We start from the raw sequence: 72089 nt of genomic DNA, 5'->3' as shown, positions 1-72089 counted from the left end.
TTTGGTTTGAAGTCGTTTCCCGTGCGTTACTTGGGGTGTCCGCTTTTTGTGGGGCGCCGGAAGTGTCTATACTTCATGGAGCTGGTACAGTCAGTTATTTCTAAAGTTTCTTCATGGCGGTCCAGATTTCTATCCAATGGGGGTCGGATTGTACTCATCAAACACGTGCTTTCAGCAATCCCAACTCATTTTTTGGCAGCTTCATGCCCTCCGAAGGGAGTTCTAGCTTTAGTTGAACGGACTATGGCAAATTTTCTCTGGGGGGAGCGGGAAGGTGGCCTCCGACATCATTGGATTAAGTGGGCAGACCTGTGTGCCGACTCGTCACAGGGCGGGGTTGGTGTTCGATCGCTTCTGGAGGTTCATACAGCATTCTCATTCAAATTGTGGTGGCGTTTCCGTACGAGAGAGTGTTTATGGGCGACATTTATGAGAGCCAAGTATTGTCGGCAGAGTCATCCATGCATGGTAGCGGCGGGTCAGGGCAGTTCATATATGTGGAGGCGTTTGCTTCAAATTCGTGAGGTGACGGAGCAAAATCTTTGGTGGGAGATGCGATCGGGACAGTGTAATTTCTGGTTCGACAATTGGATGGGTTCTGGTCCTCTGTGTCAACGGTTACAAAGTGTTTCTGATCACTTAGTTAGGGATTTCGTATTGAATGGAAGGTGGAATCAACAGTTGCTACGGCTTTGGGTTCCTGATGACATAGTATCAGAGATAGTTACTAAAGTTGCCCCAGTGGGATCCGCGGACGATCGTGCGGTGTGGGCCTTGACAGAGTCAGGAGATTTCTCCATTGCTTCCACATACGTGCTGCTTGGTAGTCAGACCCCCTCATCTTTCATGTTTGAAAGGGTTTGGCACCCTGTAATTCCAATCAAGATATCATTCTTCATGGTAAGATTGCTGCGGGATCGTTTACCGTTGGCATCGTCCCTAGGAAGGTTGCAAGTCTATGGCCCTTCCAAGTGTTTTTGCTGCTTGGCCTCGCAATCTGAGTCGTTGGATCATGTCTTTGCGGAAGGTGAGTTAGCTCTTTTCCTGTGGACCTTTTTTGGGAATAGCGCTGGAGTGAGTTATAGAGGTATGGGGGTGCGGTCGCGTTTGGCAACTTGGTGGTGCCAACCGGTTCGGCACTCTCGTTTGGAATCATTACATTCGGTTTTGCCTTGCATTATTTGTTGGCATATTTGGTTGGCACGGAATCTTGCAATTTTTGAAGGGCAGCTCCTGCGTCGACAGACCATTTGTGACCGTATCTTGGCAGATGTCGTAGGGCTATTTTCCAAGAAGTTTGCAGGTGAGTTTATTGGGGTTGGCTCCTGGTCGACGGTCCTCTCCATCTTCTCTGGGTGGAGGCCTCGGTATTCCCATAGAGTGGTTTGTTGGGAATTTCCAGTCCAGGGAGCCTTCAAGTTAAATACGGATGGGTGCTCGCTTGGCAATCCGGGCGTTAGTGGCGGGGGTGGTGTGCTTAGGGACTCGTCTGGTGCTTTGTTGTTTGGCTTTTCTGTTCCGTTTGGGGAACTTACATGTCTGCAAGCGGAGATAAAGGCTTTGGTGTTTGGGGTGCAACAATGCCGTCTTCGGGGTTTCTCGCGGATTCGGGTGGAGGTGGATTCTCTTGTGTTAGTCAACCTCCTGGTAAGACAAGTCAGGTGTCCGTGGTCAGTTCGGTCGGATCTAGAATCGTTACGGGCTGTCCAAGGGTTGGAGTGGACGGTGGGGCATTGTTATCGGGAAATGAATCAAGTGGCGGATGCCTTAGCCAAGGTTGGGGCACATTCTGAGGGTACTATTTTGTATACGACACAGTCTGAGTTGCCAAGGGTGGCAAGGGGGGCCTTAGGTTTAGATAGGTCGCAGATTCCTGCGATTCGTACTCGAGCTATTTCTCACTGAAGCCTGTATATTTTGATTTTCTTGATTTTAATAAAAAAAAAAAAAGTTTCACCAAAAAAATAAAAAATTAAAGTAGTAAATTAATTCGTCCCTATGGATTTGATCCTGGAATACTCCAGGTAAATTATTACTACGATCGACCTGTGCGCTTGCAGGAAATTTTCGATCACAAATCATAGAAATGTTAAGTGAATTTTATGATTCCATCACATGTATTTTTGAAGCGCATTTAGTTCAATCGCCATAACTGTTGGTACTTTCATTCATTTTTTACATTACATAAAATCATAGGGAGTTACATGGATATTTTAAAACCTTAAGAGTCATACTGTATTATGAGAAACCACGAGGGAGTTCTACATAATTTACCTATAAATTAATTCATTATACTTAGAAAACCCGTTTTCATTTCTGAACATAAATTTTCTCAAGCTCATTTATCCAAATATTAATTTTACCTTCTCATAGTTGCATGCCTCAGCTAAATCAACATGTTGTCAAGAAGACGGGGATGAGAAAGACCTTATCAACCTATATAGTAAAAGCACAAATAGATCTGTTAAGGATGGTGATTGTTGTGCTGATGTGGCTGGGTTTTATTGGCTGGGTGGTGGTCGTCAATCACGTGCGACTCGCGTGCTTTCGCTGGGAGAAGAAGTGCAATTCTTCTTGTTGTCCGAGAATGAGGACTTTGGTTTTATTCTTTGGTTCTCCATGTGTGTGTGTGTCTTCTAAATATTTTTTTGGCTTATAGTGAAAGGACTGATGGGATCAATACCACTCCAATTTATGGGGCTCAAGGTAACCACTACCATCAATCTATTCCCACCTTTTTCTCTCTCGTCTTTTGACAAATAATTATGCTGAGCAAACAAGTTTCCTCAAGGTAACCATCTCTCTCTCCGGAACCGATGAATCACAATGTTCCAATTTAACACCCACTTCTTCTCATTTTCGCAATCTTTTCCGGATAGCTTCCAGATCTGCTTGATTCTCTTGTAAGTTCTTCTTCATCAATAAATATTATTGGTGGATTCTGCTTTCAAATTTTTTTCTTTTGCAAATAACTCTCTCCCAATGCTTTCACTTTGACTACCAAGATTAACCCAAAAAAATTACGTCTAATCATTCTGGAGGGGAAACGAAAAGAAATGAAGCATTTGCATGGTAATCGAGTGACTTTTAAGGTTAGCTTCTTGTTATTTTGTAGATATTTCTTGGCTGTGAATTTTACTTTTTCATTTTTAAAATTTTATGACTATTAGGTATCATTTGGTGATTATTTTGTTTTTTGGCTTTTTTGTGTGTATTATGACTGGTAAAGAAATAGAGGAGTTCACAAAGAGAACTACACGCAGTTGGTTTCTTTAGGTTGTTTATTGCTTGGTGTGGTTATACGGTAGTCTTTAAAAGATTTTTTTTAAGGGTTTTCTTGTCTAACTTTATGTTTGTTGTGATATTGCAGGTTCAGATATGGAAAATCTTTTGCAATGTGTCTTGCCTACGGTTTTTCATATAAATAGTCCAAGCAGATTATTCTCATTGCTTAAAGGGTTTGTTCTTTCCTCCCCTGCCTAAACGTCTCTAGCCTTTTTTCCTTTTTGTTCTCCAGTTTAGTTGTCTAACATTGTGGCTTGTTGTGGTTTTTTTTCCCTTTGTAAGATAATAGGGTTGTTTCAGATCTTCTCTCTCTGCTTGATCTTCTTTAGCTCCAGAAGCAAGGAAATTTACAGAATCTATCTCCAAACTATCTGGTTCTTTGTTGCCTCTTAATCTTTATTTCCTTTCTATATTTATTGGTTTTATTCCCTAAAAATTTTCACCTGGTTAATATATAAATTTTGCCTATATTGTTCCTTATTTCTTTATCCATGCTTTCTCACAAGACAGATGCAGCCAAGAGAAGATCATCACCGAGAAACATTGCGGGCAATTTTGCATCCTTGGGTTTCGTCCTTCTTCATCTCAAGTTTTCTCTATTTTATTTTTTCATTTTTTTAACTTTTGTACTCTTTTTTAAGTAGTTTCTATGTTACTTGTTTTTTTCTTTTGGGTCTCTAGAGCCCCCTGTACAAACTTGTATGATATTTATTATATATGGAAAAATTACTTGGTAGAGAAATTGAAGGAAAAGGTTGTCGAGAAACTCTGGAAAATGGAGCTTTCATGGCTCATCTGATGTTTTTTTTTCTTTTTTTTTTGGTTTGTTATGTGTAGGGGTACGTTCAATTATTGACTCACAAAAAACGATCCATATGGTAACCAACCCAAAGTCTCCATTTGTGGAGATCAAATTTCATGTCAATGACTGTTAAAAACTTTAGTTATTTTTTTTCGTGTCTTTATTTTTGAGAAAACTATTTTTCTTATTTTTTCCTCTTGTGAAGTTTTGGTTCTCATTTTCCGGATAGTGTATATGGATTCTTTAAAACAAAAGAAAAAAAATACTTTTGTGTTTTCTTAGCTATTTTTTTCAACAAACGTTGTGTTTTCTTAGTTGCTGATAAAAGCACTAGAACTGATCAAGGAGATACTCGTTTTAAGAAAAAATAATAAAATTACATAGTCCTATGCGATTTTTTTTTTTGGAGAAAAATTTGTGTGAGTTGCATTTATGGTTGTAGAAGTAGTTATTATTATTATTTTGTCAAAATTGTAGAATTAATTATTAGAATGATTGAAAAATTGGATTTTGATCGACTCATTATAGATGGTAAGAGCTTGAAAGTAAAATTGGATTTCTATTATTGTTTTAGGTAGAATAATTTCAAATGTATTCCACTTTGAATATGTCTGAAGAGCCAAGTTTTATTTGATTTAACTGTTCCACTGATGATGCATTATCCTGTTGGGTTTAATTATTCTTGTTGGCTTTGGTTAAGATTGTCTTTGTTGCTTTTTCGGTTCTTGAGATATTCCTTTCCTTTTGTTTAGAACATTAAAAGTAGAAGTGTGAAGATGCTCATGGGTTAGTTGCATTAATATCATAAAGAAATTTTGTCAGATCTCATTGCTTTTGGTTTCTCCTGAGATACTGTCTTGTCCTTTTACTCATTTATTTGCTTATTTTGACTTTCGGACTATTATTATAGGTTGGTATAAATTGCTTTTTTTTTTCCAAAATTTGATATTTCTGATCAGAATTAAGTGTTCCATAGAAATTCAAATTCCTATGATATTTTCTTGAGGATTTTTTTGTTCAAATGTTTGGTAATCTGGTTTATGACATTGCTCTTTGTCTGTAGCTTTTAACTTGGAGTTTTGTCTATAGAGAAGTTTTTCAAAACCTGTCGTTCACTGCTGAATAGGTATTTGCTTTCAGCCTTTCACGAGAACGAGATGGGAGTCTGAATGAAGCTGGAGCTCTCTGATGCTATTAGTCATTGAAAGTCTAGAATCATTTTGGTTGTGGCCAATTAGAAATACTTTGTTCTTTTCTTTGTCAATTTGTTCAATTGGCACTGGTATATGGTTTGGTCTCACAAAGTAGATTTTCTTTTTATACTGCATGTATATGCATTTTATTATTCGTTTGAATATATTGTAAAGGAAACTTATTGCTGTTAAATATCCTTTTCTAGGAATTGACAACTTTGATTTGTGATTTTTATCAACAAAAAACAAACTTATAGCTATTAAATGCCTTTTTTAGGAACTAAAAACTCACTGTGTGTATTTCTTCATCCTATATTTTTTTCCTTTCTCCTCCATTGCATGTGTCTTTTTTTATTTCTATTTTCATTCTATGCAAAAGCAAGGAGCATCTTAATGCTCTTAGTAGTCTACTCATTGTATTGCCTTGCATTTTCTTAACAGATTATTCATATTCACTGCTTAATAAAACTACAAAAACAAAATAACAAAGTTTTGGTGCATTTTTTTGTAACTTTTCATACTTAATATTTGAATTTGAATCATTGGACATTCCTGAACAACCTTAAAAATTGCGCGATGTTCTCCTCCTAGTCCTAATATATACGCTGGTCATGACTCATGAACACTTAAACCTCAGTTATAATTGACGTCACGACTAGTTCAATGCTGTTGCCTTCACCAAACCGAATGTGTCAAATCAATCGACCTGGGGTGGCGGGTCATCTTTAATAGACCATAGCTCTTTTGGACACAATAATCTCTAGTAAAGTTTTCGTGGTGGACACGATTGGACTTAGCAAAAAAGCCGGTATCTTACGTGGATTGTGATACAATGCCACTGAAATTCGTTGAGTAGATTAGCACTTACAGGCGTGCTCCATGCCTCCATATTAGAAAAAGGGCTACAGATATCCCTAAATCAGGTTTTGCTGTTTGACTTTTTTTTTTCTTTGCAACTTTTTACCTTCACTAATGGATTCAACCCTTTATGCACAGCTCGTCTTTCCATGTTAAGGGAATGGGCGAAAACGTGAAAATGAAAAAAAAAAAGTAACAGGACTTGTCCCTGCACAAAAATGAAAAAGATCTTTGAAAGTAGTATTAATAGATAATTTTAATTTGAGATTTGAATTAGATTAGAGTCAAAAAATGGAAAGCATAGTAAGAATTAGGGTTATCACATTCAATCCCTACTGAATTGGCGACCGAATTTAAGAATTTGGATTAGGTAATTTGGCCGATCCACTGATCGCATGATGCACAGTACATTTGTAAAATTTGAAATAGGTAAGAAATCTGTAAGGAGTTTTTCCAATACAGCGCGCATTGATTTCGAATTCAAATACAAACTTCAGTGGATAAGTTGTATCATACATTACTAATTACAATTAGTTCATTTTTTTTCCCTACACAATTAATATCATAAGTTTAAACTAGTAAGTAGGAACCAATCAAGCATATATATTTAGTTATAACCATATAATAAGCATTGATTTGTTGGTGGCAGAAATTGGAAAAAAAAATTCAACTAAGTGATATTAAGAACTTAGGGTCCCAATTAAATTGAATTCAACAGGAGGATTTTTTCCATTTTTTATAGTAAAGTAGAATGATTTTATTAATCATGAAACCAAATTTGTAGCAAGTACTGATTTGTTGTTGAAAACAGTTAGTACTGTTTTTGCACTCAATTTCAGATCAAAAGGATAGATAATATATAATCCCTTGTGATTTTATATAATGTTAGATGACCCCTCTAAGGTTTTAAAATAGTCATATTACCCCTATATGGGTTTATGTAAAGTGGAAAATAGACAGAATGCATAATCAATCATGGCTATTAGACCGCACTTGCTCTAAAAGTGCGTATGATAAAATCATAATATCTACTTAACCCTCACATGGTTTGTATAAATATTCATTTTATCCCCTATGATTTTTATATTTATCCATGTAATCTCATTATTGACTTTACCAAATAACTCCTGAAATTTTATTAATCAAATCAATAGACTTGCTATGTATAAATGCTTTATGAAGATACAGGTCCATTCAACAGAAGAATTTTCTATTCTCAAATCTCCAAGAATGGCATACGTGATTCAATTAGCTCATTGAAGTACAGAATATACGTTCTTGTGGGGTGCTTCTAGAGGTGTCAAAATGGGTTATTTAGGCGGGTTTAGGTTGGGTAAAACGAGTAATGAGTATAAGTGAGTTAACCCATTTATACCCATTTAATTTGTTGGGTATAAGTCTTAAGGTTCCTGTGGTCCGAGATCCAGAACGGTGAAATGTCGAAGGATCAGATCCCATTTATACCCATTCAATTAGATGGGTATAAATGGATAAATCAAAAAATGAATTGGGTAACTCAATTACCCATTTATAACCTATTTATTTTAACTTTTTATAAATTCATTTTTGCAAACTAAATTATCAATTTATACCATCCTTTGCACCCATAATTAGTTTTAAATACTTACTTATAATGCTCAATAAGCCTAATTATCAATTTTTTTCCCATTCATACTCTATGTCACAAAATTACATACTATTTAATAATTAAACAATAAGAATATAAAATTTTGAACTAAGTACTATAAAAGTTAACATAAAAACTTAATCCAAAAATTTTGAACCTTTAGCATTTTTTCGTATGTAAATTTAAAATTTTATTTTGAAAAAGTAAGAAAAGAGACTAAAACTTGTCATAAATTGGTAATGCTGAAAAATGAACAAGTTAACAAACTAAAAGAAAATAAAATGATAAGATAAAACTAACAAATAATAATAATAATGAAATAAAAGTAGTTAACATTATGACAAAATGAAAAGTTTGAAAAAAAAAATGGGTAGGGGAAGACAATTCTACATGGGTTAATTGGGTTTGATGGGTTGCCTAATAATATCCATTTAATAAATAAGTATTATTAGATAATCTATTTATATCCATATGCAAAAATTTAAGATACTCATACCCATCTATTCATGGGCGGGTATGGATAAATTTAGTTAAATAGGTTTGTTTGACAGCTATAGGTGCTTCATTGAATTTTCTGGTGGCATATTCTCAAGTACCTTTATACCCTTTTTTCCCCTATCCAATAATCAGCAAAACCCAAAGAAAATATTCTCTAGTGTTTTCATTTTGGTACTTTTTGCTAGACTAGGCCAGGCAAAATTAGAAACACCCAAGATTTCTTGTGTTCCGTATTCATTGTATAGAACCATTTTACAAAGGACAGAGATCAAAGCTTTTTAGCGTTTCCTTCACTGAATCTAACGTTTTTATTATTTGATAAAGCTACCAATGGAGCACGACAAATGAATGATAAACTTTTGTTTGAGAGCCTCTTTTTCGCGTTTCTCTGGTTCCATTGGTAGAAGAAGAATCCACATTGACCCTTAGAATGAAAACAAAACGTGATTTTCTGCATGTTAAGCTATATCGAGTGGATGGACACGCCAAAATGAAGAAATCTGATGCTAAATTTTTCTTGGGCAAATTACATTTTATCCCCTCAATGGTTTGCTATTTTTGTACATAATCCCCCTATAGTTTTAAACCTATATATAACCCTTTCATGGTTTGAATTAAAGTGTCAAAGTAATGGAAATGAACATTCGTAACGGAACCTTTCAAAATATTGAAATTACCCTTGTTTAAAAATTAAAATGGCTAAAGTGACACAAATATATAAATATAATATACATGACAAATTAACCCCGTATGATTTTATGTTTTACCATAGAACCCCTTTATGATTTTTAAAATATACATATATGATATAACCCCCCCCTTTGGTTAATAAATAATTTTCAACTTTACACAGGGATATTTTTGACATTTTAGATGACTTCGTCATGGATTGCAAATTCTGTTATTTTGACACTTTAATTCAAACTATAAGAAAGTTATGTATAACTTTTGAAACCGTAGGAAGGTAATGTACAAAAAAAATACTAAACCACAGGGGATAAAGTGTAATTTGCCCATTTTTCTTTATTGGAAGTGATATTTCATGTTTCGATAAAGCAAATGCAAAAGTATGTTGGTTCTGCTGGTCTATTTTTAGGCATAGCTACAAGACTTCAATAGCTTCTTCACGAACTTGTAAAAGCAAAACATGTCTTTTTTTTCCCCGTTCAAAAGACAGAGGAAAGAATAGATTTGTCACCAAAATGAGTTAGTTGGAAAAAGTAACCAAATTCTACTTAGTAGTGGTTGCAATCAAATGACACTTTTTCGACATATAAGGCAAATGAGATTAATGCCCTTCAACCAATTAATTCAAAAGACACGTTTTAATTCTTTTACAGTTGCAGCAGAAAAGCGAGTCTTCTCATTTCTCTTGGCTGGACAGCCATCAGCATTAATCATTTCTCTTCCCCCCAATGCACAAAATCCAGAATTATATATGTCAAATGTACAAAATTAGGAACTTGGATACATCGGATTTGGATTTGCTTATTCTAGAATTACTGAATCTAAAACTCATAAGGAACTTGTGGGATTATCTTAACGTCATGGGATGAAAAGAAAACTACCACAGTTTGAAGTTTATTTTGTGATTTTGAAATCATTTTTGTACAAGTAGAGTTATTTTGTGAAATTGTCAAAAATCAGAAAAGATTAGAAGTTTGCTTATCACTACTCTTGAGATTTTTGACAATTTCACTAAGTTCCCTTGAGATTTCAAAAATTACACCTACCTCCCTTGCTTTATCATGATGAGTAGAACATGAAATTAACAACAATTGACTAAGGCAAAAATGATTATCCATTACCATGATATAAAATTAAGGTATTAACAATGAATTTGGAAAAGTAGCAAATGGAAGCTAAATGAGTTTCTACGTTAAAGTCAACTTTCAATGCCCAATTCCCAAGATTGGTACATCAAATGATTTTTAAGGATGTAAGAATTCTATATTAATCAGGAAGGCAACTGCCACACATGGAGTAGCTGCTCATGTAAGTTTTGAAACTACAAATTTACGTATTTTCAATCATCTATAGACGTAGAAATTTTGTCATATAATGATTCTTGAATATTGTTGGCTCATAAAAACCGTGACATAGGAAAAAAATAACAATAACTGAAAAAAAAATGACATGAGAAACCTTCCGTAGTTAAGCACAGGATAATTCATATTATTTGTGATTTGCCTATTGAAAATACCAAACCATTGGCACATTAAACTGTTCATTGTAGGACCCTAAATAATCTTTATTAAACAGCGAATAATAAAGATTATTTAGGGTCCTACAATGAGCAGTTTTCACAACATCCTCTATGCATCTTCAATTACCAAAGAAAAAAAAATCTTTATTAAACAGCTCTCACAACATCCTCTATATATCTATTTGATATATATTAACCACGTAATGCTATTTAATATAAAAGTTGTACATGTTTACACATGTAACCTCAGTTGCAGCATATTAATAAACAAAACTATGTGGTTCCATTGATAATTTATAAATGATTTTTTTTTTATTGGGGGAGGGGGGTGGGGGAAGGATTCTAGACAAAGTTTTAACTTAGCTTTTTAATATGAATTTTTCTAACAGGTGACTACTAGACATCCATTAGTATTTTTTTTTTTATAAAACATGAGTCAATATTATTAATCATCTAGTTAGAAATCGCTCAGCATGATTTACTTGACAAAGTAATCTGTACAAATGGCAAAAAATACATTGAACATATCACAGAGATATTTGATGTGAAAAATCATAAGATTTAACAGAGTTACAAAATATAAAAGATTATACTGTAAATCACAAATCATCAAATCTGACCAATTAAACGAACCACTCTATAGATATCTGTGCATGTCTATTTCCTCAGATCTGCTATCCAACTGGTTCAAGTTCAAAACTGATGTTGAGATTTAACGAGAAGACCCAAGAAATTTTAAATCTAACATATAGATCTGAAGAAATTTTTAGATCTGAGAAAAAAATAACAAAAAAAAACTAAACAAAACTCTCACCAGAATAGTTTGGAACAAAAGAAAACTCTCATTAGGATACCCTAGGAGAGACTTTATTAAATAAAAGTAAGAACAAAGAAATAGGAAGGGAGAACAAAAGAAGATAGGAAGGGAGACCTTGACTTAAGACCAAGATCTCCCTCCTATAGAGGAAGAAGAGTAGAGAGAAGAAAGAGAGGGAAGAGAGAAAGTTTGGGTGTTTTTAATAGCCATACTAAACATCCAATAGTATATTTAAATTATATCTAATATATTATGTGATTGCACATACTTATATTATTTGTACTTTCTGCATTTCAGCACTTTTCAAAATTAACTATGCTCTTGTTAAAAATAAGCACTTTTAATGAGTGCCAATGGAATATCCGATAGCCAAACCCTTTTAATATACATGTCATGAATATTAAGTGAAATTTAATGGGAAAACATCTTTTATGCTCTTCTATTATCTGTTAGCAGAAAGTCTGAAAATTGTATTACTATATCAATCTCTTACGGTCAAATGTCACTTTAGAAATGAAAAGCAACGACTTTCTTATTACTACCAACTCAATGCCCTTTACGTCTTGAAAGATATCTTATCAAAAGTTAAGAGGTGTTAAACTATGATTAAATACTTCGATAGTTCGATTCACCACACAGACCCTAGTCAAGTTGCTAGTCTCCTCCTAAAATTTATCATTACTTAACTGAGAGATTAGAAGACAAGATATTGGAGCTTTTTATTGGTGGAAAAGAAAGATCGATCATGCAGGAGAAGGCAATCACCCGGGAAAGAAAGCAGTATCACTATAATTTGTCCCACCATTTCTTTTTCTTTTGAAGGGTGTGGTGAATGAGTGACATCATGATTTTTCATGAGTTTCAACTTTGTGGCATGAATTAATGGATATTTTAAATAGATATCCAAAATGTACTCGTTAACGCACTTAATTTATATCAAATTTGTCATATACACACACAATCAAATTAATTTCACTCGTTATGTTTATACACTTTTCTAAATAAATACTAACAATCTTATCAAAAAATTAATAACGGATAAAACTCTTAGCACCCTAGACACCGTCAAACTCAAAATTAATTTCAAGAAATTATTTAAAGAAAATATTCCTATTCACATTTCTTATCTCAAATACCTGCCAGCTGCATTCCCATGCATGGTTTGACTTTTAGACATTGAAACTATTGCCCCAAGTGCTATTTTAACGTGTCAACTATCTATGCCTTACAAGTAAATTCACAGTTTCAGTATATAGAATTTGCCTCAAGTAAATACATGCAAAAGACTTCAATTCATCTATTTTATGAGTTGTATGAGATTATGTCATGAAATCAATTACAACATGCGACTTTTATTTTTATTTTTTTTTTGTGCTTAACTATTAAATTCTAGACAATAAAAATTTTAAATCACATAAAGGCAATGAAAAGTTTTTATGACCTTAGTCAATCCTGACATAGACTATCTAACAGCAGTTGCACCTGCAGTCAGCCTTAAGAGAATTGCAACAGTATGAGTAAGAAGAAAAGTAAGCACTTATAGAGAGAGGGCACCAAAAGAAAACATTATTGGACGATTGATTGACAAAAAAAAAAAGGACTGAAGATCCCTTATATGAGCCATGTGTCTCGTAGTTATCAACTGCGATAAGGTTTGAAACAGCCTGAAAGCACATTTTTCTTGACAGAGTTCAATTCTCTCTTAAAGATGTTCCCATAAAAGTGTATTCCTCAATAGAAAATAATAGTTTGATTAGGTCAAATCCAATATGGTTCTCAAGTGCAATCTTTTACGTCTAACTTTTCAGTGTTTGTCACCACAATCAACATAGATTAGCTGAAACAGTCACAGAATTCTAGGATTTGATTGATCTGAATTACTCCTTCCTTACCAAATTTGTTTGTCGCAATTCGAGATTCCAACTTTTTAAATATCTAGCTTTTAACAGTTTGTCAACACAATCAACATTGATTAACTAAAACAGTCACAGAATTCTAGGATTTGATTGATCCAAATTACTCCTTCACTATACCAAATTTATTTGTTGTAATTCTATTCCAACATTTTAAAGTAGTTGATAAGAGTTTATTTTACGTATTTTTAGTGTGTTTTATTAGTTAATTTTGGTTTGATTATTTAGTTTTATAACTAAAATAACTAAGGTTTTGGTAAAAAAACTACATTTTATGTTAAAATGGCTAAACATTGCATTTTATGGATTTTTATGGTAAAAAACTTCATATTTTGTAGGTTTAATGATTCAATCATCAAATGAAGTGCATTGGGAAGATATTTGGATGATTGAAAATGGATTAAAGTGGTGAAAATAAAATATGAAGTGTAAAAGGAAAAATGCAAGAAAAGTCAGGTTTAACAACTCTGACACGTTTTGGTATTTTGACTATATCTGGAGCTACACAGATCGGATCAAGGTGATCTTGGTACCATTTTGAAGCTAAGAAAGAGATCTACATTTGGTACGAAGACATCAAAGTCCAATTCAGCCGTTTTCATAGTCCAAAAGTTGAAATACCGAAATTCAACTCAGCTGTCCAAAGTGGAAAACAGAGTTCCGACCAGTGTTTAGTATTTTGATCATATCTCAGTCTACAAAGCTCCGATTTGGATGATTCGTGAAGCATTGGAAAGCTAACTCAAAGGGCTACAACTTTGGTGTTTTGCACAAAAGCCAGTTCAGCCTTTATAATAGAGAAAATCGCAGTTGAAGTAAGGAAAAAGTGAATACGCGAGTACACAAAACGTGACTTGTAACCGCGTTTTATGTAGGCGCGTTTTCTGGCCGCAATTCTGCAATTTGCTCAGTCAATTCTCTTATGTTCAAACTACTTTCCAGCTACAATCTGCAAGAGAATTCGGTGCACATGCTTCAGAAGACAAAATGGCAGACAATATGGCTTATTTTCAAGTCAAAAACAATGGTTTTTGACTATCTTAACAAAAGGAGATTTGAAGAATCATAGCAGCAAATTTGGACTGGGAGAGAGGAGATTTTCATCAGCTTATATGCAGAGACATTTGGGAAGAAACCAGAGAGGATACGGGAGAGAGCTAGAAGAGTGCAGAAATGTAGTTCTTCCATTTCCTTTGTGTAGTATAGTTTAGCTAGTGTAGTTCATCCATTCTTGTATATTGCTAGACTAGGATTAAGATGGAGATGAAGAAGGCAAGGTGATGAGCTCAAGTGACATGGGTTACATTCCTTTCCAACTCTTTATCTTTTGTACTTGATTCCAAATTTAGTTAATATGCAAGTACTGGATTTTATGTTTATTATGTTTAGTTAAAGTTTATGCCTAGAGTTATGGTTGAACTTGCTATATTTTGTTTGTGAGGTTTACTTGGCTATTTGATGATATTATTTTGAGCAAGTTATTTATTACTTTTGGTTATCTAATCATGATTAATTGGCCATTAATTGTGATAATCTTAAGGTGTTAAGTTTGCAATGAAAATTGGAATTTAACACTAGTTCAAAGAAGTGATAAGCCTAGGGAGTACACTCACGAAAGTAGAGGTGCACCTATGTGGCTTAAGTGACTTGTTTCATGTAATTTCATAGAAGAAATGAACTTGTAGTTAATTTCATAACCACGAGAGTAGGTATGACTTAATTACAAGTATAGTTGATTCACTACGAAAGTAGGTTTCACATATATTAGGAAATTACGCCATAACTAATCAAGATAATAGCATTCACTTAACCGATAATCTCATTTGCAAGAGTAGTAAGGAATTCCATATCTCTAGGAGCTTTCTAGTGTTATTTTCATAAATTTCATATTTGTGGTAGTCTAAATAATAAAGGAGTTTGAAAACATCGGTAATTGCATTCTTCCCTGTGGGATCGACCCTTAATACCCTATACTCGCTCACGATTCGTATACTTGCGATAAATCGCGTGTGGGGTATTTAGGAATTTATAAATGTAAAACTTGATTGGGATGGGCTTAATATTATATGTATACCCTGCGCACGCCAGTAGTGTCTTGATTGTAACGTTAGTACTTGCATTTTTAGTTTTGTCCTCTAAAGTTCAAAATTCAAAATTCAAAATTGAATCTAGCATAAAACATAGGAAAAGGTAGAGATAACAATTGAAAAAAAAAAGATAAAAAATAACTTAGACTTTGATAAGAGATCGATAAGCGTGAGATATGTATATAACAATTAAACTCAATTCACAGTTCAGTTTTACATTTATAAATTTCTAAATACTCCACACGCGATTTTTTGCTAGTATACGGGTCGTGAGCGAGTATAGGGTATTAAGGATCGATTCCTCAAGGAAGACAGGCGACTACCGACACTACTAAATTTTTTTGATTATTTAGACTATCAACAAATTAACACAAATAAACTAAACCATAAATGGATAGATAAATGCAAATAAAAACTCCTTGGATAATGGAATCCCTACCTATTCATGTTAGTGCAGCTCGCTAACCAAATGAGTACCAAAATCTCGACTAAATTATGGTGTAATTTACTAATATACGTGATACCCGCTTTCACCGGTGTACCAACTATACCTATAATTAATTCATACCTACTTTTGTGATCATAAAATCAACTACAAGTTTATTCACTTCTATGAAATTACATGGAACAAAACCACAAATATATACCTCTATTTTCATGAGTGTACTCTCTAGATTTAACACTTCTATGAACTAGTATCAAATTCCAATTCTCATTGTCAATCTAACACCTTTAGATGATCATAATTAATGGCCAATTAATCATGATTATAAGAGCAAAAGTGTTAAATAACTCAATCAAGATAATAGTATCAATCAACCAAGAAATCAATACCAAACAATTATAGAAAGTTCAACCAAATACCCATGGCATGTACTTTAAAATAACATCACAAACACAAAATCCAAATCTTGCATTAACAAATTTGGAGTTTAATACAAAGATAAAGATATGGAAAGAAGAGAACCCTTGTTACTAGAGCTTCTTGGACGTCTCATTTTTCATCTCCCTTGACCTCCTTGTTGAGCCAATACAAATATGGATACACCATAACTTACTTACAATACTATACTAACCTACACTAAATCAAGAGAAAATAAAGAGAGTTACATTTGTTAAAGACTTGTGTCTTGTTTCAAAGGGCAAGACACAACCCTTTGGTTGTTCTTCTTCTTTCTCCCAACTATCTCTCTTCTTTCAAGTTAATTTGAACTAACTATTCTTAAACTAGAAGAACTATGTAGTATATCTTCTCGGTCTTCAAGAGCCAATCTCTCTCTTTTCAATAATGTGTTTCTCTGTTATTAAGGGTCAATAATAGAAGCTCCTAGATCCTTCAAAAGTTGGTACAAAACGTTCTTTTGTGTCTTGTCCAAAATAAAGAAAGAAAGAGAAGCCATGCAAGTTGGCAACTTGCAGCCATCATGAATCTCTTTAACGAATCCCTGGAGTGATTCTCTTAGGGATTGTGGAGAGTATTTGTGAAATGACATTCTGGACATAAACCACGGGAGAAACTGCGGGTGGTTTCCTTGAGGGTTTCTCTTCTCTTTTTTTTTTTTTCTTTTCTTTGCACCACTTCTTTTAGCATTTGCTGTGACTTCTCAAGCTTCTCATCCTTACTCATTTCACCTACAAAAACAAAGAGGTTTTGCAAGTAGAATGATAAAAATCACAAGTAATTCATTTATCAACTTAAGGTGCAAATTAGTGACACAAAATGGATAATTTATACCAATTAATCTTGCAAATTGACTCAAAAACAATATGAAACACATTCAAAAAGATCATAAAATTAGCACTTATCAGAGACAAATATTTTGGGACATTCTAAAATGAAAGGTTGATCCTTTTAATTAGATGGAGAGAGTAATATTTGAAGAATTGCTTATGGATCAAGTCAAATTTTTTTTATCCTTTCAAGTTAGTTTTTGGATCCATTCAACTGAAATATGTCAATTATGGTTATTATGTGATCAAATAAAAGTCACATGGGTGTCTAACAAAAGTTACAAAGAACTTGAATCAGGTTGCTTATGGATCAAATAAAAAAAATTTTATGCTTTCGAGTTAGTTTTTCGATCCATTCAACCGAAATACGTCAATTATGGTTACTGTGTGATCAAATAAAAGACATATGCGTGTGTAACAAAAGTTACAAAGAACTTGTGCTATTGAACTTGAATCAGGTTTCTAGGGTAACTTACATTTATTCAAAAAAAAAAAAAAAGTGAATCAGGTTTCTAGGTTTATTTTCTGTCTCCAGCAATATCTATCAGTCAGGTGCTTTGGATAGCATAATATGTAAGTGGAAAAGTTGAGTCACAATCCAGACTTAAAAACATTGTGTGTGTGTGTATGCCACATTTTATTTATGTTGTTTTCCCTAAAGTTTCCAGAATTCGTGCTGATACAGCTGTCTTCAAGATTAGAATTCCCATTTTTCTCATCTATGAAGATCTTTTGGATCCTTATCATAAAAAAGAAAAAAGTGAAATAGGACCAGGCTTCCATCTTTAAGTGATCACCATATATTTAAGGGCAGAACTAGCCACTACTATTCCCTTCCGACTGTATTTACGAAACAAGATTTCTAAAACCCTACCACTTTCTTTAAAAATGGATTGCTCATCCTTCTAAAACCCTACCACTTTCTTTAAAAATGGATTGCTCGTCCTACTAAATTGTGGCTTATCTTAGTATGGAAGCCCATGACAATTTACTTTAAAAAGCCAGTCTTTCTTTTTTCCATTGATTTCGAGACAGCTCGCAGGCAATAGGGATCTTTGCAATCAACTTGATTTTGTTTTGTAGTTTTTGTTTCTATTTGAGCTAAAGCTTTTAAGCCTTTTCAAGATTCCAAGCGGATCCTTTTCACTTTTTTGACCCAAAATGGACTTAGATGGCATTGTAAATCCCATATAATCACTCACTTTCTTCAGTCAAATGAGACCTTAGCTGGACTAGTTTACTGCAAAAAAAAAAAAAGTAATTGAGAAGAGGATTATTTCACATCGAATTTCAAATTTTAATAAAAATTATATACTATAATTCAAATTTACTTGCACAAAAAGTATTTTTATATTATCGGTGTAAGAATAATTAACCTTTTTTTTCAAAGTAGAGAAAAAGACTTCTATGCATTGTGACATAATCATTGGAAAACTTTAGAATAATGCAGTAACGTATCAGTCAATAGAAAGAGAGGACTCTTGCTGGCTAATTGAGTACAGTGTCAAAGTGGTGCATGAACAGTCTACTAGCTAGTGTTCGTTTTCAACAAATTTTTAACACATTTTAGAAAGAGTGAAAGAGAACAAAAGGTGTAGCTTTTGCCTTTTTTTGTTGCCAATCTGTTTTTTTTCTAATTCACAACTTTTAAGGTGGTTTTTCTTTTCATCTTGTCATCTTCATAAGTAACAAAATATATTCCACAGACCCTTCTTGATATATATATATATATATATATATATATATATATATATATATATGTGTGTGTGTGTGTGTGTGTACGACTCTAGTAGAAAGGGACGCACATTATATTTGTAGCAAGAAATTTAAGAGGAATTATTAGAAAAAGTTAACATTATCTATTAAACAAACTCATTGTCCACTACTTGAAACTAATGGGAAAGGATGCTGACAGTTTTGTCGATCTTAAATATTGATAGCAATACTATATATATATATATATATCTTGGACTGTCTCAATCCACTACTCAATCAAACATGCTAGAAAACCTTCGAAAAAGAAATCAAATTCTCTAGGACAACAGCTTTATTGTTGTTTTTTTTTTTGGAATAATAAAAAGCTAAACAGATAAGATATTGAAGCAAAAAAAAAAATAGAAAGAAATCAGTATACCTTTCCATATTCGAAACTACCATCAATTGGCAGCCTACAAGTGTTTACAAAAACACGTCACTTCTAGAAACTTCAATAATGTGGTATTCCAATAATTTGGCCCAGGAAAGTTTGCCAATAACTCGAACCATGAATTTTTTTTAAAAAAAAAAAATTAACCATGATGAGCTTTCAGATAGGCTATTTTTGAGATGGGGCTCGATTTTGATCTTAGGTTTAAACATCATATAAAATGCAAGCTCTTATTTTAATTTTGAAAGGGCTTGCATTTTATATAATGTTTAAAACTAAAATAAGTAAAAAAATAAGCTCATTGTCTCTTAATTAGTACCTATTAAACACCTATTAGACAAATTCTACATCAATTAATCCAAAGAAAGAATTAATTTTGAACTTCGTATCAATAAGCAATTTTGCTATTAGTTTGAAATTTCCATTTTAAGGTTTTACTTATATAATTGAATATAAACAGCTTTTCCATTTCAACGTGTAGCTTCTTTTAATTTTTTTTTTATAAAACAAAAGTCAATATTATTAATAAATTTACTGGAAATCATCCAGTACGGTTCGCTTGATAAAGAAGCAACACTAATGGTAGAACATACATTGAACATGTCACAAATATATCTAATATGGAAAATTATTAGATTTAATAGAGTTACAAAACAAGAAAAATTACACTATCAAATTTAACCAATTACATGAGGTGCTCCATAAATATCTTTGCATGTCTGTTCACTCAAATATGTTATCCAACTTATTCAAGTTCAAAACTGATGTTGAGATATGATAACAAGACTCAAAAAATTCTAGATCTAACATATATATCTAGAAATAATCTTATATATGAGAAAAAACAATGAAAAACTAAATAAAACTTCCACTAGGATAGTTTAGAAAAGAAGAAAAATCTCATCGGTAAGCACTAGAAGAGAGCAAACTCTTACTAGAATATCGTAGGAGAGACTTTATTAAACATAAAATAAAAATAGGGGAATAGAAAGGGAGATCTTGGAACCCTCTTATGAAGAAAGAATGATAAAGAGAAAGCAAAAGGTAGAGAGAAAACACAGAGAATAGTTGGATCGAGAGATTGGATGTTTTTACTCTTTCAACTAATATAAATGAAAATGTCACCAATGTAGGTACTTAGTCCTGCATAACAACTTGGGGAATTAAACCTCTCAAATTTAGAAATTATTGTACCATGGAATTATGCAGAACAACCTTATGGATTCAAGGGACCAAATTAGTCCATAACCGAATAATGAGTGCCTAACGCAACCATCCGCAATTGATATTCAAATAATTCGTACGTGGATGCATTAAATTTTTTTTTTTTCATGAAAATGTTACTAATTCAGTTGATTGTCAACTTGCTTTAAATTAAATGTCAAGATACCTTAGGCAAGGAATGTTTGTCTTGTTCCTTAACTAAAGACATACAAGAGAGCAGCGGAATTGGAATCTCCATGAGAATACCAACTAGGCAAAACAGAGCAAAACCAACTAAGTTTATATAGAACCAAAGTTTTTAGAATTATACTAGTCGAAAAAGCTAAAAGGTAATGAATCCAGAATTAGATACTAAAGCATGCAGTCGAAGTTGTAAACGATTGTACGGTCACATCCAGAAAGCGTAGTAGCGTTCGTGTGTATATTTATCGCAAAAAGAGTAAAAAGATGTAGAAAGCTATTAGGTAAATGAAAATGATAGGCTGATTAAAATTTAAAAGAGGTTAATCAAGAATCGGATAATCTAATTGGTAAACGATGACTGAGTTTCTTGTAGATTGCTTAAAATAAGTAGTGTTTTAGCAACCTCTAAGCAAGGTATATAAAAGTATGGTTAAGGAAGCTTAGATAAGTATACGCCAAGTAACCTAAAAGGTGAAAAGCAGTGTAACTTATAAGAAAGAATGGAGGATTATCGTCTCCAATCAAATTGCCAAGCACGTAACTAACCATTAATGGTGCATGTAGCATAGGAGACTTATGCTCTATTTCGAACATGAATGTCTACATGTTAACCACATACGCTTCACTCTTCTTTTGGATATACGTTATTGTTCTAGCTACTACAAAAGAATTATTGTATAGCATTTGTACGACGTTAAAGTAGGCTAGTGTCCCTTTCATACTTAGGTGGCTTTAATTTTTTTTTTTCCATAGACAGAAGAAACACACACACACACACACACAATTAGATTAGAACGCTCAAAAAGTCATCGCTAAATTGAGTCAGAGACTAATCTAAGGGGGACCCACAAATCAACACCATCCAACCAATTGGTGACAGACTGACAGGAGGTGCGGCTGAGAACCTTAAACCCAGATTAAAGAACCCACAATCTTTCGAGGTGGCTTTAATGAAGTTGTGGAATTATAAGAAAGAAAGAGAAAAAAATTGCTATTGGCATGTACTTCAAGGGAAGATAGATCTTGCTGGCCAGTGGCCACAATGGTGGTTTCTTGGGGTTTTTAGTTGGACCTTTTGCATATCTACTTCACAGAAATTGAATCGATTGTAACTTAGATTCAACACCATCTGATTTTTTGTCATGCTGTGAAAGATACACTAAGAATTTCTCGGTCCTTTTGCCCAAAACCCTTATCAATCTCATATACAATAAAGCACAAGGAGCAAAAATTGATGATTGTAAGCAGCTAAATAAGCACTGCAAAGTTGTAAGGCGCAGTATTGCTGGATATTCTTTCGTAATAGATCCCTAAAATTAATCGAGAGCAAAAATTCAGCCCCTTAATAGTTCTAATTATTATTTAAATTGGCTGAAAAATGAAAGGAATATTAGCTGGAAAATTAAACTTAAGCATATGTTAAGAGAGGATTAACCAGCTGGATGAGCCAGGCAGACCATGTAATGTTGGACAAGAGCATGATTAGGGAACCCACTGCCAACTGCCTTTGACAAGTAGGCTTCACATTGGAATTTGGGGTGTCCTGATCATGGGCTTTAGACCACTGTATGAAATTCAATTGAGGCCCTTTAACAATATCAAACTCATATAGCTCCAGAAAGACCAATTTGAGAACCCAAGGCCTTTGCCATTCCATGCCTCTTCTTTGTGGACACGCTGTCTCCGTTCCACGTGCCGCAGTTAGAGTAGGGGAGAAAAAAAAAAAAAAAAAAAGGTAAGTTTGTCCAATCACTTGAAGATACATCAAAAAAGTGTACAGTGCATCGCTTAACTAAATCATTGTTTTCTTGTAAGCAAATCAAGGCGTTAATTGACTTGTTTTCTTCACTGAAGGAACTAGGACTTGAGGTTTGGAAGGCAAGATTAGTAAAATTATACACTTATAAAGAGTCTCTTATGTGTTTTGCAAAACTCTTTGGGGCCAAAAACTAATATTTCCGAGCATACAAGTGAAAAGATTTACTTTTTTTTTTTTTTCAGAGGATATAAAAAGAATTCTAATATTTTGGGTTCGGGGGGAGGGGGAGATCTAATTTCTATAAGAATAAAAGCAAAAAATTTTTAAGGGGATATAAAAGAACTTGAAAAATGTTCCTTTCCTACATCTGCTGTGGCTGCCTCAATAGAATTGCCGTTGTGGCAGGAACTGTATTTGTTGCTGCAGCTGCAAATTAAATGTTGCTGAGGGTATAATTCATTGCATAGGACTAAAGATTTAAACTCAGTGTAATCCTGAAAACTAGGTAATGTTGAATCAGAAACCATTTGGTCCTATTTTCTACCTGAGTTGGCCAAATTGAATAGGTTTGCCTAATCTTGTAGCAATTGGATAGGTAAATCAGAAATTATAGCTTACTTTCATTAAATAGGATCGATAAATTAGAGCCTCAGAAGTTCCTATGTTTTCGAAAGATTTGTCCATGCATCCAATTCGTTTGTTTGTGCTTTCTGAAGCCTTTGATTCTTCAAGTTTCTTTATTAGCATTTATATGAGTTTGATTATTGTGGAGGGTCTGAGTACATTATATTCACTGAATATATAATGTGAGTTTGCAGTTTGCCCTTCACCTTAACCTACTTCTACCTGAGGTTGTAATCTTTCTGTCAACTTTTAATTTCTTCATTCTATTCTCAATCTTTGACCATCAGCTGATCAGTTCAGCCCTTAAAAAATATTTTTGACAAATTAAATGCACCATTTCGCCCAAAAAATGTAATTGGTATTTGACTTCTTAATTTTTGTACTAATATTCAACTCCCTGACAGTGAAGCCCTTTAAAACAATTTCTTTATAAATTTAACGTTTTGCCCCCGCAAAAGATTAAAAATATTTGAGGTTATATAATTAGATTTTAGTTGAATTAAAGTTTGCTCCATCAAAAAAAAAAAAAAAGAAATTTTTTGGTTTCTCCTACGACTCCATAAGCTCCGCTGTGATCTATTGGATTTAATTTATACTTGTACTACAAAAAATTAACAGGACCCTGTAAATTATTTTTGATCATATCGCATAATTTTGTACTTCCATGGAAAACCATAAACCATTGAATACAAACTATCGTGAATCAAACTATCAGTTTCAGAAATCATTTTCAACACAATAGTCGACTTAAACATCATCATAATCTCTGGCATATGTCTATGTGACAGAAGTTGTTTCCTAGTTGGAAAGCTATCTACATCCCCACATTTACACGGCAGTAAAGACAAGCATGCAACAAAGGAAACCTGGTACAATTACAACATTATTGCATTGTCACATCCATCACTTATTGACATTGCATTTTACGACCACCACTTGAACAACTCCAGATTCTTCCTGTTTTGGTTCTGATATTTGGTCTTTTGCAGCTGCCCCTTCACATTTTGCTTCTTGGTTCTTTCCCCACAAGACGGAATATAGCCCCCCCACGAGCAATATGGCTCCACAAACACTGCCAAATTGGATAAGAATTAGGTCAAATGCAAAGTCCTCCTTTTCATGTCATATGCTTGTTTTGCTGACTAATTAGTCCTGTTTACGTGTTTGTGAAACTATTATTGTTTTGCGTGACAGGTTTTTTTTTTTTTTTTTTATTATAAACTTTATGTACACTAACGAGTTTGGGTGTATATCATATGCGCAAAATGAATTATGAATGTAGCTAATGTATAATGCTTGCAAATCTCTTAACATAAGAAAAGGTCAGATAATGTGATAAATTAGATCAGTTGCATCTACATTGGCATGCACAAGTTTTGTTAAAATAAGACCAGTCTATTATATATTAAAAAGCAATAGAATTAGATGCAGTGCTTTGAAACTCAAACTAGCAAGAGACTTGGTTGAATTTAGGGATCAAAGATCAATGGATTCGACCAGTTAAATCGAATATTAAAAAAAATTGAATTACCAAAAAAAAAAAAAGAATTAGAAGAAAGCCCTGAAAGCCAAAAAAAAAAAAAAAACGTACACATAACATTTGATTTTTAAGAAACATAAGAAAGATGTAGCTATATATATATATTTTTTTTTGAAAAAACATATGCATTATGAGTTCCCATGAACAAGATATGCAACGAACAAACAATGCACGCACGAACTCTCAAACTAGTACATAAAAATGAGAAAATGCACCTTCCCAGATGAAGCATCTCCTTCCATGCAAGTACTGAGACAATAGCCGTAATAATCAGACCTAACGGGGTGAACATGGCAATGAAAACGGGGCCCTTCTTGTCTACAGCCCAAAGTTGCATCCAATAAGTGATTCCAGTCACAATCACACCCTGGTTAATTAGACGAGTGAATCCAAATTTATGAGCAAGAAACTTAGTGTAAAAAAAAAGAAAAAAGAAAAGAGATTTGTGAAAAAATTGGAAAGCCATTAAAATGTGGAGCATGTATTCAGTCGTGTAAGTCAGTTCCTAGGTTATGATATTAATCTTGGTGTCAAATGATACTTGGGGGTCACCACGTTAAATGGTTTGGATCATGACTCATGAGGCACTGAGGCAGGCCAACAAACTCTTGTCAGCAGTTTTTTCTTCTTCTTCTTTTTTGTTTGTTCTGGTTGCAATTTAAAATTGCAAAACTGAGTTATTTAGGATTAATTTATCATACAATAGGAGAAACAAAATAGAAAAGGGAAGCATACACAATATGCCACGGAAAAGAGATTGATATCCCAGCCAAGCTTCCATGATGATATATCCCTTTCCATTGCAAGGGCGAAAACTGATGATTGTAAGCAGCTAAATAAGCACTGAAGAGCTGTAAGACGCATTTTTGCTGGATATTCTTTCACAATAAGTCCCTAAGCAGAAACAAAAGCAGCTCTTGAGCACCTTAATTAATGGTTTTATTCATTGCACTGAATTAACTGAGATATGACAAGAGAATTAACGGAAACAAAATTAAACTTGGTATTGTGGCTTAGAAAATTAAATCAGAGAGAGAATTAAACCAGCATAATGAGCCAGGCAGACCATGCAGTGTTGGCCAAAAGCATGATTAGAGAACCCTTTACAAACTGCCCTTGGGAAGTAGTCTTGATATTGGAGCTTGGGGTGTCCTGATGATGGGAGTTTGACCAGTCCATGAAATGCAACTGAGGCCCTTTAACAAAGGCAAAAACCATAGCTCCAGAAAGACCAATTAGAGAACCCAAACCCTTTGCCATTCCATGCCTCTTCTTTATAGACAAACTCTCCATTCTAAATTTCAGTCAGGAAAAAAGAAAATGAACCGATCACTAAAAGAAGGGAGAAGTACATCATGAAATTGGCCAAAAAGTTATTTGACTTGTTACCTTAATAGAATTGCCATAACAAATGTTGTGGCAGGAATTGTATTTGTAGCTGCAGCAGCAAATGTTGCTGAGGTATAATTCATTGCATAGGCATAGAGATTTAAACTCAATGTAATCCTGAAAATTCCGGACAAAACTATGGTCTAGTTAAAAGCCATATCAAAAATATGAAATTTGGCCATAAAGTTGTACTTGGAGGGTATCTACCCGTTGAGAATCTTAGAAGTGACAATCTTTGTATTAGAAAAAAAAAAAAAAAAAAAAAAAAAAACATATACGTACCCGAATAAAGAAATGAAGAAGATTTTGCACACTGTGACATATGACAAGAAGGCAGGCTTGTTTCTGGAGAAGGAAAAGAAGAAGAATTAGAATGGGAATCAGCTCCTTGTTTTCCAAAGCAAGTAAGAGTGAAAATGAGCACATATAACCAAGTTTGCTCTCTAGGATGTGAAACAGATGGAGAAATTAAGAAGGCTTTTTTGTAGTAACCTATCAAGTAGAATAGCAAATGGAACCAAAGCAATTGTTGCAAATCCTTGGCGGTAGGCAACAAAGACATGTGGATTCATCCCTTTTGAGATTGCTGCTTTGGAGAACAAAGCCATGCCTGCATAGACAATGTGTACAAAGAACATTACAAAGTATGGTTTTTGTTTCTCTATACCCTTTGAGCAACCAATTGAACTCTCCATTTTCGTCTATATTTGATCTGATAGCGCACCTGGACATCTATATATATATATAACCAAGGATAGTGGTACATTATTAAGTTAGAAGTTGAACACTTGGGACTGCACAGAAAATATGACGTAATTCGGAAAAGAGATCAACATGGAATTATAGCAACCAAATGCATGAATGAAACAAGTATGCTTCCAACAGCACATTTTTATGTACCCGTGTGCATTAAAATTGGAGACAAGTAATGTAAGATCTGTTACTTTGAAATGATAACAACAATGAATAGCAAACCACTTGTATGTATATATATGGTGAGCACTGTGAAATGATAACAACAATGAATAGCAAAGCACTTGTATGTATATATATGGTAAGCACTCTGAAACTAGATAATTACACGTACCTTGCACGTAAGCTAATAAAAGTCTAATTGCAATAAACTGCATGTTGAAAGCTAATAAATAATAACTCTTTTTTTTTTTTGGAAGGACAACTTTTGTTTGTGTTTTTTTTTTTTCTTGGACAGTTGAAGGAGAACCTTTTGTATTAATATAACGCATTTAATAATATTTTTTGAGCATCATTTAGTTTGTATTCATATATCAAGAAATAGAATATTACTTAATTTTCCCAATTCCTAATTCAACTAGCTTAAGGATAGTGATGTCTTTCATTGTCCTCAACAATACCCATGGGTTTTTTTTTTTTTTTTTTTTGGGTCCTACCTTTTAGATTCATCTCTCATACAAATTAAGTTATTATTTTGGCAAATAGGATAACTTGACATGTTACTTTCATGAAAATATCAAAATTTCTCCCTTAACTTTGTTAAGAATAAAGGACAACTGCGATATACTACATCACACGACTAACAATCTACAAGACACGAAAAAACGAATAGTGGCTCTATCTATTGCAAATTTATGACTATTACATGTATCAAGTTTTTTTTTTTTAACCAAGGTTTCAGCTTCTGAACGTGAAATATATGCTTGGCCTATATTATACATCCATGGTATTTTTGTTTAGAATTATTCGAGAAAATTTTTTCGATTACTCATGAAGGGTTTGTCTAATAAGTGCTCAATGGGCACTAGTTAAGAAAGGTTTCGAATGCTTAATAGGTAATTAGTTCAACGAGGTCTTAAATGTTAGTTTGAAAAAACAAATTTAAATTAGAAAATGTCTGAATGCAAGAGTGAATAATTAATATGAGTGTGTGCACTTAAATGATAAACTGACCGTAGATTATGTGTATAAATCAGTGCCTATTGGGTTCCAATTATAAAAATCCTAAAAGGATAAACCTACAAGATGCATGAATTAAATAGCAGTTCGTTATTACAAATTTGATGATTTCCTGCATGAAGTTTTTACCAGGGTACTGTTCCAATAATATCATCTCAACTTGAAATATATGCTTGATCTATTGTTTAGATTTTTTTTTGTTTTAAAAATAACATATTAAATATGATAGAAGACTAATGAGGCTGAGATACCGAATTAACTTGCTTAAAAATGCTCAAGGATTTGATGAGACTTTAGACTAGTTAAGGACTAAATGAAGTTATGTATCCGCTTAATTTGTTGAAGTGAAGGCACCTTTGGGATGTATTCACCATGATGGGATGTGCACCAAATACGATGTTGTTAGGATTAAAACTCACTTATTAGTGGGATTAACTATTCATATGCTCCACAGATCGACTTAAAATCTGACCATGCTATTGTGGGGCATCTTTTATTTGCTTTATTAGTTTCACATTAGACCTGAAAAAGAAAATTTTTGTCCAAGATGTATTCTGTAAGATGGTTTATTTGCAATTCTCAAAAAGTTCATTATAACCTAAGGATGTGCTTGGTTCGTACTCCATGGTTGGTACTAAAATCGGCTTACTATATATAGGTTTAGGTCATTCATCGTTACATGTTTGGCTTGAAAATGGAATAGGTTTTACTCTAGTAAAGAGCTAATCAACTTGAAATCTAACGTCCAATTGGTGAATGATAATGAATAAGATCTAACCCTTTCATTCCCACTAATTAATTCAAATAGTGATTTAGTAAAGAACAAGTATGGGAATCATTCAATTTGATACCTATTTCTACTGCTATTTTACCAAACACCCCAAATTTATTAAATTCAACTGCCATTCGGCCATGGATCTAAGCCCATCTTATTCACAGATACTCATTCCAGGAATACAAAATGTTTGACAATCCCAAACAGCTGTTGTCTCTATTTTTTAGCTAAATTTGAAATTCCATGACTATTTGCCTGATCAGCTCTGTCTCTGTAATTGTTTTTTAACACTTTTAAGTGTAATACATGCATACATGTATGCATATAAATATATGTATGTATGGATAAAATGAAAACAAACCTATAATAACTAAGATAAACAAAAAAAAAATAACAATTGCCAAATATTAATATATATATATATATAAGCAAGCTAAAAAACATGTGTATGGACATTCTTTTACAAATGGAGGTTATATTCTGGCAAAACCCTTTTTACAGAATTGGTGGAGCACTCGAGTAGGCCTGCTACTGACATGCTCCCATTAGCTTAAAATGTGCATGTTAGAAACAGCACAAGCTGGAAAACTGACAAAAAATGCGTAAGCAAGCAATTTCGAGTAAGCAACTATGAGTTGAACGGAAGAAGGGCAGGAGCGGTCATCAGATGGATCGCTTCTGAATTGTTAAGGACCAAGATTTGATCACAAAAAATTGTAAGGTCCAACGGACCAGTTGAGTTACTTGAGCATACTGGAAATAGTAATTGACTCTCCTAGCTTATTTCAAGGATATTAAGATTTCGTAGTATCGATCAGATCGTCAAATGTCGAAAAATCATGCAAACGTATTCAGAAAATTTGTCTGTCAAAATGATGTGGAGGAAACTACAGACTACTTAGTTTTTTCTTTTCTTATAGTTATCTCTATAGTTCTGACAAAAGAAAATACATTTATATGGTCCAATTTGTTCTTGGCCGACCTCAGTACAATTGCGTTCTTGGGCACAAGGGTCCTGGTATAGTCCACAGTCAGAGGCACAAAAAGGAAAAAAGAAAAGAAGTTGGATGCTCAGTAACAAAATCATTTATTGCTTGTATAATGATTGTCTTTGGATAATCAGTATTGGTTAACTGTAATCCAAAAAGAAAAAAAAAACTTCTAAAATTCAAAATAATCAACCACAGGGAGTTAAATCATATTCATTTTCCCCAAGAAAACTGCAAAACAAGTTAAGTATAAACTCCTCAACCTTGCATCAAAAGACTTTGAGATCTCCATTTTGGTTATTAGAAATAAAAAGATGGTGCTCTGTGAATATGCTTAATATTGCAAGTACTTCGTGGTATACATCCAAAATTGGTCTACCATTTCCTTCTTCCTTATCGTTGGATCAAATGACTTTTTTCCATCTTCCACTTCTTGCACCATTTCCATCATTCCATGTAGACCTGTCAATTGAGTTCGGTTAGCCCAAACTCCGCTCGATTAACCCTAAATTTAGTAGATTGAGTTTTATGCAATGTGAGTTGAGTTGAATATGGATCAAAATATTTTGTCCGATTCAAATATGAGTTGAGCTTGAGTTGTACTAAACTCGGCTCACTTAATTTTTGATTTGAACAATATATATGCTAGGATTCATATGTGAGAATGAAGAAGATTTGTTTATCTAAATCCAGTCAAATAATTAAAATTTTGATGAGTAATTTTATGATAAATTATTCTTTTTCGATCTCTAATTGATAGGTTTATGAACATTGTGGTAAATTATAGTATTTTTTTGTCATAATATTCAAACTTTTTTTTAGATATTATAGAATGCCTATAGATTAGCTATTGTTTGATTTAACTAGATTTTGTAAATGTGAAAAATGCATGAGGTGAGTTTGAACCTGCCCGAATTAGCCCAAACACCCGACTTTTTGTGTAAGCTGAGCATATGTAACAAAAATATGAGCTTAACTAAATTAAGTTTAAACTAAAAAAAAATTGATATTTTATGTGAGTTGAGTTTGAACATGTTAAATTCTAGTTCACATTGACAAGTCTAATTCCATGTCGCGAAAAAACTACCACCTACAAGTATATTTTAAAAAGATCCCTTTATTGTAGGTCATATCTATGAGATGAAAGTTCTTATTACTGTAGATCATTGTGTTTTAGTTGACCCTAATTAATCCTAGAGTCCTAGGGAATTTGGTCATCTGTCCCTATAACCCCTTTAACCATTAACTGACAAGGCAGCATTATTGTAGCCAATTGTGAGCTGACATATGATGGAGAAGATCTTCATCTCATTTAATAAACAGTGTCTAATAGCATTAGAATGAAAAAAAACCATTGCCCGACTCTATTGCCGCCCCTAAAAAGCAGGACAAAAAGTAAAAGGATAATCCCTCGGACGTTGCCATTCATTTTGCTTTATGTTTTAACTTTCAATCCAAGTTAGAAAGTGAAAGGCATTTGACACTAACTTTAAAAGGTTAGCGTATCTTTTTCTTCTTTTTCTTGACTTGGACTTCATACATTGCTTAGTTATAATATTGATCACATAATTTATTACAATAATGAACAGTTAATTACTATAATGTATTATTGGCAGAATATATATTTCAGATTGATAATTAGCAAACACTTTCTCAAGTCTTTTGCTTGACTTGGGGTAGGTATGGTTAAGATCTCCGTGAGATTGTCTGGTTATTATACTTCTTACACGATTTGGTATTCTCTATGTCTAACCTAATTTCATGGTACAAAGATAAGTAAACCAACTTAATGTATTTGTATGCTCGAATGTATAATTGTAAACCGGATTTTAAAAAGAAATACAACAACTGCACTGGTTACACCAAAGTTAACCACAACTATCCAATCCCCTTTCGTCCGTATTTTTGGTAAACATGATCCTAAATTGTCTAGATGTTCATGTTCTTGCTTTTCGTCTCTTACTCGTCTTTTTTTTCTTTTGTATGTTCGTCCTGAACCCAAACAAAAGGGCAAAGATTACCAGTTTTCTCTCCTCAATGATGACATGCCCCTTATAATCTACTGAAGCAATCAGCTTGTCCAAGAAAAGTTCTGGAAAAACAGCTAAGGGAGAACATCAGCTCATAGTGGCTGACGAAGGAATTTACATTACCAGACTTGTGCTCCATATGCACATTTCTTTCCACATTTCGCAAGAAGGCTTAGTTGTTTGAATTGATTGGATATTGAAAAGCATGCTTCAGATATTAGGACAGCAATGCCACATGGTTATGTCTACATGTCGGGTAGTGCAGGTCAGATATTGCAGCTCTGGTTCTTGCACATTTTTCTTCTATATTTTTAGGTAAACTTGAATGTATATTTTCTCTGGTTTGCTAAAGCAGCAAGGTCTAGTCCTCCTCTTTTCTGCCCTTATGTCAATAAACACATAGAAACACAGATATTTTGCATGTTTTCTTCCCTATTTAAGCTGTCTGCAGCTTTATCTGAGTAAACAGAAGAAGAAAGTTTTCAGAATGACTTCCTACACAATTTATCCAAAAAGGATTTGCAATGTAACGCGTGTATGGATCGCTCTACCAGTGCTGCTGCTAGTTCTGATCCGATAAGACAATACAAAATTCTCGTGCTTTTAATGCTTCTCATTCTTCAACTTGGCTGTTTTCAGTAACTTGAATCATTATGCCACTGCTAATGAAAATATAGACAGGAGAGAATGAAATGAAAGCGATGCCCCAAGCAAGATTGAACCAGAAGCTGGAATACTGAGATTCGGGGAGTCATGATGATGATGTTCATTACCGAAGGGGCAAATAGATTAATGCACCACAGATGCGATATTAGATGAACTATTATCCAGTTGGATCGATAACCATTCTCTAAAATCAAGCACGTGTCTATATTTCTGCTGAAATTTTGTGCGATTGTTACTTGACGGAAGTGTTCATTACTATTCGGCATCCCCACCACAACTGCATTACATTAGAGATGACCTTCAAAGCATTATAGGTGACTCTACGTGGGGACTCTAGATATGACCCCTATTCTAAATTGGTTTACTTTCCTAAACCTTCAGTAATACTGAATGAAATTATACCAAACTATCTTAGTATTTAATTTCGTAATTCTTTTAGTTTCTTGTTTTAGTGTCATGTTTGTTTAGTTTCCATATTAGTTTAGAAAATCTTAAATCTATTCCAAATAAGTTGCAATTTACAATTATGTTTGTTTAGGAATTAGCAATCTATAAATACTTCTAGTGTTTTATTGTTTACTTGAAAAGAGAGTTGAGAAAGTATAGTTTTGATAAGTTGAGTTGAATCGTAAAACTGAGTTTGAGAGAAAGTGCGAAAGGCTACAACTTGATATTTGTTATTATTAAGATTTGAGCTAATAAAATTATTGAATATTTGTTGTGTGTTTTTATTTTACTCATCTTTTCGTATATTTTTATACATATTAAAATTATGAGTAAATCTTATATACACTGATAGTATATATACTATCACGATTGAATGTAAGATATATGAGCAAAATTTGAATTTTAAATTTAAATTTAGATGAATTGTCATGCATCTAATGGTGATTGTATATACAATTTCAGCATATGAAAGATTAATCCTAAAATTATTTCCGTTGTGCGTGTTTTTTTGTGCTAATAAATACTTCTGCCTTATAAATATTTCTTCATCTAAAATATTAGTTGCAACCATACAAATGATTGCCAACGTCTTCATTCTCGAATTGGGATGAAATCATGACGTGAAATATCAAAAGGGATAATCATATATGCTCACTAAGCTCTACTAGACACAAATGTCAGTTTTGTGGTGAAAAGGAAAAGCATGTTGAAGAGAAAGGAAGTGGCACGATTTATTCCTATTCAACATCTGAATTTCTGTGTTGATATTTTTAAGCATCAGCAACTGCACTAAAGAGCAGGCACTTGGCAAATCACTGTATGCCTAGTGGTCTTGATATGACGCTGTCATGTCGCAATATTGGATGCAAGGATAAACATCATTTGGGCACTGTTCTTAATACTCCAAAATAATTGTGGATTTTACCATCAATAATTTTTTTGGGGAAATCGAACAGTTTCTATTCCCTGAAATAGAAAGAAACTTAAATATAAAACAACATTTACTTTTCGTATGGGCACCAAGACTGGTGCAACATGTAGAGACTTAATTATGTCTCCTTTTTGTCCCTTGAAGAATTCCGACCTCTATAGGAAAAGTATGTTTGTGTAATACAAAGCAATCTCATGTTTGAACTTATGAAGCACCATGCGTTTCTAGACGTTTATGTCTTCTTTTTTTGGCTAATGTCTTAGATTATATGTTAAAAAAAAAAAAAACACATCGCACAAATGTATGTCTGATAAGGAAGTTTTCTAATACTAGAGCTGCCGTGTTGAGTCAACACAGCAGCAAGAATGAATTTCGCAAGGATTTCTGACAGCTGCTGAATTTTTGGTGTCAGCCGCAGCCATGCTGATTGTGCATAGCACGGCTGCCTGACACCACAAATTCAGCAGCCGTCAGGGTGTGTCAGCCGCAGCTGTCGCGCCCCACTTTTTGATAATGTGTGTGTGGAAGTAGTGTGAATGTGGTGTGAGCGTGTGTAGAAGTGAAAAAGAAAAGACCGTGGGATTGCAAAATGCGACGGTTTTGATCAAGTAAAGTTTAAAAGGGTTTTTGTATGAAAAATGGAGTCGCCACTTGGTATAGAGTTAGGGTGTACCAAGTCACCCAAAAAGATTTTTTGTTTTTGAATGAAAAAAAAAGTAGACAAACCCTTTTTAAAAACTTTCAGGTCTACGTAACCAAAAAAAGGGATCGGGGGTCACATTTGATAAGGGAGAAGGCAAAGGTGGAACCTAAGGCACTCCCCTACCCTAGCAAGAGCTAGTTGCGTGACTTAGCCCCACATTTCCTAATTTTCTACCCAAGGTATGTATCGCATGTTGAATATGACTATATGAATGCAAAACCTAGACCTAGGGGGACATGGGGGGTAAAATTTCTCTCCAAAGCTTGAGTGATGCCAATCACATTAATTGTGAAGCCCAATAATGATTCTTTGGAGAGGTCACATATAATCCCAAATGACGTAAAAATAAGTGAAATGAATGCATGCCATGTGAAAATGTGAGTTTGTGTGAAGTGAAAAAGTGATAAAAAACAATAGTGTGTAAGTGAAAGTGTGCAAATGGATGTACAAGATAAGGTGAGTAAAGTAATAATGTGAAAATGTATGTGTGATAACATAAAGTGCATGTGTGCGAGTGATATTATAAAATGTAAGTAGTTGAGTGAAAATATGCAAAATTAAAGTAGTGTGAAGTGAGAAAGTGGAAAAAGAGTTAGAATATAAAGTAGAAGTGTATGTGATAGCGAATGAGTAAAATGCATGAATCCTATAGGAATGCATCAAGGCGGGAACGGGAGTCCTAACTTTGTGACTTCAATTTTCCCTTTGATTAGAAGGAGAACTAGCGTGCTAAGGTTATTTTGGAGCTACACTCGCTCGTTTCCTTTATCGAAAGGGGACTCTTAAGCAAATGTATCCTATAACTAGCATGAGGTGCAAAAATCCTAAAATGAGGGGAAAAGGGGTTCGAGGAACATGCCAAATGATAAAAACTAAGAAAAATGCATGAAATGTAGTGAACATGCAAATATGCACTAACAAAAAGGGGAACGGCCTATTGGGTCTAGCGTTGGGTTAGCCCATTCTATGAATTCCGACTAGCGTTGGACTAGTGGAAACGTACATTCATCCATCACATTCATCTATGACTATAGAAAGCAAGTAGACATGCTAAACACTTATAAACACGTAGCACATAACACTTAGCATACTCGACTAGATGCAAGAACCTAATAAAGCAAGTAACACATAACACATAGCAAGCAACCAAGCTAATGGACCTATTACATTTGCTAGCTAGGTACAAGTCTTCAATAGGTCTTCATCAAGTGCTTTCCAAGCCCTATCTATTACAAGCCAAGAGGTGTACACATGCCCCATAAACAATAACTTAAATAAAAGGCAAAAGTAAAAATGGAATAAATGAAAGGGATTAAGGAAAGGCAAGGGAAGCAAGTAGACATGCAATTCTCACTTAGCACATTGGATCACATAGGGGAGAGACAAAAAAAATAAAAGAAGTTATACCTCCCTTGGAATGGTGCCCAAATGAAAGAAAATGGCTTATTTATCCTCCAAAATAAAAGAAATGGTCAAGGTACCAATTTATTTGTAAAAATTAAAGAAAATGTGCAAAACAAAACTCACTTGATCGTAAAGCCTCTAAAGTCATGGTTTAAGTGCAATTGACAAAACATGGTAGTTAATTGAAGCAAAACAAGCAATGAATTGCAAAAACTAATGCTGCCAAGGATCAAATTGAGGACATTATTCAATTGATTGGGTCATAGTGGCATAAGGGAAAACTTGAGGGGCTGAAGTGCAATTTTTCAGAATTATTTATTCATGCAAAGCATGCATACGAAGAAGATTTCTGCATTTTAAAGCCTTCTGCAACTAGAATGCCGGCTGCACTTTCATCTTCAACCATAAATTTCAGAAACTAACTCAAACTTTGATCAAACTCTCTCAAACCAATGTCCAAACTTTGAATTAAACAACACAACACACAACTTGGACATTCAAACCAGTAAAACACAGAAAGAAATGATGCAAAATCAAGGAAGTTTTCATGCAAAGCAACGTTGGAACACCTTCTACAACAAAGTTTCAGCAAGCTATGGAGCTTTCGGCAAACATACAATTCATGCAAAACTTTGAATCGGCTCCACTCAACCATGCTAATCACCTCCCAAAACATTTCAAATAAGTAGTTCCAACAATCAAAACTTCAGCAAACCGAAGGTGAAGCCTTCTGCATTATCGTTTACAACTTGCTGCAACTTTCTGCTATAACATGCAGACCCTCGGCAAACAAAAAACCACATGATAGCTTTGAAACAAATCCCATCAAACCATTACTCAATACTTCTTAACAAAATATGAACACTTGAAACTAACCAAATGGAAACCAGAGCATTTCAGCTCTTCAAAGCATCGACTCGCACAGACAAAACAAAAAAAGAAACCGAATGTGTGGTCCATTCTCCTCTCCCGTTGCAAACAATCAGCTTTTCTTTATTTTCTATTTTTTAGTGCAAGTGTGCAAGTTCTACACGACTAAAATCTGATTTAGACATCAAGCCTGGATCACATAGTGTCAAATATTCGGGCGTGCAAAATTTTGGCAAGAACCTTCAACAATTTTCTGGGTTTTTTATCAAACGTATAACAGTACAAACTAAATACCAATCAAGACTCGCAATTTGCTTTATCTAACACTAAAACTGGACATCCAAACAGACAACAAAAGCAGGAAGAGCAGCGACCAACGAAACACTAGAACAGATTTGCCCGAAACCCTTTCCATTTCCATATCTACAAAACCCCAAAGCCATAAAAATCCAATCTTTGGGCCCATCAGGAAGTCACAGAAGCAGGAACCGCAGATGGCATCCAAGTTTTATAAAATACACAAATTCTAAACACAGCCCAGCATATAATCATTAAGATCTGGGGTTTCCAGCTCACAAACAAAGGACAGGATCCGGTAGTTTAAAGGAAAGAAAGCGCAGCTTACAGTGATGGTGCTTCCTCTCGGTGAAAGTGATGACGATCAGGAGGATTAGCAACTTTGATGGCTCTTTTGCTGACTCCTGTTCCTTGGTCGACGCTGTAATCGTTAGGTTTCTCTCCTGTTTGCCCAGGTTATCCTCCGTTTCTCTCTTCCTCGGCTTTTCATTCAGCCATTAACTCCTCTCTCTGGTTTTTCTTTCGTTTTCCTCAAGCTCACTGGTCTCTCGTTCTTTCCAGCTTTTCCAGTCTTTCTCTCCTCTCCTCCCAGATTCTAACCGTCATTCCAGCTCTCTTTTTTTCTCAGCTTTTACCTCTCTCAAAGCTCTAGCCTTTTTCACAGCCCTCTTTTCTGCTTTCTCTTCCAGCCGTGATTTCTCCCTCTCTGGTTTTTCTTTTCATAGCCGTCCTCCAAAACTCCCCCATTCGGCTGCCTTTTCTTTTCTTTTTATACCAGAATCTCCAACCCTAAAACCCCAGCCATCTCTTCTGTATTTGCAGCCAAGGGCTGCCCGAAGCCCTTCCTTGTAAGCTGCGAAAAACGCAGCTTGCAAGTCGCGTATCATTCTTTCTCTTTTTTTTTTTAAACTTAAATAACAAAATTGAAAATAATAAAAATTAAAAACAAAAACAATTTAATTAACATTAGAAACAACAAAATGCAAATCCAATTTTCCCCCTTTTTTTTTTCCATTTTCATCGTTTTTCTCTTTTTTTCTTTTTCTCTTCTTTTTTTTTCAAAATAACTTAACAAAAATAAACAAAATGCCAAAAGATTGAATTTAGAAGAAATAAACATATTTTGTGGACAATTTTCTTTTTTTTTTCTTTTTCTCTTTTTCAAGAAATTCTATGCTAAAACTTAAAAATAAAAATAAAACTAAAAACTAAAAAACGAACACGACAAATAAAAAACTAAAAATAAAAAGTAAATGAAATTACTCCAAAAATTTGGTGTCTACAGCAGCCATGCACAATCAGCACGGCTGCGGCTGCCACACCCTGACGGCTGCAACCCCTGTCAGATGACTTTGGGCGTAAAAAAAAAAAGGCTTTTAAACTTTATTTTGGTTTTTAAAGTTTAGGGTTTCGGATCTTTGGGTTAGGGTTTTTGCTTTAATGTTTTAGAGTTGGGGTTTTAGACTTTAGGGTTTAAGGCTTTTGCTTTCAAGGTATACGAAGTTTGTTTTGCAAGTTTATAACAAAAAATGACTAATTGTAGTATTTCAAATTAATAACAAAGTCAACGCTAATTTTTATCTAGTTTTATTTGTAAATCAGTAAAACATTATCAAATTATGACAAGGGTTTTTCCTTTTTTTGTTTTTTGTATATACTTAAGCTAATCAATGTATTTATTTTTAAAAATACTCTGACTTAGGGGCTACTTTAATAGAAAATAAAAAAAATTCTACTGGACTTACATTTGGGAGTTATTCATGGACTAAGATTTGACCTTCATAAGTGGGTAGAGTATAGTCATGTTTAGGTTTTAAATTTAATTGCTTTAGTTTTGAATTGGACTTACTCATATATTTCATTTGGGTTTACATTAATTGTATTAGAATCACGCAAGTAATTTCTGTTTCGATCAGACGCCTCAGCCAAATGTCCAAATTTGTTATGGAACTCGGTTGGGTAAAGAATATGGAGCTCTTTTTTGTTTTTATCTTTCCTTTGTTTTTCTTTTAATGTGTAGTTTTAAATATTTTATGTGTTTTAGGCATTCTTTAAATCTGTAAAAATTTTATTATGTTCTTATGCTTACTGATTTTCATCTAAGTCCATAAATTATATTTATAATTTGTCCCCTAACTTTTGCATGATTATGCCAGGGTCTCAATATTTGTAAAAAATGGATATAATTTCTCATTTTTGGAGTCCTAACCTTTCTTTATGATGTTAATGTGTATTTTGGTAAATTAATTCTGACTTTTAAGGTATAATTAGGGGTTTAAGTAAATTTATTAAATTTAGGATCCGATTTAATTTAAGCCTACTTATGAAACTAGTATTAATACACTTTTGTTTGTAGATTTGTAAATCACTTTGGTAGTCTAATTAGCCTAAATTTCTTTCCATCACATGGGCTTTGTCAGCCTTTGGCAGCCACATGACAAAGGCTGACAAAGCCTTTTTTTTTTTTTGACCGCCCGTGCTGACTGGACATGGCTGGGGACAGGGTGATTTAAAAAAAAAATTTGTGGGCCGCTTAGTGTACTGAAATTGTTGCATAGGTTCTGCGGTCGCTGACAATTGATCCTGCTGCCGTGCTGAGTTAGCATGACAGGTATAGATTGAGAAATAAAGAGTGTCAGAGATACATTTGTGCGATGCTTTTTTTTTTTTTACATATATTCTAAGAAATTAGCCTCTTTTTTTACGAAGCATAATACTTTATTCAGTCTGTCGAGCACTCAGTCACACGTTAGATGTAATTCAGGTGTTAAATTTTTAGAAAAATAAATTTAATTAAAGAAAATATATAAATATAAAAAAAGATAATAACTATTAATATGAGCATTATATAATACTTCAGGTGTTATTTAGAGGTATTAACGGGTGCCCATAGGAAACCCTACGTTATTTTATTACCTATTAAGACTATCTAAATATTCATTGTCAAGATTAAATTACATGACCAACCATATTATCCTAACAAAAAGTAAAATGCTATGTTGAGTAATGTAACTTAACCATGACTAGACATGTCAATGAGTCGGGTTTTACGCAAATCCAATCTAGATCCAATATATTTGGATAGGATTTGGATTTAATTTTTGAAATTTAGACCCTACCCAGACCCAGACCCTATAAGAGAATCGTGGGTTTGAATAGGATTTGGTTTTCTAGAATCCATATCCAAATGTAGATCCATACCTGACCTTACCCAGACTCATATATATTTAATTAAATAATATATATATTAGAAAATTTATAAAATAATATAATATTTTATAGCTGTTGGATCAAATACAGTAAGATTTTATGGCATTAGAATCTACATTTAGTGTTGATGGCTGAGTGATTGATGAGACTCGTGCCAAATTGCTTTTAGATGTGGTTGAAACATTAGTGACTACTGATGATTGGATTGAATCAAAGAAAAAATGAGTAAGTGTTTATAAATTTTCTTATTCTATTATTTATTTGCCATCGGTCTTTAATCAAATGGTTTTTATCTCATTCACTATTTTAGTGTTGGATTGTGAGATATTTGCCAACATTGAGGTTTGAATAAGAACAAGAGGTACAAAATTACTTTTTTAATAAGACTAAATATTTTATATATGTTATGGTTATTTTCTTTTTTAAAAACTAATCCTAATTGTCATTGTAATTGGTACAAACTTTTTCAAGAAAACGAGAAAAGGTAAAGGCAACCAAATGAAAATATTGATGTGGATGCAGTTGAATCTTTAAAATAATATAGAAGTAGTCAATAATAATTCTTTCTTTGAGTTCAAAATATTGCATTCAATTTGTTGAATGTTAATTTTATTATTTGAAAACAAAAATTGGATGGTATTTCTATTATTTATGGATTCTATATATTTTTAATACATTTTTACTTTAGTATTTTCAGAAAATACCTATGGAAGCCCATTGAATATCCAGATCTATAAGAGTTTGGATATGGACTTACTTTTTCAGACCCAAAAGGGTCTAGATCTGGGTCTGAATATAATTAAATTAAATGGGTCTGAATCTGAATCAAAAGGATCCAACCCAAATCCTACCCATTGACATGATTTACAGAGAGCTAGTAATTTATCTCTACCTAAGCATTCTTTTGATAACTAAATTATGTGTTATTTATTGGGTCAAAAACTTATTTATGCCTTTTGCACCACCTAAAGTTGAGAGGAATGATCAATTAGTAAAGGAGATTATGAGGGATAAAGACCAAAAAAAAAAAAGTAAAAAAAAGTTACAACACAAAACCAATGGGCCAATCTGGAATTCTGTTACATCTATAACATTTACTAAAGCCCAAATTTGGGGAAACAAAAGAAGCCCCAAACCTGATACCTGGACTTGGCCCAATAGGCAATAGGAGCACCTCAGTCTAAACGGCGCCGTTTCATTCCCTACCGTTCAAACTCTCAAGGGAGGGAAAAAAAATGCTCAAAACAAATCCGGAAAAAAAAAATGCCGCGAAGACGCCTCCGGGTAGTCTCCTCTTCTTCCTCCGACGAAGACGACGACGTCGTTTCTATCCAACCTCCGCTTCCACCACCACCACCCTCCCACCAAATCCCCCACATTCTACCCGAAGAAGCGTCAGAAGAAGAAGACCAAATCATAAACGACGACGTTGGAACCCGGCTCCAAACCGTAACCCTCAGCTCCTCCAATTCCACTTCAAACACGAATTCAAACTCCCACAACCCGACCCGCATCACCGAACCCATCCCTTTCCACATTTCCGATGACGACGTGGATGACGCCATCATGAACGATGTTCCTGATCCTGACTCTATTAACCCTAGCACTGTAATCGGGAATACTAATTTTGTGAGTAGTAATCCTAATTGCGACGGAATTGACGGGATTTTGCGAAGAAAGGGGCTAGATTTAAAGAGGGAATGGTTTTATGGGTGTATTGGAGCCCTAGAAAGGGAGGTTCCTGGGTTTTCGGGTAACTCCGATGATTTGGTGAAGGCGAAGATTTGTTTTCAGCAGTTCTTGAATGTGGATATGAATTTTTGTGGGGCCGGCGTGCTTCCGAGCAATGTGGCTAGCTTGCATTTGGTTGATCTTAAAGGACCCTTTCTCTTACAGGTGAAATTTTGAAACAAATCCAAAAAAGGAAAATGTTTTTGAATTTATAGCATTAGAGCTAAATGCTGCAAACAATTGTAGAATAGGGCATCACTCGGTTGATAGAATTCTTTCCTAGGATTGTCTATAGCTTGCCTTTGGGTGATCTTAAAGGAAAAGACCATTTTTGCTTACAGGTAACAATATTGAACCCTCCCAAAAAAAAAAAAAAGATAAAGATGGTGAATTTATAGTGTTAGAGCTAAATGCAGAGCACAATCATAGATATTAAGTCCTTGGGGTGTTGAAGAAGAGTGTTTTGTTTAAACTCAAAGATTGAATCTGCATATTGTCGACTGTCATTTGGTTTCAGCTTTATTGAACTATTTAAAGATTTGACCCCATATCTTGTAAAAATGGGATCTTTTTCTTTTTTGAATAGGGGCATAATGTCAAGCATGAGTTTGTAGGGAAAGAGTGGACAGGATGAGTTTCGATTGATGTGACATTTGTTGTTTAATATGTTTGTGTAGGTAGATGAGATAGTGAATATCAGCTGTCCGCTTAAGGATAGGTACAAGGAGATGGCTGCAGGAGTAAAGAGATGCCTCAAGTTATCAATGACGGATGGTGTTCAGCGCATTTCTGGCATGGAATACAGGCCTATTAAAGCTCTTGAAGTTCTTTCCCCTGCAGGAATGAAGGTTTGTTTGAAATTCATGCACTTATGAAATTATTTGTAGTGGCGTTCCTACTTCCATGTTGACGAAAAGAAATTGAGAAGTATGGTGTTCAATCTGTAGGAAAGGGCTAATTAACTGCTTGGATACAGTAGGAAAGTACTGTTGTTCAATTTGCAGGTGTGTTTCTCAATGCAGTAATAATGTGGTCTCATTGAACAGGAAAAAGTTACATGTATATACATGGAAAAATGCCTCGAATAGGTTCTGGATAACAAGCTTGAGATCATAACAAAATATAATGGATACATCTTTCTGTTGGCTATGATAATTGAATCCTATTCTATTTGCTGCTTGTTACAATGCACTAAAAATTGTGGTCTTCATTTTGTTTGATATTTTTTTTACTGTATGCTGTTTTGGGTTGTGTTTACCCAATTTAAATCATGATATAGATCACTGTTGCAGGTTGCTATTTGCAATGTCAATGTAAGACGTGGCATATTGATGTTGGTCCCTGAAGTTATTGAAGTTTTAGGTGGCAAAGTTGAGGAGTTAGATGCAGCTCGACAGAGACTTGTACAGGAAGTAAATAAGCCACCAAGGGGAAAAAGGTACTAAAAAGAGTCATCAGATACACATATGCATGTGTGTGTGTGTATGCGTCTGTTGCAATTTTGAATTTTGATTCTCATAATGCATTTGCCATCACTTTGGAGCTTTTTATTGATCGTTTGTGAATCATTTTCATTGTGTTAGTACTCGTTTTCCTGTATCTCTTTGTCTATTGTGTTGGTCACTGTGGAAATTATTCTTCCTTTGAAGGGAAACATTAATTTTGTTGATTAATAATTACATCCTGCAGACTGGGTGTTGCTTTCTTCCATTACCTTCATGTTATGATTGAAATTTTCTATGTAAAAAGACTAACTTGCATGGATCAGGATACTGTAAGGTGATGGTAATCAGCTTAAACCAGGAAAATTGACTGGCTGGATGGTTTGTTGGTTGATGGAAATTCTACTTTGGAAATTCTTTTTTGCTCTTGCTGCTTCTGAACCTGTGATCCTCTTATGATGTGGTTTTTCAAATGTCATTAGTTTAGTTGGACGCCTTTAAAACATTTTGGAAGTGTTGTTTCAATTTTCAACCATTGACCTTCTTAACCGAATATCAGAACCAGGACAGGGGTAGTTCCTCCATTAGCTACAAGAGCTACTCGTGCTGCATGGCCTGCAGAAACTGTCAATGTACAAGAGCACATTTGCAACTCCAGAACGACTATGCCTCTTCAGGTTGAGGAGCCAGGTAATTACTTCCCTCCTGATCTCTTCACAGTCAGGTAACCTATAAAAATCTCGAGATTCACGAGCTCTTAGAAAACATAGATGGCCAAATTGGTCAACTGTGTCCATGTCTAAGCATCATAAGCAATTCACGGTGTCTACTAATTTGAATGAGCATCCTGGAGTCTGTGAACTGAAAGAACACTTTCATGGTTTACCTCCTTTTGAATGGTATATATTTATAATTAACTAGCCTAAAATGTGGAAGAAAAGGTGTGAGAACAAATCAAATTATTCACAACCAGAGAGTATGTAATGAAAATTTGAATAGTGAGACTGGGATATGCTCTCGACAACTGATCTCTTAGGTTAATATGCTATCTCAAAAACTTAATCTTTTTGCTTCTAATATATCTCCAACCAAGAGACTGTAGTATTCTAATTAGACGAAGCTCAGATCATTGGGCTCAAACCATTTCAAATTCATAACCTGGAAAATGAAACGAGCCAGAGCAAGCATATCCCCATTGGAAAAGCTTGGTTCATGGGGAGGTATCTCTTTAAGGCTAAACAGAACGTATCTTGCCATGCATCAGACTCCTAGAAAATTACTTAATGATAATAATGTTGAAAGACATTGAAGTGTCCTTTGTGCTCCTTAATACTCTTGAATAAATGCTGTTATGCATCACCTAGTTCGAAGATATAAAGGTCAAAAAGAAAATTAACATAAGCACTTCTTGGCTTTTTTATCTTTTAAAATAGTTAAAGCAATAGCAAGGATTTTGACAAAGATACCTTATTATCATCGGCATCCTCTTATAGTTTCATTGTTCATATTTCTTTCTTTTTCCAATATAAGAGGTATGGGATGATATTGTTTAATTGCATAACTCATTTGCTGGATTGACCATGTATTGCATAAATATCTAGCATGTTATCATGTGTAAGCTGGAACCTTTCCACTGTGAAAGCTGATATTCAAAAGTCTAGATCATAAGACTCGGTTTATTTTCCAGTGCAGTTCAGAGTAAGGTTTTTTACTTGCCACAGGAATTGCATCTGGTATTCCTGCTAGTGATGGGACTGAAGATCGCCATAGGACCGATGCTCAAGCTATTTCACCATCTGCTACTGAAACCAATGAAGTTCATATGGCAACTGAGTCGGAACAAGATGTTGATAGGATAAATAGAGAACAGAATGCTGTTTCCAGTTTTATGGAAGAGGCTGGACCTAACTTATATTCTAGTGCAACCACGGATGTTCAAGAAGCTCATATGCTTGATGAGTTGGAACACCCCTTTTTATTAACAGGAGATAATGAATCCCCATTCACATACTTGGCAAGTTTGTTGGCTATGTGGGCTGCAAAGCAAGGTGATGTTGCCAAAGTTGAAGGGAAAATTAAGGTATGCATGTACTTTGTTAACTGTATTCTGTCTTAATTTTTGATGTTGTTGCACCAGGTCATTACATTAATTGCATATTTTCCTTAACGCAGTTTTCTTTCTTAAATTGGCATTTGACTGTGAACACGTTTCTAGAAGTTGTACTACTTGTGTTTACATTTTATAGGTATATAAATTTAGCCGACAATTTGGAATTGCCTTTTCTTTCCAATTACTGCTCTCTGCAATCAACTGAGTTTTAAAATATACATTTATGCATTCTTTCTATTTCAAATGCACTTTGACTCTCTCTCTCTCTCCCTCCCTCCCTCCCTCTCCTGATATTTTGGAAGTTTTGCTTGTCAAGTTTCTGAGAGAAATAGATCCTTCTTCATTTGTAAATGCCTGCTCTTTTATTTCAAATTCCATCAATCTCTCTCATTTTCGAGGTAAGTTCATCATAAGTGATGAATGCTGTTATGTGATTGCACCTTTGTAGTGCTTTCTTACGGGTGTTAAGGGATTCCAATATAAAAGGAGGACCACATATGAGCTTCTAGTCTACATTGATGATGGCAGCCTCATTTCAGAGATCCTTATTGATCATAATGTGAGTAACTTAGTCTCTTTGCTATCCGAGTTTGTGAGGGTTGCGTTTTGAATTGATTGAAGCTGCAGGTCGTTCAAAAAGGGATTGGCTATTCTCCAGAGGAGGTTTGTGCCGCTCTTGCTTCTTCAGATGCTAGGCGAGTCAGTGAGATGAAGGAGACATTAAAACAGTTTCAGAGTTTCCTAGTAAATTTTGAGGTAACATGTTTCTCTTCCTTTGTTATCATCAGTTAATCAGTCTCAGTTTTCATAGGCTGAACAACAAAACCCCCTTCCATGTTCGATTCAACAACTTGACCTTTTGCCTTGGTAACTATATGGACCCTTCAGTTTAGGCTCTGTTTGGAAGAAAATTTAGGGGAATAATTTCTTTTAACAATCAGGCACCAGTCTTGAAAATGTTGTTTTTGGTAAATGTCATGCCTTGCTTCTGTTTCCATGGGTTTAGATGGCATTGTTTTTGGAATTTTAAAGATTTTTCATTTCTTTTCATGCTATTCCACATTTCAGAAGTTTTTCTGAATTTTGCTATAATTTTGGATGCGATAAACAATGCGGAAATGCAATTCTCCTGTCACTTATTGAAAACAAATGGAGTGTCTGGTAAAATTTCATCTGGGTCCTTAATGTTTGAATTACAAGAAATAGATCCCTGAACTTTAACCTGACTCTGTACCGTGTAATTCTGAGATGCGAATGTGTTGCAGATTATGAAGATACTGCAGTCCTGTAGACTTGAGCTTTGAAATCCTAAATCAATGTACAGCATTATATCTGTACCAAGATCCATGTCCCCATTTTAAAATTTTATTCGTTCTAGTCAAGACCTAAAAAGTCATGTTTATAATGCATGTTATGATAAGCTTATTTTTCCACTGTTACCTTCTGATATATCCTCAAAATGCATAATGCATGTAAGTGCACTCTTCAATTACTCCCTGATGCCCCTACCAAGAAGAAATGGTGAGAGAACAATAGCAGGAGAGACTGGGGACAGGGAGGAAGAGAGACACTCAGAAGCACCACTAGCAAGAAGAAGATAAAAAGTCAGCCGTATGTAAGAGTTTGATATGGATTGCTAGTAATCATCTGTCTTTGTGCATTGCAAAGGGTACTTGGTCATTTCTTTGGCCACATGGACTTGTGTGTGACAGTTATGCATTTTCTATATTGTCTGTGGGTCAAAATATGCTTTTGATAAAGACCTGAGTATCGAAATTTTCAGTTCTTGTTCAAATTGCTCAACTTTTTATCTTTGACCTTATCTGCTTCATACGGATATAATGGGTGTCTCCAATTATCTTCTGTCATGAATTTTCCATGTCAAAGTTTATCCTGTAATTCTTTCTGAAGGTACTTGTTAATGCTTGCTTTGCTATTTCCAGGGAACGATGCTTGTAGAGATCACTGCAGCATCCTCTATTCCTGTCGCGACTGAGATGAATCAAGGTTGCCCTGCATCTGATGCTTGGTTGCTGCTTGAAAGACTCGGCAGATGTGGTTCAGCTCAGCATCAGCATCAGCATCAGCAGAATTCTCATTTGAATGCCATCGTCTTGTCCCCTTGACTGGAAATATACTCTTGATGGGGGCTAAGGACCATAGAAGCCTGTAAGAATCAGGACAAACCAAATTTTGGTGTTCATGTACAACCGGGGTGCAAACACCTCTGCCCTCTATTCATCCCGCACTTATGGATCTTTCTTACTAGTTTTGTATTCTACAAAAATTGTTTTGAGTTTTATAAGCATGACACGTGATTCCAGTTTGGCATCATATATCCTTCATTTCAGATGAGAACTTGAACGAGGACATAAAATACTAAAGGCGCTGCAGAAAATTTGTAAAGCAGCTAAGGTGGGGGAAGAATGCAGACGGAAAATTGAGGTGCCAAGCGCGCTTAATCTGCATTCGCATATCAACCTTTTAGATGCTTTTAGTTTTAAGTAACATCAAAAGTATACAGGCATGAACATAAACTACATGGAGAAAATGTATTTTAGCAGCTTGAATCATTGAATCAATAATGTTGCAGCCCTTAACGTAAGAAGCATATGCATGGACTGGACAATATTTGTCCAGAGACCAGGTCTTTAGGTCCTTTCAGCAGCTTGGAGAATATGGAATCCTTTTGCATAGATAATAGAAGAAAGCCTACGCTTCACATTTGAGCAGGTGGCCGATCATGTACATGCACAGATCGGAAATAGTCATTTGCAGAAGACAATAGCATTAGAACTACAAAGTTATGCTGAACCAATCTAAACACACGCGTATGATTAAAGAGACTAACCAATACTAAACAAGTGAGCAAACATTTAGCTACCAAGATTTCTCCAAAACAGAACTGAATATTCATTTCCTACCACATCAGTTGACGATTTTAGCATGCAAATTCTAGTAAGTTAATCATTTCCTAATTAGTAATTGTTCGCCACTTTGGGTTAAAAGAAGCTCATAAAAGTACAACAACCACCAAATGACGAGTATTACTATTCCGATTATGAATCCACTGTACTTATCAGTGAAGAGTAGGCTAAGTAAAGTAGAATTCACGTTGCTCTCTCTTGCATTAACACCATTTAAGATAGTAAGAAGCTCAGATAACTGTGACTAGATTACAAGAAAACTCAGACAAGCCAGCCTGTTCTGCTATAGCTTAAGGATGCAAAAATCCAGCACACTGTATCTCACAAAAGCTTAAAAAGACAACAGCAACTGCAGTGCTCCTAGAGATGGCAGTTCTAGCACCAAATGAAAACATATTAAGTCATGAAGGAAAAGTCATTTAAGAAAGCACACTATATGCAACAAAAGGATGCAAATTTCTTTAGACAAAGCGAAGCAATTTAATCAGTCAGAATGCGTAATTTTCTCTATTTGCCTGAGCATTTTGGATGTACATTACATATCATAATGCCAACAATTCAGCAAGAATTTAAGACATGACCAGTAATTGTCCTGTTCTAGATCTGCCAACTACCACCTTTAGTTGTGGAATACAGCAAATTACCTTAATGTCCATATGACAAATTGGAAATCAACAACTTTTAACTCCAAGACAATCCCACAAGGTTATAAAACTTGGATTTTAACCAAATTTGTTAATGCTGCAATATGACAAAGTCAGAAACAAAAAGCTTGTAATAAAGACAAGAAACAAGAATCTTCCAATCTTTTCTTCTCTTTGAAAAGTACCAAATTTCTTTGTGAAAATCCGAATGCATTCTGTAAATTTACAAGTATACATTTAATGGACAAACAGTTGGATCCATGACCTCCAACTAATAGTACAAAAATGTATCTTTCTTTGCCAAATGCTATATGGTTATTCCTTTTTTCAGTAGAAGATAATCAGAGTGCAGCATCAATTTAAGAATTCAAAGCCGATGTGTTGATGGGCACATTTAGTATTTTATAGCTAACAATCACAAATCTCTTAACTTTGGCAGAACCCCGTTCTTACAGGTTTTTCAAATTAAGTTACCCACACCAGGGGAAAAAAATCAGAAGAAGTTCTAAGAATATATGTCCTCCTATGTGGTATATCAAAATGCTTGGAGAAACTACAACTGAGGTTTTCCTAGAGATAGCTATTCTAGCATGATCTCCACTCAAATTGATATGCATAGGTGCAGACGTTCATAAAGGCACAACGATATAGGCAACTCAATCATGCAACCTCATCTGTTCAGTTTAGAGTGCATGATTTTCTATATTAGGTTAAAGAAAATTGAAGTTCAAAAATATGATACATATTCTAATGCTCAACCTTAATTGACATAATTTAAGGATATCATTGTTGGTCATCTTATTTTAAATTTGTACACAGCCAGCCCCGACTTTTAGACTACTGCACAACAGTATAACTTTATATTACAAAATCGAAATCAACAATTTTCAAACTCCAGATATTTTTTCCAAAAAAGAAGAAGAATAAGAAGAAAAACCTTGGTGCAAAAACAACAAAACATTCATTGTGGGTAAAAGACACAAGGGCAGTTAATTTCATATTTTCCTACTTTTTCTTCTTTTACTGCACATGCGAAATTCAAGTGAAAAAATATCTAACGCATCCAGTAATTTCACAATGGTTATTGACTGATGTGTATGTCTTCTTTTTCTATGGTTACTTGTTTAATTCCTTTTAGCAGAAGATAATTGAGTCTGTTAGCATCAAAATCTCAAAGCTATACATTGATTGTGCACATTTAGCTTTCCACAGCTTACCATCACCCAAAATCGTAGGCCCTTAGGGTATTTTCATTTTTTCACATTCTTCTCAAACATCAGCTTTAGATTAATTGCTCCAACTTCTAAAAAAAATGAAGTTTACTTGAAAAACCACCAAGGACTTTTTAGATGAGGCCTAACTTATTTGGCAGGAAAATATTCCCCAAGCTGATAACTGGAATGATGAAAAGCTTGATTCCAAAGTTGATTCCCATCAACCTTCCCACTTCTTCTCGCAGAACAATTAAGTCTATACCAAAACCTATGGTGGGATTCTCATGTCAATGAGATCCAAGCAGTCAGCTTTTTTTGGCAGCAAAAACTTTTATTAGTTGTGTGATTGTGTACCCATGACTTAGTTCATAAAGTTTCCATTATCCTTTCAAAATCTTTTCTCCGTTTCACCTTTTGTTCATCTTCTCTCCAATTCTGATCTAAAATAAACTCCCATGGCTATTCAATTCTTTTATTTGACTTCCAAAAGTGACTTTGAGATCTTTATGTTTTATTCATGAACTTTTCTGTTTCCCACCACATTGCTAAAATGCATACCAATTACCTGTATGTAGTATTCTCTAATCCATAAAAGCATTTCAGTCTCTTATGTATATAGCTAGGGCGAAAAAAAGTAAAAATCTGGTATGTAACTTTTTGATCATTAAACACTGTACTTTAAAAGCAAATTTTACAAATAATCTTTAGAGATTTAATTAAGAGTTCTTCAGGAGTTGTTCACTTTACCACGTTGTATTCATCTTTGTTTGCCTTTAGAGGCTACCATGTATTGATTTCAATTTAGCAACATTTGATGAAAGGGAAAATTAATTCTGATTCATACAATTAACAGTTCAAGTTGTACTTCTATACCCAGAGAAGAAACCATAGTTTAAGTATTTAATATATGTTTTCTGACCAATTGAAAAGTGATGTGATTATGTACATAGTTCTTATTCTTTAATACTTTTCCATGCCATGCTTTGCCTCTTGAAATCTTAACGGTTTAAGCATTAGGGGACACAGAAGTGGATTTGTAAATGTAAATAGCTTACATAGGGACAGTAATAGCAATCACCAAAGAGGGCCATAAAACAATTTTCTACCATGGGTCATTTCTTCTCACTAAAAAGAAAAAACAATATATATATGTATATGTATATGTATATATTCAGAATAAAGATCATTTTGACCACAACTTTTTCACCTTGGGACAAATATCAATATTTGTAAGATTTTGACCACAAAAATGTATGGAAAAACTTATTAATGCTTCAATGCCATCGCTTCGAAATAGTTATTTGCAATTTGTACAACCACATACCAAGGTCTACATACATATTCTTTTGTATATTGATCAACTTATAGATTTCACACTCACATGTCATGACACTGAAAACAATATCAACCAAATACTGGACTTACTATATCTGGTCTTCAGATAAGAAAGACAAAAAAATTACGACAACAGTGAAAAATTGAAGAAATAAGAAGGCACTCATGTTTATCCAAAAAAATTAGGCACTAGTATTACTTTCTATTCTGTATATCACCTTGATCAATTTACTGAGACCCTAACACATTAAATACATGTTATATGGGAAAGAATGGAGATTAAAAACATTGCATGAAGCAGTCAATATCATGCTGTTCAAAATCTTGCTTGCTTTTATCACACTGTTAGCACAGAAGTTTAGTTTACAAGTGTTAAGGACGTCTATCTCCTTTTTGGTATGTGAGCTCTGATGAAATAAAGATTGCACAAAGAATCCCACCCCCACTCCAAATCCTCCACCCCTTAATTAGTTGTCAAAAACATTCAATTATTGAAATACAGAAAAGGAAGTACATTTATAGACTATTAAATGTATAACCGTTTCTCGGATTTCAAAAGTTTTCCTCCTCTCAAATTTTTACACTCTTTAGATCCGGTGTAGTATAAAAAGAGCAGGCTATGCTTCTTCCTTGGTACAAGAAAATTAATCCCAAAGTACATTTGCTATACACACACATATAGCTTCCTGCATATTTTCACTTATCTTGTCTAACATGAAAAGAGCCGTGTTTTACCATTTTCTCAAAACAAAGGCAAAAGAGGAAGAATGCATCAGAAAGGGTCAGAACCCTCATGTCCCTGAATGGCAAATGGTGGAGAAAAGAGCTGGCACTCCTAACACCATAGAAAATTTCCTATTCCCGTGGGAGATGAAGTACGTCATCACAACGAAAGACCTGGGGTTTTCTTTTGAATTGAGTCCGAAGCACGTTCAGCAGCACATCCTCAAATACTGGGCCGAATCTGATATATCAAGGTTGGTGAATGATAGAGAGGAAAAGCGACTCTTAATACGTGATATGGACACAAACACCGAACACCGCCTTAGTTTGACATGTGAAGAATCTGGGAGATTCACTATCCAAGGAAACTGGAACAAGGAATTTGTGGAACGACGGAATCTAAAGAAGGGCATGTTGGTTGGCCTGTATTGGGACATTTATTCATCAAGTCTCCATTTATCTGTCTTGGACAATATAGGACATTAAAAAGATATCCAGGAATGAAATGTTTTCTAAGTGTATGCTTACAATTTAAAGGGTCTAAATCATGTATAAGGGGGTGAGTTTCATCTCCCCCAACCCTACCCTGTTCAAGTCCCCAGCAACCCCCACCTTTCAATGATGGGTCCTTTATGAATATGAATTATCTTGTGTTCATTTAATGTCACAAAGGAATTATCTGTCCACCTTTAGTGATAAAAATGTCTAAAAAGTGAATAAAAAGGCTAAATAAGAAGAGGATAAATGATCCTTTGCTCTCTCCAATTTTCCCTAATGGATTTGATTTTCCTCTCCCATAATGAGATTCCTACCATTTCATCTAATGTTGAATTTTCTGTAATCATTAAAGGCAAAAAGAAACCAAAAGCAAAAAAAAAAAACAATTAAGGGCTGTGGCAAAATGGGAAAGAAATGATGAGTTGGGGTCTTAAATGTATTTAATCTACAGCTTCTCATCTATAATGCACACACAAGGATTCCTCAAATGTCAATATGTGTGGGTGTTTATGTGGAAATGTATATAAGACTTACATCTGAAAAAATTTTTGTCGCAGTCTAGTCAATTTCTTGCAGTCTTAGAAGTTGGAGAGATCTTCTTGAACTAGAAAAAATCCGGAGAGCCGAGTGGTTGGTTCCTTTCAGCAGATTCTTGGAGGTGTTGCCTTTTCTTTGCAATGACTAAGAGTGTCTCCAAGTTCACATATAAGCAGGTGCTTCATCAAATACATTAAACACACAATTACAATCGACGATATTAAAAGTAAATACAAATTATGTCTAAAACAAGTTGTCTGGACACGAATGCGAAGTCAAGAGCAAACCTAGACATACAAATACCATGGAGCTATCAAGATTTGTTACACACAAAAGTTTAAATAGTGCCAAATTTATCACTCCATTGCATTTACAGATCTCTACTCATTGTCTCACTACTACATCATTCAGTATATTTGCCTGATATGAAATTTTAGTAAATTAAGCATTTATACATGACCAAAAAATCGACAAATACCTAAAATTCAGGTAGAGAGCTATTTAACATTAATGAAATATAGAGTACCCTAAGTCATCATAAACTCCCTAATGCTTAAGACACTCAAGTGATCAGAACTCTCCTGTCAACTTTTGGCTAACTATTAAACATGTGATGAGTTAACAAACTTGCAAAAAGCCTACAGTAGGTATAACCTTTGGCAGCCATATCCATTCAAAGCAGTGAAAACACCATAAAGAAGCAACTTCATGTTGAAGCTTTAGAACAAGCAAAATGGTATGGCCACAGAGAAATTAGATTTCTACTGTTTGCATACTTTGCGTCTTCATCTCAAGCACTCAAATCATCTACCAATAGTCTTTGCATGAACAAGTACCATTCTTAAAACAATGGAACCTGTTCCTGTCACGCACAACAATCTCTCGGTTAACAACATCAGATATCAGTTTAAAAGCAGCATGACAGTCTTCACATACACGAAGATTCTTCATTATCCTAATAGTTTCTCCAGGTGGTGTGTTTATTATTCCAAAAACTAATGCTAACTTTTCACTATGGTGGTACAGAATCTTCTCTTTTTCTGCCTCTTCTATATCCAATAGAACTACCGAAGTGTTTGGTACATAACCTTTCAGCCTTAGTTGCTGAAGCAAATTTTCCCAACTTGCATATATTTCCTTCACTTGAGGATGACTTTCATCACAAGCCACAAACTCATGGACCAATCCTGCCACAGTGATTGAACTCTGACCAGGTGTCTTCTTCACCCCTTGATCTCTCATCAACTTCCTAACTTTTGCAGCATTCTCCCATTTCTTTGCATTTGCATAAATGTTTGACAAAACCACATAATAGCCATCATTATGTGGGTCTAACTCATTGAGGTGAACTATAGCTTCTTCAGCCAGTTCAATGTTATTGTGGACCCTACATCCACCGAGAAGAGCACCCCAAACAACCGCATTTGGCTTGAGAGGCATGTTCTTGATGAACTGACGTGCCTCTTCAAGAAGACCGGCACGGCTTAATAGATCAATCATACAACCATAATGTTCAATGCGCGGAGCAATTCCATAATCCCTGCTCATGCTCACAAAAAATTCCCTCCCCTTCTCTACTAACCCCATATGACTACACGCATGCAGGAGCCCAATAAAAGTGACCCCATTGGGCTTTGTTCCCGTCTGAACCATCTTGGAGAATAGTTCCAAAGCTTCCATAGCCTGCCCATGCATTGCTAGCCCTTGAATCATGGCAGACCATGAAACAATAGTTCGTTCATCCATATTCTCAAAAACAACTCGAGCAGCCTCTAGACAACCACACTTGATATACATATCAATCAGGGTATTACAAATACGAACATTTCTTTGGTAACCACTTCTATTAGAGTATTCATGGATCCTCCTCCCAAGATCAAGTGCACCTATATCAGCACAAGCTGCAAGAACAGCCACCACAGTTACCTGATTAGCTCGCAATCCTGCCCCTTCCATCTCCATGAAAAGTTCAATAGCCTCTTTGGGCTTCCCACACTGAACAAATCCTGCAGCCATAGCAGTCCATGACCTAACACTCCTCTCAGGCATTTGCTTGAACAACTGAGATGCTGCATTAATATCACCCCTCTTTGCAAATTGTGTGATCATTATATTCCAAGTCACGACATCTCGCTGATGCATTTTATCGAACAACAACTTAGCATCACCTATTTTCCCACAAGATGCATATAGGTGAACAATCATATTTTGCAAAAACAAATTTGATTGAAATCCAAGCTTCTCCATGTAGTCATGAACATTTCTCCCGTGTAAAAGATCCAACAATTGGACACAGGCCTTGAGAACATAAGAACAAGTAAAACTATCTGGAAGCACATCATACTTCCGAAGTTGACAAAACAACAAAATTGCATCAAATGGAGAGCTACTCTCAGCGAAACTCCTTAAGCAGCCATTCCATACGGTAACTTCAGGTTTATTAACACAGTGGAAAATTTTTTGAGCATGAGGAAAGCTAGAACTGAAAGCACACACTGAAGCAACTCGGGAAAGTGGAAGAACTGAAAGAGGAGTACTAGTCTTGATGAGAAGGGCTTGGACTTGTTTTAACTCGGATGGAGAGTTGAAGTTGTAAAGAAGACTGCTTTTGTCATAGGACGTCCATACTGTGGTTCCATTGCTGGTTTCATGCAGTTTAGGGCAGGAGAGTGTGTTGGGAGAAGACAGAACAGCAAGACAGTGAAGCATTTCAAAGATTACACCACTAACATCCTCAGCAAGGCTTGGCTGCTTGCCACTAAGTCCAGGCGTTCTATCCAAAACTCAATCAATCAGCCACGGAATATCTACTCCAAAGACAGCAAAAGCTAACCAAATCAATTAATTTTACAACAAAAGCACGGTGCTAAACCATTTCCCACAAAAAGCATATTGAGTTATCATCCAAAAGAAAGACTTTAACAGAATACTTAATTTCACTGGGAGTTAAATGTATTGTATATAGTGGTGTACTTCTTGTGAGAGGGGATTACGAATGCTGAAGTCCAATGAAAATTCGGATGCGTTTGGTAAAACTAAAGTCTGAAAATTGAAATATGAATCCATTAAATCATTGAATTGTTAAGTATTAAATCAAATATATTTGAGTATATATCATGTTCAGTGATACTTAAAAAATTCAGTAATACTTAATTAATTCAGATGTTCAATTTTTTATTATCAAATATATTTGAATATGTTAACAGTTTGAGTACTGAATTGCATTATTATCAAACAGGACCTTAATCACAGTCCTCGTATTAGAATGAGCGTTTGATTCTCACAGTCTCTTTCCTTCTGAAACAATCATTAAATCAATTATTGATAATTGTTCTTCAGTATTGACAAAACTATTACCATTGAGCAGATTAAGCAGCAAACTGTTACAGATTAACCAGGCTTAAAATCAGTTAAAGGAAGGAAACAAGAATTCTATCCACCATGTTAAAGTATAAAACTCAAATGGCTAATATAAACAGAACCCAGAAAAAATAATTAGAAATGTCGTCTGTATCATCAAGTCAAATCAAGTTAGCAATAAAAAAACAGATTTTGGAATGAAAAGATTACCTTGCAGGCCAGAATTGGCGGAGATGAGGAGTTTGAGGACTGTTTGTTTACCGGGCCGTTGATGGGGATGAAGGGTGTCTGGATAGCGTGCGAAATGCAAGAAGAATAACCGGCATGAGTGATTGCATGGTTGTTTTTTGGGCGTACTTAGATAAGTAGGTGTGTACATGAGATAATGTTGCATATTTGAAGAAAACATTTCCATTAAACCTAAGCAAAAGCACAAACGTTTAATCTTGCGATTAATCATTCTCACACCATGTTAGTGTAAGAATTTGTTTATAGGGGCGGGTTTGGATGAATACCACATGTGTATAAGAAGGATTTGAAATTCATATATGATTGCATTTGAATAGAGGGATTTGACAAAAGATTTGAAATCTTCTTAAATTCTTCTAATTGTGTAGATTATTTATGAGGTATTTGAATTTGTAAATCATAAATTATTATAGTGTTAAAAATGTATTTTAACAACTAGTGAATTATGAAATTAAATGCCTTTTAAATGATTCAAATAACTTGAAAGATTTAGGTGGATTTTAAATCCTTCCTCAAATTCTTCAATCCAAACAACTAGAATGACATGTGTGTTATGTGTATATACCTACTAATAAAAAAAATGTAATATTGTAGGAAAGATTAATTCTTATTTTTAATATAAAGGAAAAGAGCACAAAAGGTAAGAGTGATAAAGGGATAGATCACAATGCAAATATCAAAATTTTATATGATATAATTGACTCACAAGTAACTAGGTAAAAAGAACATGGGTGAGGGTTGGGTTAGGTTGTAAGATGAGAGGGATTGTAAGTAGGAGGTTTTGGGATTAATAAGTTTTACTAAATTAGTTTACCTTCATATTTGAGTTTTAAAATCACTCCTAATAAAATGTAAATGTTGGGCCCTCAAAACATATGAAAATTTTGCTTTTAACTTTGCCCTTTATATTTTTCACACATTGTTCCCTTCAACCGCAAAAATCTACAGTTTGCTTTAATAATTAGCAACTCTATATATTATATATTAAACTGATAAGAAAGTTATAGTATAATTATAATACTTAAAACTAACATACTTTTCACCAAAATATTATTGATGAAAAATACCACATGTGCATATGTATGTATGTATACATATATATATATATATATATATATATAATAAATTTTCTATATAATTACTTTACTATCAACATTTCCTTGCAATGTATTTTTGTAAGTTTTCATCAAGATAGAATTAAAAACTTCCATAGTAAAAAAACATGCTATAAATAATCTCATGTGCCATAGTATCTTTTGAAATATATAAAATAAACTTTCAAATCTTTAACCTCAAAAAATTAAAACAAAAACAAGTTACATAAAAATTTAATAAATTTGATATCAACAAAACAAATATTGTAATTTAAAAACATATTTATATATGTTAGGTTAATTAAGTAAAAGCATGTAATTGTTATTTTTTTATGTTTAAACTTATATTGAACATTATCTTTTGATGCTTAGTTTTTGACAAGTACTTTTAAATTTTTTGTTGATAATGTTTTGTCAACATTTTGTTAATATCAAATTTACTTAATTATTGCATAACTCTTTTTTTATTCTTTGAGGTTAAAGATCTTAAAGTTAGTTTTAAATATTTCAAAATATAATTTGTAAATATTATTTATAGCACATATTTAACTATATATGTTTTTAAGTCTATCTTGAAAAAAAAAATTACAAAATTTTGTATTGTAAAGAAATGTCACACAAAGTTTATTTTGAAGAACTATATATATGATACTTTTCATCAATAATGTTTTAGCATAACGTCTGTTAGTTTTAAACATTAAAATTATATTATAACTTTCTTATTGATTTAATATATTATATATAGAGTTGTAATTGTTAAAACAAAGTGTACCTTTTTTTTGGACTAAAGGGAGGAACAAAGTGAGAATAATACTAAGGGCAAAGCAAAAAGAAAAAATTTCACTTGTTTTGAGAGCCTAACATTTACTAATGTGGGGGCAAAGTTTATATTTTTTTTTTCAGGGGGCAAAATATTACTACGTCTATAGTTCGAGGGGGTAAAGTGTTATTAACCTTGAAAAAGTCACTATATTGTCGGTGCGTACAAAGTAGCAGGAAAATCACAAAAGGTTCCCTTAAGGTTTGTAGTGTTTTGCACTTTACTCTGTAATGTTATCATTTTGGCACTTTATCCCCTTAACTAATAGTCAAAGCATTCAAGTAATAACTGTGTTGATAGTTAACAAGTAAAGGGCAATGATATCCTTGATAAAATAATGGATAGACAAAACTACCTACGAATTTAGGTCATGCAATATTTTTTTCCAAAAATACCCTTTTAAGGGGGGAAAAAAGACCACTCTTACTAATGTATTTTGCAAAGGAAAAAAAGAAAATCATATGTTTGATGATACTATTTTTTTTTTTTGTTTTACAACTTGTTTTGGGTAAAGTTAAAAAAGACATTAATTTATTGTACAAATTATACCTTGTAATTTGAACATCCAAAAAATCTTCTTCGGGGATTTTCTAGTGTTCATGATTCTCTTAAAAGGTGCTATTTTACCACATCCACAGGTTTTTTGATTTGGTTCTTTTAGATGCTGTGATGAACAACATCTAGAGGAAAAGCAATGCAATGAATCTGAAGAAGTTTGAGACTTTTTTTCCCTTTTTCGGCTGCAAATGTAGGACTTGGAAGTTTAAAAGCTCTGATGAATGGGGGCATTTGCACCAGAAATTTTAACAGTTTAAACAGGAGGCATTTTCATCTAGTTCAATATTTCAACGGATCATTTGCTAAGATGGACTAATAGAGGGGATAAAATGCGAAAAAGATAACGTTAGTGGATAAAGTACAAAAACACCACAAACCTTAAGAGGACTTTTCATGATTTTCCCAAAGTTAATCTAAATAAAAAAGCTGGTTGATAACATTTTGGCCCCCGAACATAGGTAGTAGTCACACTTTACCCCTCTGAACTTTAAATAAATACCTTTAATCCCTCATGAAGACTAGTGAAAGTTTGAAATATATAAAAAAAAAAAGCAAGTACAATGATATTATTGCCCTTTTATTCATGAAATTATTTATAACTTAATATCATTTCCTTTCATCGCCAAAAGATTTATATCTTCTCTATCGTATCAATTATATGAAAATATTAAACTAAATAAAGTTAAAGAAAGTTAATATATAGTTTATATCCTTGAAATTTTTCCTGTTAGATTAATGTTTACTTCTCTATATGTTTTGTTCAATTTATTAGACTTTAAGTCAAACAAAACGGATACATAACACAATACTGAAAATAAATACAATTGCCAAAATTTATATTAGGAAGAGATTTGGTATCTGTGTTTATTTTAGTGTTGTGTTATTTATTCTTTTTTTGTTTGACTTAAATTATAAAAAATTGAAAAAAGCATATATAAAAGTTAATACTAACTGACGGGAAAAATTTTAAGGATATAAACTAAATTTAAATTTTATTTAGATTTTCCCAATTTGATGTTGTTGGCATAAAAAAATCGATGAAATTTTAGTTTAGTGGCTGAAGTTGAGATCCCAAAACCTAGACGTTTTAGATTCTAATTCCTCTGTCCTCTCCTCGTTTCTTAAATCTTATCCCTCCCATGCTAAAATTTTTTTTAAAAAAATGGTTAATAGATAGAGAAGATGTATATTTTTTTTTTAGTAATAAAAGGAAATGATGCTAATTTCATGAATAAATGGACAATACTGCCATTGCACTAACTTTTTTTATATTTTTAACTTTGACTAGCTTTCATGAGAGTAAGGGCCTGTTTAGGGTTGCAGTAACTTATTGAAAAAGTACTTCTCTAGTAGAGCTTCTAATATAAGTTCTTATCAACTGCTTAAGTGCTTTTAAATATATTGTTTGGAGACATAATTCAACAAGCACTTATTGTATTAGATAACGTGTAATTTGAAAATTTCTAAAAGTGTTTATCTCTTTATTTGGTTCATAATATAAAATAAGATGATTATCATAAAAACTACTCTAAAAGTACTTAATTTGAGTTTTTGCTAAAAATACTTTTAACACCAAAAATTCTACTCTTAATTTTATGGGATAATATTCACCAAATGCTTTACAAGCATTTTTAGCACTTAAAAGTTTTTTTTTTTTTTTTACTAAAAGTACTGCAATCCAAACGGAGCCTAAAATATATATATTTAAGGTTGAAAGGGATAAAGTGTAAGTACCCCTCAGTTCAGACTTCAGAGGGACAACGCGTTATCACGCCTAAAAAAGCGCATAAATTACACGGGATTTGGAACATCAGTGCTGATTTGCTTTTTGGTATTAAAAGCACTTGTTTGAGCCAAGAAGCAATTGTTGACCTTTTCGTGTGCTAGCAACGGTTACATGAACACCATTGACATCTATGAACCCCCAAAGTTAGGTGTAACGGTTTGAAATTGACACTACTATTTCCACATCTGGTGCCTTGGAAAAGATGGTAAAAATATATTGTCACTTGTCAGTTAATAATATCTACGACGAGGGTAAAAATGGATTGCTCATTAATAATATCTACATTAATAGTAAAAATTTGATTGTCAATTTCTAATATCTACATTATTTCTATTCTAACTTACTTATATTAGGGAACAACCCAACTGGCTCCATATCATCGTCAACTCACCTAAAACTAGTTGATTGCAAAGCTTCTACTCAAATAAACTTGCAAAGAAAACTCATTTCCTGGTAATTTACTTTTCCTTCAATATATAATTTGAAACAAAGTCTAGGAATAAAGAATTGAAAACGCTGGAAAAATTGATACTCTCTTCGTCCCACTTTGATAGTCTTGTATTCCTTTTTCATCTGTCCCAAATTGTAGTTCACTTTCCAATTGAAGAATGTAGTTGTATTTTAATTTTTCTAAAATACCCTTATTCAATGTAAGTAGTTGTTACTATAAACCTACCCCAATTAATGAGAGTTGATTCTTTTTTTTACCATCAATTCAAGTTTCCATAAAATTGTACCATATTTGATGCGAGGATATTTTAGGAAAATAGCAATCTAAATTTACTTTTCCAACAAAGTTAACTACTTTTTCTTAAATTGTGTGAAAAAAGAAACAGGACTATCAAAGTGGGACGGAGGGAGTACTTACTTCTGCTCTGACTTATATTAGAGGATGGTCAATTAGGCTGCATCTACACTAAGTTATATTAGAGAGGAGGACCAACTGAGCTAATGCTACATAGTCTCTGGATTTTACGTGGCCAACTCACTTAATACAAGTTGATCATAAAGTTCCAGCTCAAATAAACTTGCAAATTAAGGAGCTCATTTTCCTGCAATTTACCTTACATTCTATAACTTAGAACAAAGCCTAAGACAAAGGGATTAAAAGGGCAACAGATGCTCGCAAATAACTGTTCAGATTCTGCAGAATGAGTGCACAGAACAACGGACCAAGAATGGTGGTACAATGCACATGCAGAACTCAGTGTGAAGGAGCCACCATAGCTCAATCCGAGGAAGCCACCATAAATAGAGGCCACAGTAGTGGTTAAAATAGCCATTAGATTTAGGATATGACTGTAATTTTTTTTTTTTTTTTACTACACTGCAGATTTATTAGATTTTGAAAATGTTTCTATCAGTTTAAAACTTCTTTAATTGGTCCACAGGAAGTTTATTTGATCATGTGTTTTGAAGGAAAATATGTAAATGACTAGCACATGATATATATTTTGTAGTTTTAAGAATATTTTCCACATAGCAATTCTTTTTTTTTTTTCCCAAAGGCATTCATTTTACTAGTATGTCAAAATCAAAATTTAAAAAAAAAAAAAAGTCATTGGGGTAATACAAATTTAAGCATACCCGGCCTACTCTTCATTAATTTCTAAAGCAGACATTTAATTGGTTAGTACATGTACTACCTTTCGTACCATTCATATTAAGCCTATGGCTACTCTCTGGAATGCATACCTACATCAATAATTTGTAGTACGGAAAATAATCATTCGCCTGTAACTTTGTGACTCTATTTTGTCTCATTTAATTTCGATATTCTGCAAGACTGCAACCCCCGCCCACCCCACCCCCCCCCCCCCCCCCCCCCCCCCCCCCCAAAAAAAATCATTTCCAGAATTTTTATACATTAAGGTGTTGGAACTGAGGAAATTTGTAAAAGAATGAACTTTTTTTTTTCCCATTTTATTCTTTTGGGTAGAGTTGGGGGCAGTCACACCAGCACACGGATGCTTTGTATTATCAACGTTGGAGACAACTTAAATGCTTTGCAGAAGCATGCAGGTAATTATAAAACCCTGAATGTAAAAGTACTAAACTTTCATTTCATTCAGGAATCAGGACCATGGTTCTGTTCTGTTAGATCCAATCTGGTGTTATAGTTTGGACGCAAGTTCTTAAAAAGCTTCCATCTCTCTCTCTCTCTCTCTCGAGTATTGTGACAAAGTTGGTGAAATCCTAGACACTTGCAGGAAGATGCTGTTGGCTCAGAAAACTCAACTTTCAACAAATTCAAGAACTGAATAATAGTGCTTGCTAATAATACTGCTATACATACTTAAAAGTTTCATCATGATAATGTTGTATCAACATTTTATACGGCATGTTTGAGCAATTTCCACGAAACAAACTAACAAAAAGATGTGTTTGTAAGCATAAAATTAAAACAGAAAAGGAAAAGAAGTCGAGAGTGTTGTTCGATCGAGCACAGTGGTAGAGACCAGAGAGTTGTATGATGGTTTCAAGTTCCAACATGGCTGTATGTTGGAGCAAGCAAAAAGCAGACAAAACAAAGATGGATCACATTTCAATCATAGTGGTAATTTGATGATTTGCAGTGCTGAAAACAAGGAATGATTGGACTTTTGTGTTTGATGGGAAAGCTTAGAAATGAGGTGAGATTAAGAAAACAAATAAATTTGTGGATAATACTATTCCCTCCGTGTTTCACTCAAACCGTTCTATTTTCTATTTGAAAATATTTCAACATATTTGTCATTTTTTCAAAGTCATAGTTGCTTTTGATTTCTTTTTTTTTTTTAATGTTTTCTCCACCTTTATTTATATTTATACTAAATTTAAACTTTCGAGAGTAATTCTGAAAACCAATTCACTGACATAACCACCAAATCACTATTTTTAAAAAAAGTTGGAATCTTGTGACAAATAATTTGGGACGGAAGAAATATTAACTACTAGTTCTTACTTTTTATACCTAATTTTTTTTTTTTTTTACATTTCTCTTTTCTATACGGACATCGATTGAAATAATATCTATGATTAGTTTTGCCCTAAAAAGGGATTTCCCTTACAACATTCTCATTTTTCCGCTTCTCCACATCCTTCATCATTGTTTCAAGCAAAACGTAGAGCACTGCTAAGTTCCATCATCATCAAGTGAAATTTCATTTCTGAGCAAAACAAGTTCCTTAAATTCACAGGCTAGAACTTCATTTTTCCTCTTGAATTGACTCACCTTCTCAAGCGTCCACAGCAATAAACAAATTTGGGCCATTTTTCTACTGCTTAGAAACCATCAATTGTTGAAGTTCTTTGTTGTTTCATCAACTCCACAATCATCACTGATCTGATGCTCAAATCAATAACAAGTTTCATGCATAAACCTAATGATCATGGACATATATGGTAGACGATAAGCTTCATACATACATATTCCTTGACCATTTCTGAATCTTAATCGAATCAATCAACAGAATTAACACTTCAATTCCTCGATCGATCACAAAACCTAAAAGGGTTTCTGAAACATGTTTGAGCCTAGCCTATCGCAATTGGAATCCAACTACCTAGCTAAACCCTAAAATGGGCACAGCTAGATTCTGTCCATGCATAATCAAATTAATTAAACTCAGCTGCAAGCTTACAACAAGCTCACAATAATTAGGTCATCTACAGTGTATAAAGAATATCAAAAAGCAAATTATATATATATATATATTATGTATTATTAGGTGTATCTGCTGCAGGGGTTGGGGGGGGGGGGGGGGGGGGGCTAAAGGGAGGAGGGAAGCAAAGATTAGCACAAGTTGATGAGAGCATAGACAGATAGGGCAGACCATTAAATGGAATTTACAACCGCTACCCAGTAAAGTGGCAGTGACGTTAGAATTTCTGCGTCCAAAAAAAGTGATAAGTTTGAAAACAGAGAGAAGATAAGACTTTCTGTGCGCAAGTGTTGACAGCAACGGGAGCCTGCATGTCATATACTCCACTGTTCATCAATAACAGAACAGAATATCTAATGCTGTCCAGATACTAAATAATATATTTCTTCACCACTCAATTTTTGGTCCCACTTTTGGATGGTAATAATTTCCCAAGTCTTTCAATAATTTGGGTGGGGAGTAATTATGTGCAATCACAAGTCAAATAATTTATATGGGTTCAGATTTGGGGTATTGTTCTTGAAAGTGAAATTGAATACTAATTAATTTGCCAAAAGGCCAAATAATAATAGTACTCATCTTTCCTTCTTTCTTTTCTTTTTTTTTTTTTTGGGGTAAATTTCAAGCCAAAAAACTCTTTTGAGACGTTTTTGTTTGGATTTTACTGCACAACATTTCAAAGTTGAAGGCTGCCGTACGTTTTTTTTTTTAAAAAAAAAAAAAAAGGCGTCCGGGGACCCTAGAGGAGGAGGTGTTTTCCGAAGTTTTATTGTTCAAGAAAACTTTAAAAAAACAACTTGGGATGTGCAAAATGGACACTAGCAACCCTTATTAGAGAAGTGCAAGGGGAAGACACCAACACTTTATTTATTGACCCTTTTCCCAAAAAAAAAAAAAAAGAAGAAGAAGATGAAAGCATAACCTTATAGACATGGATCTTATTCTTATTTCTTTCAAGTGAAAAGCTATTCTAATGTGTTTGAAAATTTATTTTTTTTTCCTTTTTTCACTTTTAGCCTAAAGGAAAGATGACCACCATTGCAAAAAATTAAAAAATAAAAAGATACTATATATACTAACTTTAAGCCAAGTGATTTAATTTTCTCTTAATTTCTTGACTACATGATTTTGGTTTTTTAGGACTTCGTACTAATCACCTAGAAAAAATTGAAAAAAAAAAAAAAAACAGTAACATCAAACTAATACAGACATAAAAATAGACCTTACCCCAACAAGGCAACAAGTAGGGGGGAAGTGCAAGAAAGTTGGGGTGGGGATGTGGGGTTTGTTTCTGTTTGTCCTTGACAATTCTCTCCATTGGTTATATCAGGCAAGAAAAATAATGGAAAGCATCATGAAGAACTAGACAAGTGAAAATTCATGTCCTCCTGATTTCATTCTGCACCATCCGTGATGATTACTTGATCAACATTTTGGTTCTCTAATTAAAGTCAACCGATCAAAAATTTTTAAAAAAAAAAAAAAACTCCATATAATTACATAATTCCCAAAAGAATGATTTGAAGTTGGATAGAAAAAGAAGGCATCTCTCTCACACTTTGCCTTGTGTAGAATGGTGACCCTCTGCTAGAAGGGATCATGTGTCATGTTGGAATCTTCTTAATTGTGTGTGGGGGCCCTTTTTGTCATGGGGGGGCTAGCTTAAACCTTTCTTCTACTAATTATAATTAAGCCCTTTTAAACTCAGATTAAAAGGTGCCTTAAGCACTAGTTAACAAGTACTTTATACAAGAAAAGTGAGACAACTGAAAACGAGGCTTCCCGCACTGTTTTTGGAATGACGAACTTGAATGAATCATCATTCCAGTCTCATGAAAAACTTGTTTGTCATAATAATTAAGCAGATGGGATGGGATATTATCAACCAATTGGAAAGTCGGATGGGAAAACTGCACCGGTCTAATTAAATCCAACCAATTAACCAACACGTACTAAAATCAGTCACATAATTAAAAACTATATTTTGTTTTTAGAGTACATTTTAAACTAGTATAATTTTGTTAACAATTTGGGATATTTTATTGAAAAACTTACCTAAAATATTAGGTTGTATTTGGATTGCATTTTCCGTCATTTTTCATGGAAAAATTACTGTAGCGATTTGATATATGTGAGGGAAAAATGTGATAGGGAAATGTGATCACGAAAAACGACAATATTTTCTGACAAAAATAAGCAATCCAAGCATGGCCTTAAGTTTCTACATCATTAGACTAGCTCGAAGATTTCGATTTTAAAAACTTTCTTGGAATTTGGAAAGGCATAAACCTCTAGATTTGACATTTGGATCATAAATATGCATAAAGAAAAGAAAAAGCCATATGGATCTTAGATATATATTAGCGTTTAAGCACACTACTTCAATAAGTTAATAATTGAGCACTTGACTTGAGAAATTCAGTGACATAATATAAACACCCATGGCCACATGAAAACCAGTGCTTTCCTTCAGTATCAAAGACTATTTTAATGAAGCAAAGAATCACTAAAAGTACCCAACAAAGTATGCTCATCAAAAGACAAAAACACTAATTAACCATTTTGTCACATTACACCCCCATTAACAGAATGAAAATTTTAAATACAGCCACTATCCTTGTCTGTGTTTATTAATTGAAACTCCTCTCTCTCTCTCTCTCTCTCTCTCTCTCTCTATCTCTATGAATTTACTTATTTTCTCAAAACAATAAATAAATTATAAAAATTAAACTTATACCAAGCTAACCACTGTACCCTTACAACACCAAACCCCCCCCCCTCAAAAAAAAACCCCCCCAAAGAAAGTAAAAAAAAAAAAGAAACAAATTTAAAAAAAAAAAAAGTAAATTTAAACCAAAAAAAAAAAAAAAAGTAAAACACCATCCTCTTTTTTTCCCATATGTATTTCCACTTTCTTTTTTATCTTTACTATTTTCACCACCAGCCAGCCAACAAGCCACCCATCATCTCTGCAGCAACAATTTCATGCCTACCGTTTTTCTGACCCACTGATTCCTTCGTTCTTCTGGCATCTTCCTGCAAATCTGTCCCACCTCCCAAACTCCTCAGTCCTGTTGTCCCCTTTCTTTTTTTTTTTTTTTACCACCTCGGCCTCTTTCCTCTTCCTCCATGGCCTCATTCGCTACTCGACTGTGGTCGCCACAGACGAAGCCTGCTTGTTTGTCACTATCTCGTATCCTGCTCCTTCATCTTCGTCCTCATCTTCGTCCCCATCATCTTCGTCATGGTCATTTTCATCCATGTTATCGCTCCCGTGATCCTCCATTGCAGAATCCTGCTGCTGCTGTTGTTGTTGCTGCTGCTGCTGTTGTTGATCCTGTTGTAACGGCCACTGTTGTTCTGGTCTAGCCATGATTGGCACCATGGGATTCTCGGGTTTAACATTTTGGTATCCAGAGGCAAATGAAGTCGTTTCCCCTTTCGCTTTTTCTCTGTATAAAGCATCGAGCTGGTGGAAATATGGACACGTTTTTGAATCCTCGGGTCTTTTCTTGTTGCTCTCCTTGACTTTCTTGAAGTATTTGTTGATGTTTTCCCACTTCTCCTTGCATCTCTTGGCATTTCTGTTGTACCCCAGTTTACGCATTCCTGATGATATTTCCTCCCAGAGTGGTCCCTTGGGTCCGTTTTCTTGATACTTGACGTCAAGATTGGTTCGCATACGAATCAAAGCTTGAACTTCAGCCTTAGGCCAGCGAGAAGAGCTCGGTTGCATGAAATTCTGAATCCCGTTATCCGTTTTATTAGGACTGCTTTCCAGATTCCTCGTTGGCGCGGCCCCCATTGTTGCTTGTATGGGCGGTTGTGGTGCAACTGCAGCAGTAGCAGCAGGTGGTGGAATTGGTGTTACAGGCGTTGCTTGTGGGACTGATACCGACATCGACGGAGGAACCGTAGGCGGCGGAGCCGGCGGGATTCGAGTTGTTTCTGGCAATTGGAGTTGCGCTGGAAGCTGAATTGGAGTAGAATTAGGATTGTTGGGGTTTTGCTGTTCAGTGATCTTTTGCAAGAATGCAATGACTGCTGCATCTTTCGCGGCCGCCATGGATCTTTCTTGGACTAAAAGATCGTGTTCTCGATTAATTCTAGCCATCTCTTGAACTCTCCACGCTTCTTCTCTTATCATCCGGTCGCGCTCCCGTTTCTCTAGCGTGTCCAAAAACTTCTTCTGCAACTCCTCTTGCTTGTCGATCACATTCTTCATTAGTCTCTCGAAAAAATCCTTCCATTTCCTTTTCCTCAAATGCCGCCTTCCGATGTCCTCGTCGGACGAAGTAGATGAAGATGAAGAATTGGACAACATACTCGTCGATAAACTGGGATGATGAGGAAAAGTAGTGTTGCTCGGATGATGATGATGATGATGAGGAGGAGGAGGAGGATGATTTGCAGCGTTCGTCGTTGGCGGCGGCGGATGCAAGTGTTGTGATTGAGAAGGTGGCAGTGAAGGGATGGTGGGAATAGCATTGCTAGTAACATTTTGGGGCAGAAAGTTTTGAGCAAAACTTACTGGATTTGGTGAGAGCGGAGCCGATGAAACAGTGCCATGTGACGAGATCGGAGGATTTGAAGCTGCGTGCATTGGCACGGCCATTGCCGCAGCGGCCGGCGTTGGAGGCTGAGGCCTTGTTGGAGGTTGAGGCAATTGCATTGAGGGATTAGTCTCAAGTGCCTCCAATTGATCAAAGAAGCGATAAGTTTTGCCATCTGCTTTTGAAGCTCGGCCTTCTTTGGTTCTCTTGTGGTACTTGAAAACATTCTCAAACTTTTCTTTACACTTCTTTGAGCTCCGTTGATAGCCAAGTTCAGCCATTTTCCTGATAACAACAGTTTTTTTGTCAAAAGAAAAGGAAAAAAAAGGAAAAGAAAACTCCATTTTCTTCTACTTTTGTCCCATCTTAATTAAATTCATCGATAAAGCAAGCACTTAAGGAAATCTCACATAAAATAAGCACGAGGGAATTAACTAGCTATAAGACTCTTTAAGTGCAAACAAGATAATAAACTAACAGACGAATCAGAAGGAAGAAAAATGAAAGAGCCATAGGAAAGGTAAGGAAAACAAGCGGGCTTGAGAGAGCACATTTTTGTCATGGGAAAAGAATTCATCAAATACTCAATCACTCCTTTTCCGCCCGCAGAGCTTGATTAATCGTGCTGTGCTAGTAAAACGAGATGAGATGAAAGGAAGAAGTTCAGGTGGGCACAGAGTTAATTGGATCAAGGTTAATTACTTGATGAGAAAACCAAATAAAACAAAGAATTTACTGCCCCCCTTTGTTCTTTTTAGCTTGAATTAGAAGGAAAATGCCAAAAGGAAACCAAAACAGATCAGCGAAAACCCCGGAAAATGCAAAAGTCCGGAGAAACTGCTGAATTTTAGTAAGCTGAGCTCAAACACAATTGCCCTTTTAATCAAAAAGCCATAATTCAATACAAACATTGATCCACAAGGGATCTTTTTACTCCACCCCAAAAAAAAAAAAAAAAATTATGTTTTCTTGAAAAAGAAAGAAAAGGAGAGAGAGAGAGAGAGAGAGAGAAAGAAAGAAAGAGAACCAGCTCACTTGAACAATTCTGAATTCTAATCACTAACTTCAGTATTAATACCTGGAAACTTCTTCCCATAATGGACCTTTAAGACTTGAGTCTCTAAAAGCAACATCCATTTCAGACCTTATTTTTAGGAGGGCCAATGTTTCTTGTCTAGGCCACCTATTACCCCCAGCTGCCCTCTCACCTTCTTCAATCCTTGCCTTTTCATCCTCACTGAATCCACTCGGGATTGCTCCTCCCGTCCCACCGCCCACTTCGCCGCTTCCACCACTATCATGGGGAGCGGCTCCAGCTTCTATTGCTGCCGCTGCCCCAGTGGTCCCCGCAGCCCCGGCCTCAGCTGAATTGCCTCCTATTAGGCCACCAGCTGAGGAAGAAGATGTGCCCAACATCATGACAAGAAAAAGAAAGAAAGAAGAAGAGGAGGAGGAGGAAGAAGAAGAAGAAGAAGAAGAGGAGGAGGAAGAAGAAGAAAAGCTCCTTCTTTTGCTGCTGTTGTGGTGATGAGCCTTGCCCTCTTGGGGGGCAATTACAGCTGAAAAATAAAAAATATACTTATCACTAAAAGATGGTGAATTCTGTGGGTTTTATGAAGATGAGGGCGTGGTGAATTTAATAATTTATTTCGGTGGGATCTGCCTGTCAATCTCACACCCTCCCTTCCCTTCCCTTCCCTTCCCTACCCTAAAAAAAAAAAAAAAAAAAAATTCCTTCAAAAAAAAATATATATATATATATATATATATATATATATATATTTTACCCTTTTTCATTCAAGAACTCTCATGGAATCTTAGCATCAGTACTGCAAGATCTTGCAGTAGTAATAACAACAACAACAACAACAACAATAATTCGCTTCTTTTTCAAATTTCAGGATGAAAAAGGTCGAAACTTTAAAGAGCACCCACAAGGGGTCGTCACTTGGGCTGTCTGTGGAAACTGAATAAACAAAAATATATTTGACAAAAAGATTAAATGTGTATAATATATATATATGTGTAAAGGTATGTGTATTAATTAGTAGTGTATGTATGTAGAGAATGAATGTATATACCAATAATACGTGTAGAGATAGATGTACAGGAATGGAATGGGGGAAATGATCAGCAAAGCAGTAGCAGCAACAGCTGCAGAAAGCGACGATGGTGATAATAAGTTGGTTTTTGTCTGTCCAGCTAAATATAGTTAAAAGCCGGCCCATGTAGGTCAGCTTTGCTTTTTGGGCGTTTTGGAATTCAGTGGCTGTTGGCTAAGCTTTGTGCCGGGGGTTGTTTGTGAAATGACCATAATGGCCCTAACATGAATCCCATTCGAGCCATTGACCCCTTTTTTTTTTCTTTCTTCTCTTCTCTCTCTTTTTTTACACATCCTGCTGCTGGATGCTAATCTCACTCAATTTTTTTTATTATTGGATCACCTGATCATTGATCAGGGATTTTCTCGTGTAATCTCAGTTTTTTTTTTTTTTTTTTTTGAGGAGGGTAGGTTGTCTTTGGTGGGATGAAATTACGAAAGTGCCCTTTTCGAAGGGTTTTTCCCTGGAGTGATTTTTATTACAATTGATATATATATGAGGGTTTAATGGATTTAATCTTGGGAGACTATGGCGCTTGTGCAGCCACGTATGGTGAAAGGGACAATTGGGAAGTTTGACAAACTTGTTGGTTTTGATTGTGGCTCATAAGAAGAAAAATTTTTTTT

At 34.5% G+C, this 72089-nt stretch overlaps 5 protein-coding genes across 13 annotated transcripts in view; 2 read left to right on the top strand and 3 right to left on the bottom strand.

The window, feature by feature from the left end:
* The window catches only part of LOC113714245 (uncharacterized), a 5687-nt gene extending 3782 nt beyond the window's left edge, over window positions 1–1905 (top strand). Inside the window, exon 3 of the mRNA XM_027238032.2 lies at window positions 1–1905. This exon is cut by the window's left edge and continues 2254 nt beyond it. Within this exon, the coding sequence (XP_027093833.2) occupies window positions 1–1905 (1905 nt within the window).
* Window positions 1906–23652: 21747 nt separating this feature from the next.
* Window positions 23653–26577, bottom strand: LOC113714356 (WAT1-related protein At1g43650-like). The gene is made up of 7 exons (XM_027238160.2): window positions 26375–26577; window positions 26165–26227; window positions 25883–25999; window positions 25538–25787; window positions 25229–25387; window positions 24709–24860; window positions 23653–24025 (listed from the first exon to the last, which is right to left on the bottom strand). The coding sequence occupies exons 1-7, from the start codon at window positions 26575–26577 to the stop codon at window positions 23857–23859; spliced, it is 1113 nt and encodes a 370-aa protein (XP_027093961.2). The 3' UTR covers window positions 23653–23856.
* A 14806-nt stretch (window positions 26578–41383) lies between these two features.
* Window positions 41384–47753, top strand: LOC113714764 (recQ-mediated genome instability protein 1). The gene is made up of 8 exons (XM_027238826.2): window positions 41384–42032; window positions 42545–42715; window positions 43160–43305; window positions 43869–43999; window positions 45031–45389; window positions 45868–45978; window positions 46047–46175; window positions 47363–47753. Exons 1-8 carry the CDS (start codon window positions 41400–41402, stop codon window positions 47543–47545), a joined length of 1863 nt encoding a protein of 620 aa, XP_027094627.1. The 5' UTR covers window positions 41384–41399; the 3' UTR covers window positions 47546–47753.
* A 106-nt stretch (window positions 47754–47859) lies between these two features.
* Window positions 47860–57106, bottom strand: LOC140004111 (pentatricopeptide repeat-containing protein At5g66520-like). Of its 8 annotated transcripts, none has more exons than XM_072068499.1 (4): window positions 56868–57106; window positions 54074–56104; window positions 53295–53476; window positions 47860–52722 (listed from the first exon to the last, which is right to left on the bottom strand). In XM_072068499.1, the coding sequence occupies exon 2, from the start codon at window positions 56004–56006 to the stop codon at window positions 54105–54107; it is 1902 nt and encodes a 633-aa protein (XP_071924600.1). In that variant the 5' UTR covers window positions 56007–56104; window positions 56868–57106; the 3' UTR covers window positions 47860–52722; window positions 53295–53476; window positions 54074–54104. The 8 variants fall into 8 exon arrangements, with proteins under 8 accessions (XP_071924600.1, XP_071924599.1, XP_071924605.1 ...); XM_072068498.1 differs by having other exon boundaries at window positions 53952–56104; window positions 56868–57105; XM_072068504.1 differs by having other exon boundaries at window positions 47860–48131; window positions 53952–56104; window positions 56868–57105.
* A 10229-nt stretch (window positions 57107–67335) lies between these two features.
* LOC113713731 (trihelix transcription factor GT-2-like) lies at window positions 67336–71050 on the bottom strand. Of its 2 annotated transcripts, none has more exons than XM_027237519.2 (2): window positions 70440–71050; window positions 67336–69646 (listed from the first exon to the last, which is right to left on the bottom strand). In XM_027237519.2, the coding sequence occupies exons 1-2, from the start codon at window positions 70778–70780 to the stop codon at window positions 67951–67953; spliced, it is 2037 nt and encodes a 678-aa protein (XP_027093320.1). In that variant the 5' UTR covers window positions 70781–71050; the 3' UTR covers window positions 67336–67950. The 2 variants fall into 2 exon arrangements, with proteins under 2 accessions (XP_027093320.1, XP_071924398.1); XM_072068297.1 differs by lacking the exon at window positions 70440–71050 and adding an exon at window positions 69913–70356.
* Window positions 71051–72089: the final 1039 nt, after the last annotated feature.

Source organism: Coffea arabica, chromosome 10c (assembly GCF_036785885.1).
Source record: "Coffea arabica cultivar ET-39 chromosome 10c, Coffea Arabica ET-39 HiFi, whole genome shotgun sequence".
Classification (NCBI taxonomy): Eukaryota; Viridiplantae; Streptophyta; class Magnoliopsida; order Gentianales; family Rubiaceae; genus Coffea; species Coffea arabica.
The sequence above is the reverse complement of the archived record's forward strand: the minus strand, read 5'-3'. Positions and strand labels throughout refer to the sequence as shown.

What these genes read in the sequence shown, in the direction of transcription:
- LOC140004111 (XM_072068499.1), bottom strand. Translation starts at nt 56,006, where the DNA reads ATGCTTCACTGTCTTGCTGTTCTGTCTTCTCCCAACACACTCTCCTGC.
- LOC113713731 (XM_027237519.2), bottom strand. Translation starts at nt 70,780, where the DNA reads ATGATGTTGGGCACATCTTCTTCCTCAGCTGGTGGCCTAATAGGAGGC. An exon ending in TTATGGGAAGAAGTTTCCAG is followed by an intron (nt 69,647 to 70,439) that starts GTATTAATACTG and finishes TGTTGTTATCAG; the next exon opens with GAAAATGGCTGAACTTGGCT.
- LOC113714764 (XM_027238826.2), top strand. Translation starts at nt 41,400, where the DNA reads ATGCCGCGAAGACGCCTCCGGGTAGTCTCCTCTTCTTCCTCCGACGAA. An exon ending in AAGCCACCAAGGGGAAAAAG is followed by an intron (nt 43,306 to 43,868) that starts GTACTAAAAAGA and finishes ACCGAATATCAG; the next exon opens with AACCAGGACAGGGGTAGTTC. An exon ending in TCTTCAGGTTGAGGAGCCAG is followed by an intron (nt 44,000 to 45,030) that starts GTAATTACTTCC and finishes TACTTGCCACAG; the next exon opens with GAATTGCATCTGGTATTCCT.
- LOC113714356 (XM_027238160.2), bottom strand. Translation starts at nt 26,577, where the DNA reads ATGGAGAGTTCAATTGGTTGCTCAAAGGGTATAGAGAAACAAAAACCA. An exon ending in CTGCCTGGCTCATTATGCTG is followed by an intron (nt 25,388 to 25,537) that starts GTTTAATTCTCT and finishes GTTTCTGCTTAG; the next exon opens with GGACTTATTGTGAAAGAATA. An exon ending in TCTTTTCCGTGGCATATTGT is followed by an intron (nt 24,861 to 25,228) that starts GTATGCTTCCCT and finishes CTAATTAACCAG; the next exon opens with GGTGTGATTGTGACTGGAAT.